We start from the raw sequence: 72,089 nt of genomic DNA, 5'->3' as shown, positions 1-72,089 counted from the left end.
GGTGTGGGTGGAAAAAACTGGAGATGGATGGGAAGGAGGGGGTGGACAGAGGAAGATATAGGAGGAGGGAGCAGTGGATGACAGAACAGGTGATCGAGAGCCTGCTCACCTCAGCTATGCAGAGAACCAGACAGCGACATGAAACCTGGAGGAGACTTTGTACAGGAAGAATTACTAGTACATCGGCTTATTTATAATATTCTTGAAATACAGAATTTAATCAAACCAAATTTCGACTTTAAAATATTATTGTGAACAGCGGTCATTAGATTGCAAGCTCAGATGGCCGGCTAGTGAATTTTCTGAAAGTTCTGAAATGCATTAAAACTACTATAATGCTACCTCCTATATACAAGAATATAACTACTATAATACTTCTCCTATATACAAGAATATAATTACTATAATACTGCTCCTATATACAAGAATATAACTACTATAATACTGCTCCCTATATACAAGTATATAACTACTATAATACTGCCCCTATATACAAGAATATAACTACTATAATACTGCCCCCTATATACAAGAATATAACTACTATAATACTGCCCCTATATACAAGAATATAACTACTATAATACTGCCCCTATATACAAGAATATAACTACTATAATACTGCCTCCTATATACAAGAATATAACTTCTATAATACTGCTCCTATATACAAGAATATAACTACTATAATACTGCCGCCTATATACAAGAATATAACTACTATAATACTGCACTCTATATACAGGAATATAACCACTATAATACTGCTCCTATATAAAAGAATATAACTACTATAATAATGCTCCTATATACAAGAATATAACTACTATAATACTGCACTCTATATACAAGAATATAACTACTATAATACTGCCTCCTATATACAAGAATATTCCTACTATAATACTGCTCCTATATACAAGAATATAACTACTATAATACTGCTCCCTATATACAAGAATATCACTACTATAATACTGCCTCCTATATACAGGAATATAACCACTATAATACTGCTTCTATATACAAGAATATAACTACTATAATACTTCCCCTATTTACAAGAATATAACTACTATAATACTGCGCCTATATACAAGATATAAATACTATAATACTGCCCCCTATGTACAAGAATATTACTACTATAATACTGTCCCCTATATACAATAATATAATAACTATAATACTGCCCGTATATACAAGAATAAACTACTATAATACTGCTCCTATATACAAGAATATAACTACTATAATACTGCCCCCTATATACAAGAATATAACTACTATAATACTGTCCCTATATACAAGAATATAACTACTATAATACTGCCCCCTATATACAAGAATATAACTACTATAATACTGCCCCTATATACAAGAATATAACTACAATAATACTGCCTCATATATACAAGAATATAACTACTATAATACTGCTCATATATACAAGAATATAACTACTATAATACTGCTCCTATATACAAGAATATAACTACTATAATACTGCCCCTATATACAAGAATATAACTACTATAATACTGCTCCTATATACAAGATTACAACTACTATAATACTGCTCCTATATACAAGAATATAACTACTATAATACTGCTCCTATATACAAGAATATAACTACTATAATACTGCCTTCTATATACAAGAATATAACTACTATAATACTGCTCCTATATACAAGAATATAACTACTATAATACTGCTCCCTATATACAAGAATATAACTACTATAATACTGCCCCCTATATACAAGAATATAACTACTATAATACTGCTCCTATATACAAGACTATAACTACTATAATACTGCTCCCTATATACAAGAATATAACTACTATAATACTGCCCCCTATGTACAAGAATATAACTACTATAATACTGCCCCTATATACAAGAATATAACTACTATTAGGCTGGGTTCACATGTGGCGGAATTTCACTTAAATTCCGCTGCGGACACTCCGCAGCGTTAATCCGCAGCGGAGCCGTTTCTCCATTGACTTCCACTTTAATTTAGCAGTGTTCGTTTAGACGATGCGTAAAATTCCGCTGCGGAGCATAGGCTGCGGAGCGGAATTTGGTGTCCGCAGCATGCTCTGTCTGTTGCGGAGCAGTGACGGACTGGTTGCGGACTCATGGCGGAATTTCTCCATTGACTTCAATGGAGATTCTAATTTCCGCAATGAAGTCCGCAGCTGTCATGCACATGTTATGTGTGCTGCGGATGCGTTTTGCTTTTTTAACTTGACATTTCTTCATTCTGGCTGGACCTATGTATTTCTAGGTCTACAGCCAGACTGAGGAAGTCAATGGGGCTCCCGTAATGACGGGAGCGTTGCTAGGAGACGTCAGTAAATAGTCACTGTCCAGGGTGCTGAAAGAGTTAAGCGATCGGCAGTAACTGTTTCTGCACCCGGGACAGTGACTACCGATCCCAATATACAGCAACCTGTCAAAAAATATAAGTTCATACTTACCGAGAACTCCCTGCTTCTGTCTCCAGTCCGGCCTCCCAGGATGACGTTTCAGTCTAAGTGACGGCTGCAGCCAATCACAGGCCAATAACAGGCTGCAGCGGTCACATGGACTGCCGCGTCATCCAGGGAGGTCGGGCTGGATGCCGAAGGAGGGACGCGTCACCAAGACAACGGCCGGTAAGTATGAATTTCTTTGACTTTCACAAGGGAAAGTGCTGTCCCTTCTCTCTATCCTGCACTGATAGGGAGAAGGGAAGTACTTTTACCGCAGTCCGCAGCAGCTAGTCCGCATCAATTTACTGCACATTTTGGGCAGATCCGCAGCAGAATCTGCAACGCAGATTCTGTGCGGCATTGATGCGGACAGTTGCGGAGGAAATCCGCCACGTGTGGCCATGCCCTTAATACTGCCTCCTATATACAAGAATATAACTACTATAATACTGCTCCTATATACAAGAATATAACTACTATAATACTGCCTCCTATATACAAGAATATAACTACTATAATACTGCACTCTATATACAGGAATATAACCACTATAATACTGCTCCTATATACAAGAATATAACTACTATAATACTGCCTTCTATATACAAGAATATAACTACTATAATAATGCTCCTATATACAAGAATATAACTACTATAATACTGCACTCTATATACAAGAATATAACTACTATAATACTGCCTCCTATATACAAGAATATTACTACTATAATACTGCTCCTATATACAAGAATATAACTACTATAATACTGCTCCCTATATACAAGAATATCACTACTATAATACTGCCTCCTATATACAGGAATATAGCCACTATAATACTGCTTCTATATACAAGAATATAACTACTATAATACTGCGCCTATATACAAGATATAAATTCTATAATACTGCCCCCTATGTACAAGAATATTACTACTATAATACTGTCCCCTATATACAATAATATAATAACTATAATACTGCCCCTATATACAAGAATAAACTACTATAATACTGCTCCTATATACAAGAATATAACTACTATAATACTGCCCCCTATATACAAGAATATAACTACTATAATACTGCCCCTATATACAAGAATATAACTACTATAATACTGCCCCCTATATACAAGAATATAACTACTATAATACTGTCCCTATATACAAGAATATAACTACTATAATACTGCCTCATATATACAAGAATATAACTACTATAATACTGCACTCTATATACAGGAATATAACCACTATAATACTGCTTCTATATACAAGAATATAACTACTATAATACTTCCCCTATTTACAAGAATATAACTACTATAATACTGCACCTATATACAAGATATAAATACTATAATACTGCCCCCTATGTACAAGAATATTACTACTATAATACTGTCCCCTATATACAATAATATAATAACTATAATACTGCCCCTATATACAAGAATAAACTACTATAATACTGCTCCTATATACAAGAATATAACTACTATAATACTGCCCCCTATATACAAGAATATAACTACTATAATACTGCTCCTATATACAAGAATATAACTACTATAATACTGCCCCTATATACAAGAATATAAGTACTATAATACTGCACCTATATACAAGAATATAACTACTATAATACTGCCTCCTATGTACAAGAATATAACTACTATAATACTGCTCCTATATACAAGAATATAACTACTATAATACTGCCGCCTATATACAAGAATATAACTACTATAATATTGCACTCTATATACAGGAATATAACCACTATAATACTGCTCCTATATACAAGAATATAACTACTATAATACTGCCTCCTATATACAAGAATATAACTACTATAATACTGCTCCTATATACAAGAATATAACTACTATAATACTGCACTCTATATACAAGAATATAACTACTATAATACTGCCTCCTATATACAAGGATATTACTACTATAATACTGCTCCTATATACAAGAATATAACTACTATAATGCTGCACTCTATATACAAGAATATAACTACTATAATACTGCTCCTATATACAAGAATATAACTACTATAATACTGCACTCTATATACAAGAATATAACTACTATAATACTGCCGCCTATATACAAGAATATAACTACTATAATACTGCACTCTATATACAAGAATATAACTACTATAATACTGCCTCCTATATACAAGAATATTACTACTATAATACTGCTCCCTATATACAAGAATATAACTACTATAATACTGCCCCCTATATACAAGAATATGAGTACTATAATACTGCCCCTATAAACAAGAATATAACGACTATAATACTGCCCCCTATATACAAGAATATAAATACTATAATACTGCCCCTATATACAAGAATATAACTACTATAATACTGCCCCTATATACAAGCATATAACTACTATAATACTGCTCCCTATATACAAGAATATAACTACTATAATACTGCTCCTATATACAAGAATATAACTACTATAATACTGCTCCTATATACAAGAATATAACTACTATAATACTGCCCCCTATATACAAGAATATAACTACTATAATACTGCCCCTATATACAAGAATATAATTACTATAATACTGCCCCCTATATACAAGCATATAAATACTATAATACTGCCCCTATATACAAGAATATAACTACTATAATACTGCTCCTATATACAAGAATATAACTACTATAATACTGCCTCCTGTATACAAGAATATAACTACTATAATACTGCTCCTATGTACAAGAATATAACTACTATAATACTGTTCCTATATACAAGAATATAACTACTATAATACTGCCCCTATATACAAGAATATAACTACTATAATACTGCTCCTTATATACAAGAATATAACTACTATAATACTGCCCCTATAAACAAAAATATAACTACTATAATACTGCCCCCTATATACAAGAATATAACTACTATAATACTGCTCCCTATATACAAGAATATATTTACGATAATACTGCCTCCTATATACAAGAATATAACTACTATAATACTGCTCCTATGTACAAGAATATAACTACTATAATACTGCTCCTATATACAAAAATATAACTACTATAATACTGCCCCCTATATACAAGAATATAACTACTATAATACTGCCCCTATATACAAGAATATAACTACTATAATACTGCTCCCTGAGTAAGAATATAACTACTATAATACTGCTCCTATATACAAGAATATAACTACTATAATACTGCCCCCTATATACAAGAATATAACTACTATAATACTGCCCCCTATATGCAAGAATATAACTACTATAATACTGACCCCTATGTACAAGATTGGGACCTTCCTCTATGATCCATAGCAGAGCAGATGCCCCTCTGACACACTCAACATGACCATGAGTAAAGGGGGTTTTACACAGGACGATTATCGGGCAGACGAGCGTTAATAGAACGCTCTTTGCCGATAATTGTCCTGTGTAAACAGGGCAGTGATCAGCAGATGAACGAGCAAACGCTGGATTATCTATGTCGGCAGCACATCTTGGTGTGTAAACAGGAAGATGCGCTGCCGACTTGATAGTAATGTATGGGGACGAGCGATTGGAGTAACAACCGCTCGTCCCCATCCGTTGCTCCGTGTGACAGGAGCAAGTGAGCGCCGATCAACGATGTCCCATTGATTGGTGCTCACTGTATCGGCTGAGTGTCGGCCGTTGTAAAATAGAGGCCGCTCTGAGATTAATCTGCGATAATCACTTTTTACCAGGGGGTTAGTGATACTAGACCTGCATTGTTCAGTTGATGGTCTGGGAAGCTTCTTTCTAAGATGGTGCTGTCCAGATGGGAAAACCCCTAATATTAAGGGAAGCCCAGCTTTACTGTACCTCCCCTTTTTTTTGTTGAATTTCTTGAGGGAGAAAGGACAAATAAGGAGACCCAAATCCAGACCACATCTTACTCGTCAGTTTCTCCCTTGGCCTTGATCTATAATGGGATCTATCATACAAGGTCGTTTTCGGGATGTTGGTGGAGCTGTTTAATGTTCGACTTTAAAAGAAGGGGCCATTTTGAATTTGGATTGGGAACCTTTTTTAATTTTTTTATACTGTTGGACTATTCTCTGTCGAAGATGTGGACAAGCCGGGAAATATATGTGTTATTACTTAACGGCCATTCAAATGAATGGTCGTCCATGTAATACATGGATGGCTCGAGGTCGCCACGAAGGAGACAACCCTTTAATCTGGGAATAATTCTATGTATCTGTAAGTCAGTAACTGCGGTAATAGGATCCGCTCACCTCCACACTCAATAATCTGTAGGATTGAATAGGATCTTAACATGTAGACTGGAGACATTTTAGACATTTTCAGTCTCTTCCTCTCGTCAGTTTCTTGCACTCATTGCGATCATGTGACTCCATTAAATCGTTCATTGCCTCCCAGTCTCTCCCTATGGAAAACAAATCTAATTAAAATTTGTTCTGGTATTTACTGTGTTTTCGCCCCCGTCCCTTGTCTTCTATGGTGATGAGAACATCGGAATACCGTTATTTTGTAAACATATTCGCAAAAGTGTGATGGAGGTCGCCACGGTGATATGCAGCGAGGATTTTAATGAATGGATTAATAATGTTTTAAAGATTTAAGGATTAACGCAGTGCAAATGCTGAACAACGAAGAATGGAAAACATTAAATTTTTTTGCAAAGTAGATGCAGAACTTTAGACTCCAAGCAACAGATATCTAGAAATGTCTATTGTTAATAGTCAAAGAAGTTTTCCGGGATTAGAAAATCATGGCTTCTTTCTTCAAATAACAGCGCCACTCCTGTCCATGGGTTGTGTCTGGTATTGCAGCTCAGCTCAATTGAAATGAATGCTGAGCTGCAATACCACCTGTGGACAGAAGCCATGTATTTCTAATCATGGTCTCGAGGAGTCCCTACGTATACCTCCAACGCAAGGTAGCGACATATCCCACTGTATAGACATGATGTGGAAGACGTCACTATAACTCTACGCACACAGCACTACTTGAAGCGCGCTGTTCGGGGAAGTCAGGGGCTTTCACCCACGGAGTTCCCGGTCAGAGCATCACAAGCACTCTGGCCGGGGACTCCTGTCTTGGGAAAGCCCTTGACGTCACTGTCCATATATGGACAGTGACGCCAGGATCTCCTCCAGTCCCTGAGTCCCTGGGCAGAGCGCCTCCAATGCTCTGGCTGATGACTCCGTAGTTGAAAGCCTCTAACATCACTTTCCATATATGGACAATGACATCAGGACCTTCTCCAGTCTCTGAGTCCCGGGCCAAAGCGCTACCGATGCTCTGGCTGGGGACTCCATATTTGATTGGCCCTGACATCACTGTCCATATATGGAGACATCAGAGGCTTCTCCAGGGTTGGAATCCCTGGGTCAAGTGCTACCTGGTGCTCTGCCCGGGGACTCCCGAGGTATATATGTTTAACTTATATCTCTGATGGATGCCATAGAGTGGCATCCGTCACACATAGGCTCACATGGTAATAGAATGTATGCCACACGGTATACGTTTTATTGCAGGATCCTTCAGGATGGAATAACGTAGTCTACTACATTATTCCATCCTCAAAACAAAGGTACTGTTGTATACTAGCCTGATGGAGCCCAAAAGGACACTAGTTGTGCTAATGGAACCCTATGGACTCGTTTAGCGTGGTTGTCTGGAGTTTTCCCAACGTACAAGCTAAGGGTAAAGCGCAATGTGAATGAGGTCTAAAAGGGTTTTCCCACTCTAGGAGATGATGACATATTGTCAGGATCCTAATCAGTGGGGTCTTACTGCTAGAACCCCCATTCATCCTCAGAATGAAGTTTAAGAGAGGCGGTTCCTTCATGGATTCCATCTGCATAGTGACGCTCCATGTGCAGGAAAACTAGACAAAAAAAGGGACATCTTCCCACAAAGGTAGGACCTCCACTGATCATTATGTTATTGCCTTTTGCTAGGATGTGCCATAATATTAAAAGATGGGAATACCCCTTTAATTATTGAGAAAAGGAGTTATGAGCAATTGCCTAATGGAATATTATTATTGGAGTATGGGATTATTATCCGATACAAGTAGGAGAAATACTGATAGTAGGAGAGGAGGGGTGGGTGATTAGATTTCTCTGTCACCATGTTACTAGAATCAGGAACATCTCTGCTCAGCAAAAATCTGCTGTACTGTACAGCCTGCCCTGCCTGTCCTGGCGCTGCTGTGCCCATAGAGAAAACATGCTAACAGTGGTAGTAGTCAGAAAGTGCTCTCGCCTAGTGCGAGGACAGGCTGGCTGTGTACATATACAGTTACCATGTAATACCACTATATAAGGAACAAACCCCCCTCAAAACCATAACAACATATTACCACTACATAGGTGACTGAATAATACCCCCATACTATTACTAAATAATACCGCCACACCATAACCACGTAGTGACTTAATAATACCCCCATACTGTTACTGAATAATACTGTCACACCATAACACATATTACCACTACATAGTGACTGAATAATACCACCATACTGTTACTGAATAATATTGCCACACCATAACCACATAGTGACTGAATAATACCTCCATACTGTTACTGAATAATACCACCACACCATGATCACATAGTGACTGAATAATACCCCCATACTGTTACTGAATAATACCACCACACCATAACCACATAGTGACTGAATAATACCCCCATACTGTTACTGAATAATACCGCCACACCATAACCACATAGTGACTGAATAATACCCCCATACTGTTACTGAATAATATCTCCACACCATAACCACATAGTGACTGAATAATACCACCATACTGTTACTGAATAATACCGCCACACCATAACCACATAGTGACTGAATAATACCCCCATACTGTTACTGAATAATACCGCCACACCATAACCACATAGTGACTGAATAATACCCCCATACTGTTACTGAATAATATCTCCACACCATAACCACATAGTGACTGAATAATACCCCCATACTGTTATTGAATAATACCACCATATTATAACCACATAGTGACTGAATAATACCCCCGTACAGTTACTGAATAATACCCCCATACAGTTACTGAATAATACCGCCACACCATAATCACATAGTGACTGAATAATACCGCCATACATTTAGTGAATAATACCGCCACACCATAACCACATAGTGACTGAATAATACCCCCATACTGTTACTGTATAATATTACCACAACATAACCACATAGTGACTGAATAATACCTCCATACTGTTACTGAATAATACCACCACACCATAACCACATAGTGACTGAATAATACCCCCATACTGTTACTGAATAATACCTCCACACCATAACCACATAGTGACTGAATAATACCCCCATACTGTTACTGAATAATACCGCCACACCATAACCACATAGTGACTGAATAATACCCCCATACTGTTACTGAATAATACCGCCACACCATAACCACATAGTGACTGAATAATACCCCCATACTGTTACTAAATAATACCACCACACCATAACCACATAGTGACTGAATAATACCCCCATACTGTTACTGAATAATACCGCCACACCATAACCACATAGTGACTGAATAATACCCCCATACTGTTACTGAATAATACCGCCACACCATAACCACATAGTGACTGAATAATACCCCCATACTGTTACTAAATAATACCACCACACCATAACCACATAGTGACTGAATAATACCCCCATACTTTTACTGAATAATACCTCCACACCATAACCACATAGTGACTGAATAATAACCCCATACTGTTACTGAATAATACCGCCACACCATAACCACATAGTGACTGAATAATACCCCCATACTGTTACCGAATAATACCACCACGCCATAACCACATAGTGACTGAATAATACCCCCATACTGTTACTGAATAATACCGCCACACCATGACCACATAGTGACTGAATAATATCCCCATACTGTTACTGAATAATACCGCCACACCATAACCACACAGTGACTGAATAATACCCCCATACTATTACTGAATAATACCACCACACCATAACCACATAGTGATTGAATAATACCCCCATACTGTTACTGAATAATACCGCCACACCATAACCACATAGTGACTGAATAATACCTCCATACTGTTACTGAATAATACCTCCACACCATAACCACATAGTGACTGAATAATACCTCCATACTGTTACTGAATAATACCACCACACCATAACCACATAGTGACTGAATAATACCCCCATACTGTTACTGAATAATACCGCCACACCATAACCACATAGTGACTGAATAATACCCCCATACTGTTACTGAATAATATCTCCACACCATAACCACATAGTGACTGAATAATACCCCCATACTGTTATTGAATAATACCACCATATTATAACCACATAGTGACTGAATAATACCCCCGTACAGTTACTGAATAATACCCCCATACAGTTACTGAATAATACCGCCACACCATAATCACATAGTGACTGAATAATACCGCCATACATTTAGTGAATAATACCGCCACACCATAACCACATAGTGACTGAATAATACCCCCATACTGTTACTGTATAATATTACCACAACATAACCACATAGTGACTGAATAATACCTCCATACTGTTACTGAATAATACCACCACACCATAACCACATAGTGACTGAATAATACCCCCATACTGTTACTGAATAATACCTCCACACCATAACCACATAGTGACTGAATAATACCCCCATACTGTTACTGAATAATACCCCCATACTGTTACTGAATAATACACCCATACTGTTACTGAATAATACCGCCACACCATAACCACATAGTGACTGAATAATACCCCCATACTGTTACTGAATAATACCGCCACACCATAACCACATAGTGACTGAATAATACGCCCATACTGTTACTAAATAATACCACCACACCATAACCACATAGTGACTGAATAATACCCCCATACTGTTACTGAATAATACCGCCACACCATAACCACATAGTGACTGAATAATACCCCCATACTGTTACTGAATAATACCGCCACACCATAACCACATAGTGACTGAATAATACCCCCATACTGTTACTAAATAATACCACCACATCATAACCACATAGTGACTGAATAATACCCCCATACTTTTACTGAATAATACCTCCACACCATAACCACATAGTGACTGAATAATAACCCCATACTGTTACTGAATAATACCGCCACACCATAACCACATAGTGACTGAATAATACCCCCATACTGTTACTGAATAATACCACCACGCCATAACCACATAGTGACTGAATAATACCCCCATACTGTTACTGAATAATACCGCCACACCATGACCACATAGTGACTGAATAATATCCCCATACTGTTACTGAATAATACCGCCACACCATAACCACACAGTGACTGAATAATACCCCCATACTATTACTGAATAATACCACCACACCATAACCACATAGTGATTGAATAATACCCCCATACTGTTACTGAATAATACCGCCACACCATAACCACATAGTGACTGAATAATACCTCCATACTGTTACTGAATAATACCGCCACACCATACCCACATAGTGACTGAATAATACCTCCATACTGTTACTGAATAATACCGCCACACCATAACCACATAGTGACTGAATAATACTCCCATGCTGTTACTGAATAATACCGCCACACCATAACCACATAGTGACTGAATAATACCCCCATACAGTTACTGAATAATACCACCATGCCATAACCACATAGTGACTGAATAATACCCCCATACTGTTACTGAATAATACCGCCACACCATAACCACATAGTGACTGAATAATACCTCCATACTGTTACTGAATAATACCTCCACACCATAACCACATAGTGACTGAATAATACCTCCATACTATTACTGAATAATACCGCCACACCATACCCACATAGTGACTGAATAAGACCCCCATACTGTTACTGAATAATACCCCCATACTGTTACTGAATAATACCACCACACCATAACCACATAGTGACTGAATAATACCCCCATACTGTTACTGAATAATACCGCCACACCATAACCACATAGTGACTGAATAATACCCCCATACTGGTACTGAATAATACCACCACGCCATAACCACATAGTGACTGAATAATACCCCCATACTGTTACTGAATAATACCGCCACACCATAACCACATAGTGACTGAATAATACCTCCATACTGTTACTGAATAATACCTCCACACCATAACCACATAGTGACTGAATAATACCTCCATACTGTTACTGAATAATACCGCCACACCATACCCACATAGTGACTGAATAATACCTCCATACTGCTACTGAATAATACCGCCACACCATAACCACATAGTGACTGAATAATACTCCCATACTGTTACTGAATAATACCGCCACACCATAACCACATAGTGACTGAATAATACCCCCATACTGTTACTGAATAATACCACCATGCCATAACCACATAGTGACTGAATAATACCCCCATACTGTTACTGAATAATACCGCTACACCATAACCACATAGTGACTGAATAATACCTCCATACTGTTACTGAATAATACCTCCACACCATAACCACATAGTGACTGAATAATACCTCCATACTGTTACTGAATAATACCCCCACACCATAACCACATAGTGACTGAATAATACCTCCATACTGTTACTGAATAATACTGCCACACCATAACCACATAGTGACTGAATAATACCTCCATACTGTTACTGAATAATACCCCCACACCATAACCACATAGTGACTGAATAATACCCCCATACTGTTACTGAATAATACCTACACACCATAACCACGTAGTGACTGAATAATACCCCCATAATGTTACCGAATAATACCACCACATCATAACCACATAGTGACTGAATAATACCGCCATACTGTTACTGACTAATACCACCACACCATAACCACATAGTGACTGAATAATACCGCCATACTGTTACTGACTAATACCACCACACCATAACCACATAGTGACTGAATAATACCCCCCATACTGTTACTGAATAATACCGCCACACCATAACCACATAGTGACTGAATAATACCCCCATACTGTTACTGAATAATACCTCCACACCATAATCTCATAGTGACTGAATAATACCTCCATACTGTTACTGAATCACACTGCCACACCATAACCACATAGTGACTGAATAATACCACCATACTGTTACTGAGTAATACCTCCACACCATAACCACATAGTGACTGAATAATACCCCCATACTGTTACTGAATAATACCACCACACCATAACCACATAGTGACTGAATAATACCCCCCATACTATTACTGAATAATACCGCCACACCATAACCACATAGTGACTGAATAATACCCCCATACTGTTACTGAATAATACCTACACACCATAATCACATAGTGACTGTATAATACCCCCATACTGTTACTAAATAATACCAACACACAATAACCACATAGTGACTGAATAATACCACCATACTGTTACTGAATAATACCACCACACCATAACCACATAGTGACTGTATAATACCCCCATACTGTTACTGAATAATACCAACACACAATAACCACATAGTGACTGAATAATACCACCATACTGTTACTGAATAATACCGCCACACCATAACCACATAGTGACTGAATAATACCCCCATACTGTTACTGAATAATACCTCCATACCATAACCACATAGTGACTGAATAATACCCCCATACTGTTACTGAATAATATCACCACACCATAACCACATAGTGACTGAATAATACTCCTATACTGTTACTGAATAATACCTCCACACCATAACCACATAGTGACTGAATAATACCCCCATACTGTTACTGAATAATACCACCACACCATAACCACATAGTGACTGAATAATACTCCTATACTGTTACTGAATAATACCTCCACACCATAACCACATAGTGACTGACTAATACCCACATATTATTACTGAATAATACCTCCACACCATAACCAAAGTGACTGAATAATACCACCATACTGTTACTGAATAATACCTCCACATCATAACCACATAGTGACTGAATAATACCCCCGTACTGTTACTGAATAATACAACCAACCATAACCACATAGTGACTGAATAATACCCCCATACTGTTACTGAATAATACCACCACAACATAACCACATAGTGACTGAATAATACCCCCATACTGTTACTGAATAATATCCCCATACTGTTACTGAATAATACTACTATACTGTTACTGAATAATAACTCTGTATTATGACTACATAGTGACTAAATAATACCCCCACACCATGACCACATATTATCACCAAAGATATAGTAAGAAATGAATAATGTGAGGACCCTCCCTCACATTATTGATCACAGGGTTGAATGGGTTAACATTGGAGGTTTGAGTTAGTGCAGGGGGGCAGCTGTTCTCCTGTCACTATGTTAGGGTTCAGGAATAGGTTAATAATAGAGGTTTAGAGGTGGGTGGGTCAAAAGTGGCGGTGGGTTAAGTTTTTTCTTCCCGTATGAACATTTTCCTACTTTTCTCGCCCTCCGTGTCACAGCCTCTTACGGGTAATGTTGGATGAGATTTATTTTGGGTTCGCAGAAGATGTTTCTGTTTTCTGAAAGTCCCACTAGGAAAAAAAGCGCAAATTGCCGGAAATATTGATAATTGTGAATCATTGTTTGACATAAACCTCTCGGGATGAGTCACTGGGGAAAAAAAAGCAATTTGAAGCTTCTACATGATAGAAATCCTGGGAATCTCCGAAACAGACCTATTACACATCAATTATAGGAGCCACAAATCAGCCGACCCCAAGCATGGCCATACTCACCGTACAGAACAATGGTGGTCTCTATAGGGCAATGGTCCGCAGAGGCGTATCTTGAAGCTCCTGGCCCTCAAAGCAAAATCAGTGTAATACCGGTGCGAGGGGGGGGGGGGCCTTTGGGCACGCTAAGGCCCGGGCCTGGGTGTGACTGCTACTTCTGCACCCACTAAAGCTACACCCCTGATGGTCTGCAATATGTGGCTCTTCAGCTTTAGACATCAGGGCATAGAGGGGCCGGTAGTTTCCCCGAAGAGCCACAGATTGCCAACTCATATACACAGATGTAGCAGAGCTGAAAATGCCATTGAGTGGTTTCTTTTGTGGGTCATATAACTAAAGTTAAATAATTGTGTAATGAAAAGTCCTGCAACTTTAATATTTGCTCTGTTTTTCGATTCTTCACTGTTTCCAAGATATCTGCTTGCTGTCAGTGAATGGGGATGTCCATGTTTACATCGTATGCTACGTTTGCTACGCTATGCCTCATCATTCAGCAGTCCGCTCCTTGTCTTTCCCAATGGCAGCCGCAGTGTAGCGTCCACATACATTAGATCCCATTAATAAGCATCTGATGTCTATGGCTTCAGTGGTGGCCATTGAGTAATGGTATTCCGTATTCCATACAAGTCATTGGGGTTTTAGTAAAACCATTCACTTGCTCCAGATTTCTGATGCAGATTTTCTAAAAAAATCCACGTAGGATTTACCTAAGGCAAATCTGACATGCGCTAACATACCCGCAGGGTTAGGAGATATGTCAACATGTAAATTGTTTGTTTTGTAATTTTTTTTAAGTAGTTGTCGGAACTCTGCATAGCAACAACCCATGTGACAGTGAGGTGACCACCATCTCTGTGCTGAGGATTCGTTGCAATGTTGTCACCCTGCTGGAGGAAGCTGTATATTATTTTGCTTACATAATGAGGCAGGCTTCCTCTGTCTCCACTGCAAATGATGTAACTACAGATTGTACTGCCTCCCTGTCTCTCCATGTAAATGACGTAGGCATAATTAGTACTGTCTCCCCTTTAAATGATGAAAGCACAGATACAGATGTAGCCAAGTTTATCTGGACTCTGATCACTTGCTGCAGCGTGATATCACACAACAAAAGCCATTGAAAAAGTCAAGTTAAAGTTTTTTGTCGCTGTATATAATTAGTAAAAATTCAAGATAAAGATGGCTACGTCTGTAGTACTGCCTTTCCCTGTAAATAATATTGGCACAGATGCCGCCCTATGTCTCTCTGTACTGCCTCCCTGTCTCTCCATGTAAATAATGTAGGTACTTATAAAACGGCCTCCACCCTGTCTCTCCATGTAAACGATGTAGACAGAGTTAGTACTGCCTCCTTGTCTCCCCTTTAAATTATGTAAGCACAGATAGTACTGTTTTTGTGTCTTTATCTATAAATAGAGTAGGCACAAATTCTACTGCCTCCCCATGTCTCTCTGTACTCCCTCCCTGTCTTTCCATGTAAATTATGTAGATATAGATAGTACTGACTTCTCCATGTCTCTCCATGTAAACTATGTAGGTACAGATAGTACTGTCTCCATGTTTTTCCTTGTAAACTATATAGACACAAATAGCAGGGCCGCCATCAGGAATTTCTGGGCCCCATACAGCCATGATGTCTGGGCCCCCCCCCTCCATTACCGGGGGTGGGCAACGTAAAGTGTGGTTCTCACGTTTGTACGTTATTCGCATTAAATGATTTTGGTGCTGATGTCAATTACAGTGAAGGAAACCATGGAGCCGGCAGTGACCGGTTCATGCTCCGGATTTTGATCTATTTAGCTAAAACGTATCCGACTGTATGGCATATAGTGGGATACGTCACCTGGGGAATGGCCCAGGGGAAACTACTGAAGTCACTGTCCATGAACAGGGCTGGAGCCTTCTACTAGCGCTCTGCCCAGGGACTATGGCGCTGCTCCTGATGTCCATATAAAGTGACGTCCGAAGCTGCACAAAGCCTGAGTACACGGCCGGAGCGTCGGCAACATTCTGGCCAGGGATTCCGGCCCTGGAGAATCCCCTGATGTCACTTTACATATATGGACAGTGATGTCAGGAGCTCCCAGGGACAAAGTCCACGGGTAGAGCACTTGTGATGCTGCTTGGGGACTCCGGAATAACAAAGTTTACTACGCCATTTCATCCTTCAAAAAGAAGGTAAACCGACGTCCACCAGCCCGACGGAGGCTAAAAGGACATAATGGAGCCCTGTGAATTATCGTCTACGTTGTTTATACTGTAAGATAGGAGATTTCCTGACTACACGATAAACTTAGGGCAACAATACGATGTGAAGGGGCCTTAAAGAGGCTCTGTCACCAGATTTTCAAACCCCTATCTCCTATTGCAGCAGATCGGCGCTGCAATGTAGAGAAAAGTAAGTTGTTTTTTTTTCAAAAACAAGCATTTTTGGCCAAGTTATGAGCATTTTTATATTTATGCAAATGAGGCTTTCTTAAGTACAACTGGGCGTGTTTAAAGTTATTTCCAAGTGGGCGTGTTTAAAGTTATGTACAAGTGGGCGTGTATTGTGTGTGTAACATCTGGGCGTGTATTGTGTGTGTACATCTGGGCGTGTATTGTGTGTGTACATCTGGGCGTGTATTGTGTGTGTACATCTGGGCGTGTATTGTGTGTGTACATCTGGGCGTGTATTGTGTGTGTACATCTGGGCGTGTATTGTGTGTGTAACATCTGGGCGTGTATTGTGTATGTACATTGGGGCGTGTATTGTGTATGTACATCGGGGCGTGTATTGTGTATGTACATCTGGGCGTGTATTGTGTGTGTACATCTGGGCGTGTATTATGTGTGTTCATCTGGGCGTGTATTGTGTGTGTAACATCTGGGCGTGTATTGTGTGTGTAACATCTGGGCGTTTTTACTTGTTTTACTAGCTGGGCGTTGTGAATGGGAGTGTATGATGCTGACGAATCAGCATCATCCACTTCTCTTCGTTACCACCCAGCTTCTGGCAGTTCACAGACACACAGCGTGTCCTCGCTCGTCCGACGCGATGAAGTTCCTGTGGGAGGAAGTGAGTGACGTCACAGCGTGATCTCGCGAGGACACGCTGTGTGTCTGTGCACTGCCAGAAGCTGGGTGGTAACGAAGAGAAGTGTATGAGCAAACACGAGTTTGCTTAAAAAACTTCTGAAAATCAGGAGCTGTTTTCCCTTGAATATCTCTGTATTTTCATGACTTAAAGAGGCTCTGTCACCAGATTTTGCAACCCCTATCTGCTATTGCAGCAGATAGGCGCTGCAATGTAGATTACAGTAACGTTTTTATTTTTTAAAAACGAGCATTTTTGGCCAAGTTATGACCATTTTCGTATTTATGCAAATGAGGCTCGCAAAAGTACAACTGGGCGTGTTGAAAAGTAAAAGTACAACTGGGCGTGTTGAAAAGTAAAAGTACAACTGGGCGTGTTGAAAAGTAAAAGTACAACTGGGCGTGTTGAAAAGTAAAAGTACAACTGGGCGTGTATTATGTGCGTACATCGGGGCGTGTTTACTACTTTTACTAGCTGGGCGTTGTGTATAGAAGTGTCATCCACTTCTCTTCACAACGCCCAGCTTCTGGCAGTGCAGCACTGTGACGTCACTCACAGGTCCTGCATCGTGTCGGCACCAGAGGCTACAGATGATTCTGCAGCAGCATCGGCGTTTGCAGGTAAGTCGATGTAGCTACTTACCTGCAAATGCTGATGCTGCTGCAGAATCAAGTGTAGCCTCTGGTGCCGACACGATGCAGGACCTGTGAGTGACGTCACAGTGCTGCACTGCCAGAAGCTGGGCGTTGTGAAGAGAAGTGGATGACACTTCTATACACAACGCCCAGCTAGTAATAGTAGTAAACACACCCCGATGTACGCACATAATACACGCCCAGTTGTACTTTTACTTTTCAACACGCCCAGTTGTACTTTTGCAAGCCTCATTTGCATAAATACGAAAATGGTCATAACTTGGCCAAAAATGCTCGTTTTTTAAAAATAAAAACGTTACTGTAATCTACATTGCAGCGCCGATCACATGCAATAGCAGATAGGGGCTGCAAAATCTGGTGACAGAGCCTCTTTAAGGTATGTTTGATGCTTCCGCTATCTACGACCTTACACCCCAAACCCCAATAAGAGACCACACATGAATTTTGGTGTAAAGGCCACAGCAGCCATTTATTAAACACACCTTTTTTCTGATAAAAGAGCATAACCATAAACACATCATAACTCCATGATAACATCCTGCTCTATTTCCCAACTCCAGATAAAGGATCCTTGAAGGCACTTCAATCATTAAACTCCATCGTTTCCTTATTAGGTCTGGACCTCTTACCCTACAGCCGTTCTGCACCTGACCCGAGGGCACCAACCATGTCCAAGACCATCTCCCTTCCTGGGGACCCTGCCCATCAGGAATATATATGAGCTGGGTAACCACTCCCCAGCCCCTCCAATACTATCCCGGGTTAAACGCCCCGAGTTCTCTTGCAACAATCTCCATTGTTGCTTCTCCTTCTTACCATTACGTGCCTCCAAAGACCCCTCCTCCTACCGCCATCGCTACTGTGACAAAACAAAACCCCAACCGACAAATTCCCATAAACAGGAGAAAAATACTGGGAGGGCGGGCGGGACAAAACTTTCTCCTGTTGTCCAGCGGGAAAGAGGGCTGCCTCTTCCCCGCATGGACTTATATACTTTATTCTCCACCCACCACATATAGATACATTTTGCCCCATGCCCCTTTCACATAACCCTCCAATCCCTATAAATATAGCCTAAAACATAATACCTAGAACATAATAGCCTAGAACTCCCAAACACCTAGTCATGCGCTTCCTTCATTACGGCTGCGCCTACATTACGCTGGGCTTACTTGACTTAAGGTATGTTTGATGCTTCCGCTATCTACGACCTTACACCCCAAACCCCAATAAGAGACCACACATGAATTTTGGTGTAAAGGCCACAGCAGCCATTTATTAAACACACCTTTTTCCTGATAAAAGAGCATAACCATAAACACATCATAACTCCATGATAACATCCTGCTCTATTTCCCAACTCCAGATAAAGGATCCTATCCCGGGTTAAACGCCCCGAGTTCTCTTGCAACAATCTCCATTGTTGCTTCTCCTTCTTACCATTACGTGCCTCCAAAGACCCCTCCTCCTACCGCCACGACAATCATGTGTGACCCCTTACACATGATTGTCCCTCCACAACTGCAGGGCTTTCTCCATGCCCTCCTTGATGTCCAGGGTCCACATATCCAGACCCACCTCGTTTAAGTGAACACCATCCGCCCTGAGGAAACCTACCTCTCTACCCTCCAACTCCTTATGCCGCACCACAACACCGCCATTGCGTGCCACGAACCTGCCAACTACCTTGTTGACCTTTGCTCGCGCTTTATTTAAGCTATGTACGGAACGTGCCTGCCGCCACACCTTGCGAGCCACAATATCCGACTATACAATCACCACTCCTGGGAACGCCGACCACAACCGCAATAGGTCAATCTTCACATCCCTCACTAAATCCCTGGACGACCGAATGCCCAAATCATTGCCGCCAAGGTGCACCACTAAGATATCCGGCGCCCTGTCCAAACCTGCATAAAATTGAACCTCCGGTAACAGCCTACACCACAGCATGCCCCGCAGGCCCAACCATCTGACCTGCACCTCTGCGTGATCCAGGCCCAACTGCCGTCCGGCCGGACGAACATCTGCACGCACACCTCCCCAGTGCACGTAGGAGTGCCCCATGATCCAAATCAAGCAGGGACCTGCACCTAAAACAACACAAAACAACAACGTAACTACTCCATATCCACCTCCAGCACATCTTATCACCACCGCCTCAAAGCAAATGAGGCCGCACATACAACCTATATCTGTCTGACTCCCACCTACCGATCTTCTTAACCATCGCCGGGGATAAACCCCACCTAGCTGCCTCCGTAGCTGCGCCAATTCTAAAGGAATGAGAGCTAAAACCTGCTCCACCTCTGCCAGACAACAGGATGCATTTTTTGAACACCTGTGAAAACTGGAATTTTGACAGAGACAACCCATCTGCATGAACCAATAAGGACTCCGGCCCCTCAGGCCTCACCGCAACAAACTCCCGAAAACAGCGGACCGGGCACACCCGCGACCCTGGTAACTCATACAAACGCACCACAAAACCTCTCCCCTCCTGATCTGTCTTAGATCTACGAAGCAAACAAGAAAGGCAGGAGCCATCCAAATCCACATCCGCGTACAATAAACCCCCTGCCACACTCTTACTGGCCGACACCAACTCCGATATCCGGAACGCCCCAAAGAAAGCCAAAGAAAAGGCCAGTGTAAATAGCCACACTTCAAATGCTGAAACACAAACCTCCCTCAATAAATCACAAATCGCTACCAACAGCTCAAATGACACCGGCTTCCTGAGATCCCTAACTGCGGAACCCCTCCTGAAACCCTTCATTGCCTGCCGCACCAGAAAGGACTTAGTCACGTCCTCCTCACCTTTCTTCTTAAACCAAAAAGCCAAGGCCGACAAACTCCGAGCAACCGTTGCCGCAGACGCCCCTTCACTGTACGCCTTTCCTATAATATACAGCAAACACGCCTGCCGATCTGCAATACCTGCCTGCGCATTATCCAACAACGCCTCCCATACCTGCCATACCGCACTGTACCTCTGCCACGTGACCGCACTAACCGACCTTTCCACAAGCGACATCGCCATTGTCACACCACCTTCCACAGATGCTCTGGACACGGCAGGCCTTGAGACTCCGGCGCCAGCAGACGAAACCTGTCCCACTGTTGACGAGAAAGGGAATCAGCCACAGAATTCAGCACCCCAGGAATATGCACTGCCACAAAATGCGCATTCAACATCAAACCTCTCAAAACTAAATGACGCAATAGTCGCACGACTGGCGGAGAATTGGCTGTCTGCGCATTAACAGCCTGAACCACACCCAGATTGTCACATACGAAACGCACTCTCCGGTCCCGCAGACAATCCCCCCACAACTCCGCCGCCACCACAATCGGGAACAATTCCAGCAGAGCCAAGTTACGGACAAAACCACATTCATGCCAAGCATCTGGCCAAACTCCTGCACACCACTGCCCCTGGAAATAAGCCCCAAATCCACAAGCACCTGATGCATCAGTATACAGCTCCAAGTCCACACTAGACACCGGCTGATACATGAGCACCGACCGCCCATTATAGGTCTGCAAAAACTCCCCCCACACCAACAAATCAGCTTTCAACTCCGCCGACAACCTAATAAAATGATGAGGGGAATGCACCCCTGCGGTAGCACCAGCCAACCGCCTGCAAAACACCCGCCCCATGGGCATAATCCTACAAGCAAAATTCAAATGCCCCAACAAGGATTGCAAGTCCCGCAACTGTATCTTCTTCCTGCGCAACGCACTCGCCACCAACCCTCTCATCTCCAGCAACTTATCATCAGGCAAGCGACACTCCATATTATCTGAATCAATCATGATTCCCAAAAACTTAATGACCGTCGTGGGTCCCTCAGTTTTTTCAGGCGCCAAAGGTACCCCAAAATCCATTGCCACTCTCTCCATAGTATGTAGCAATCCTGCACACACATAGGTACCCGGCGGACCGATAAACAGGAAATCATCCAGATAATGCAGAGCAGATTGCACCTGCGCCTCTCGACGGACCACCCACTCCAAAAACGTGCTAAACATCTCAAAATAAGCGCATGAAATGGAGCAGCCCATCGGGAGGCAACAATCCACAAAATATTCCTCCTGCCAATAACATCCCAGCAAACAAAAACTATCCGGATGCACCGGCAATAAACGAAAAGCGGCCTCAATGTCAGTTTTTGCTAACAGAGAGCCCTTCCCGTATTTCCGAACCCAAACAACCGCCGCATCAAAGTTAGTGTAACTGACCGCGCACAATGCCGGATCAATGCCGTCATTCACCGACTCGCCTTCCGGATAAGACAAGTGATGAATAAGGCGGAATTTATTCGCCTCCTTTTTTGGAACCAAACCTAACGGGGAAACCCGCAAATTCTGAACAGGCGGGCAGGAAAACGGACCCGCCATGCGACCCAACGCCACCTCCTTCAGCAGCTTATCCGTAACCAGATCAGGCCGCGCCAAAGCAGACGACAAATTACGGACTACCCCGTCACGTCCAGCTGACGTACAAGGAATCCGAAAACCTACTGAAAAACCTAACCACAACAACTCCGCCACTTTCTTATTTGGATAGCCCCTTAAAAACGGGAGCATCCTTTCCACCCTCACCGGCGTCGCCCCTCTTCTGCTCAGCATCTCCCTGCCTGCCCCTATGCTTCTTGAAGCATCTGGACAAACCATGGGCGCCTCCGCAACCGGAGCACTCGTGCTTATATCTACAGTCTGGGCCAAACTTGCAATGCCCCTCGTTGTACTGCCAGCAACACCCCTTTCCTGAGGATCCTGACCGACCCGCTGCTGACCCCTGACCGCCGGCCGTATCCCGAAAGGGCTGCTGACCCTGTTTTGGCGCAGACATCAGACGCATCCACAAACTGATATCTTTGTGGTCCCATCGCAATGACGGGCGCACCGACTTCCGTTGATGAAACTGTTCGTCATACCGCAACCAAGCGTTACCGCCGTATACACGATACGCCTCCCCTACCGAATCCATATAACAAAATAACGCCGAACAGTTCTCCGGCGCCTTCTCACCCACCACACTAGCCAATATAGCGAAGGCCTGTAACCAATTCGCAAAAGTCCGAGGAATCAAGCGATACCGCCGCCGCTCCTCCTCCTCCTTCTTACTTTCGTCCAGTTTCCACCGGTCCAAATTAAACTTTTCTAATGGCAGCAAAGAAAAAATCTCCACATATTCATCTTTCCAGATCTTTTCCCTAATTTCCACCTTCAAATGCGCCCCCAGCGGGCCCTCAAAGCACACATAAACCTCGCCTTTTGCTGCATCCGCCAAACGCACATCCTCCACCACTTTCTTAACTGTACTAGCCGCCGCATCCACCGCTTTTTCCACCGCCACTACGGCACCCACAACCGGCGCCACGTCACTAACACCCGCAATCCCTGCCGCAGCCGCACCAGAAATCGCCTCGTTAGCAACTGCACTCCCTGCCGCACTAGCAGACGCCTCACTAGCAGCGCTCCATACCCTCGCTGGCGACTGCTCTACGCCTGGCACAGTTCTCATAAAATACTCCTGCATCCCTCTAAACAACAATTGCATCTGTGACATTGACAACATCCCCCCCACATCCCCCCCACACATCCCCGGCACCACATCCGTGGTAAACTCACCCGTACGTCCCTGAGGTGACCTCCCAGCGGACGCGTCCATCACTCCAGATAATCCAGGCGTCGGTCGTGACGATCCTGGGGAGTGGTGCTCCTGCACCCCACGCTCCCCGTAGCTCCGCACACTTCTTGTTGAGGAAGCTCTAGGCCCAGCTGAACGCGGCCCGTCCACGATCCTGCCACCCGCTGGTGGCGCGACATATCCAGCCACGATCCTGCCACCCGCTGGTGGCGCGACTTCAGCCTGACAGCCCTGCCGATCCAGTCCTTCTGCAGGGCTGTCAAACACAAATCTTCTTGTCGCCGCTTGTCTTGCAGACCGCTGCCCCCCCTCGTCCGGATGGGGCCCGGCGTCACTCACCGAAGCTGCCCGGGTCCTTCCGGTCGCTGTCGCTGTCACACGCCTCCCTGCTCCTGCAGGAGGCGATCTCGCTCCCCATCCAGAGGCCGCTCGCCTCTTCCTATGTGTCGGTCTTGCAGTCCGGACGTCTGTATGCAGAGCTCCTCCGGCACCTGGAGCATCGGCGCCGGAGAAAGCCGTCACTTCCTGTGATGCGAGCACATCCGGTCCCGCGCGCACATCCGGCCTTGTGCGCGCATCCGGTCCCGCCTCCACTTCCGGCGTCGTTGTTTGAGACAGGAGGGAGGAAGATGGCCGCCGCGGCCCCCCCCTCCTGTCACCTCCGATCTAGCCCGCCTGATGGGATTCCTCCCAGACCTCCGTGGACCGTCGCCAGGGTGCAGCTCCGGACCAGCAGGAGGAGGAGGGTCCCTGGAGGGGCTCCCTCGGCGCCGACCAGACCGAGGTGCATCTGCAGAAGAAGGCCTCTCCTGAGGCCCGGAACGCCCGCTGCTGCGTCCCTCACTCTCCTCTCCAGCCGCTGGAACCGGAGGGAGAGCCCCGGCAATCAGCGCATCCAGCCATCCCACGCCGTGCTGCATCGCTGCATCCCGGATCCTGGCCATCGTTGTCTCCATCGCCGCTTCCATCAGGTAAGTAGAAAATATTAATCTGTATATCTGTATATTTGTCTTTTAAATATAATAACAGGACAAAACTTTCTCCTGTTGTCCAGCGGGAAAGAGGGCTGCTTCTTCCCCGCATGGACTTATATACTTTATTCTCCACCCACCACATATAGATACATTTTGCCCCATGCCCCTTTCACATAACCCTCCAATCCCTATAAATATAGCCTAAAACATAATACCTAGAACATAATAGCCTAGAACTCCCAAACACCTAGTCATGCGCTTCCTTCATTACGGCTGCGCCTACATTACGCTGGGCTTACTGACTATTTTTGCTAATTGTGTGAACATACCCTAAGGCCTTATTCACACGACAGTGTCCCGCCGTTTTTCCCGGCCGGTTTGCATTAGTTTTGCATCCGTTCCGGGCCGGGCATATCTGGACAGTGACATCAGGGGCAACTCCTGAAGGGGAATCCCCATGTGGCCGGTGATTCCACTTCAGGAAAAGCCCCTGTCGTCTGTGTCCATTTATGGACACTGAACGTTACTGGCTTCTCCTGGTGTGGAATCCCCGGTCACAGAGTGTTCGGGGATTCCGCTTCAGGAGTTTCCCCTGATGTCACTGCCCAGATATGGACAGAGACATCAAGCGCTCTGTCCAGGAGCGGAATCCCAGAACACACAGGGATTCCGCTCCTTCAGGGAGCTAAAGTGGGGCTAGCACATAGCAGAGCAGGGACGAAGCTACAGCAGTAGCAGCCGCAGCAGCTGCTAGCGGCACCATCGGCCATGGTAGGTGTCGCCGCTAGCAGCCACTATGGCTGCTATAGCTGTAGCGATGCCTGAAGAAGCGCCAGGGCGGAAAGGAGGCTGATTCGCCGGGCCAGGGCGATTTGGGAAGGGAGCCAGCGCAGCGCCCCCTTCCACCTGCTGTACACCCAAGCCCTGCCACACAGTACCCCTGCACATAGCAGAGCAGGGACGTCGCTACAGCAGTACCCCCACAGTGTTACCTCCAGCATAGAGCGCTTCTTCTGAATGAGATACACTCCTCCTCCTCACATGCACTCTGCGCTGTGAGGAGGAGACAGCGAGCGACGGTAGACACGGCCATCACTCGGGACACATTCCGGTGATGGCCGTGTATTACCCGGCCCCATAGACTTCTATGGGAGCCGGGCGGCTGGGTAAACGGTCGAAAATAGGGCATGTCCCATTTTTTGACGGCCGGTTCTCCCGGCCCGTCAAAAAATTGGTCGTGTGAATAGCCCTTTAGGGGTCTATTGTTCCTACTGCAGCCGGGTGACGGCTGATTTATGAACGGCCGTCACCCGGCCGGGAAACCCTGTCGTGTGAATAAGGGCTAATAGGCATGCAGCTTATTTAACCCCTTCCCTCCTCAGCCATTTTTTGGATTTTAACTTTTGTTTTTTCCTCTCTACCTTCCAAAAGCTATAATTTTTTTTACTTGAGGGCTTGTTTTTTGCGGGACAAGTTGTAGTTTTTCATGGCACCATTTATTGTACCGCATAATGTACTGGGAAGCTGAAAAAAAAATATTTGTGGGGTGAAATGCTGCACGTGCATGACGTTCTGACAAACCCCATTCACAAGAAGAGGCTGGACGCAGCCTGCAGGGCTTAAGGGGAAGCCTCCATGACCGCCCTGGTAGGGAAAGGGTTAATAGGTGAGGGAGAGTTGGAGGGAGTTGGAGGAGGGACAAGGAGGAGTCAGGGGGCCGTTGCTGAGCTTCCCGCTGTTTTCGGCATTGAGCCGGAAGCAGCGGGAGGAGTAACACAGGAAAAGACAAGCTCCCCGTTGCCCGCGCTACTCACCATGTCGGAGGCAGTATTATTAGAGCGGCTGCGTGCCGCTGCTGTGCACCACGGTCCCGGATGGCTGGAAGAGACCGTGGCTGCAATAACGAGGATCCCGGACGCCATTTCGCCACGTCAGGCCCGGCGTTCGGGGTCTGTTGCAGGGGACAGGCTCCCCTCCCCCGGCCCCCTTCCTAGCATTACTATGGCGGCGGGGGGGGAGTCGGCAACAACCGCTCCTGCTCGGAGCAGGCAGAGAGCGTTGCCGGGGGTGACGGCGACTCAGGCCGGGTCGACCCGTCCCTCCCGGCGGTCCCGACCTCCAGAGCGCCTCAGTCCTGAGGCAGTCCCGCGGACACGGCGTCGCAGAGGGAGCCCGATCACGGACGCTGCAGGCCAGGCAGCTGGGAGGACCGCCCCTTCCCGGGCCCTGCGTCCTGGCAGGAATCCCAAGCCGCGATGGGGTCCGGCGGTAAGCAGGGAGTCGCAGGCCGGGCTCCCTGTCACCCCTCCCCCATCGGATGGAAGATTTGGAGGACAAGGTACGGCCCCCCGCCTGGTGATGTTCCGGCTAGGGGGCAGGCTTCTTCAGGATCATCAAGACGGACGCCTAGATCTGCAGCGACGTCGAGGCAACAGGTCCGGTCGGAAGTCTGGGTTCCAGCGGTCGGGCGGCAGGTTGCCGGCCCATCGGTCAGCGCTTCATCATCTCCGTTCCGAAGATGTCGGTGGGATGGCCAGTCGTCTGCGAGAGAAGAGCTGGAGGAAGGTGAACTGGACGCGTATCGTCGAGGTCAGGATGGTCCGGCTGACGGGAACACAGCGCCTGTGCAGCCCGGTGAGTGTATAACTCCATCATTGTCATATCCAGCAATTTTTATGTCGGGTGTCGGCGGGGGGGCTGCTAGCGTCGCATCGGTGGCCGGTAGTGGCGCGGGCGGGCGCGATGGCGCGGGTCTGGCAGACTTAGTGGGTTGCTTGAGAGAGCTGGTCGGGCGCCTAGATAGGGCGGCGGCACCGGTAGTCACGGAAGTGTCCCCGGCGGTAGTTTGGGAAGGCCCCAGGGACATGGGATTGTTACAGGCGCGGCCCGTGACGGCGGTTAGAGAGGCGGTCGCGGTGTCTGTACAGACCGAGGCACAAAAAGATGGCGATCGGGTGCGTATTGATGATCGTGTTCGTGGGGAGGTGTATGTTTGTTTCGAAGTTCCGTTGGGGGCGCATTTAAAGCAGGAGGTGCGTGAGCGGATCTGGAAAGACGAATATGTTGAGATATTTTCTCTCTTGCCGCTCGCTAAATTTAATTTGGATAAGAGCAAGCGGGACGAGAGTAAAAAGGACGAGGAGGAATGGCGGCGGTATAGGCTTATCCCGCAGACGTTCGTTAATTGGTCGCAGGCGTTCGCCATATTAGCCAGTGTGATAGGGGAAAAGGCGCCGGAAAATTGTTCGGCGTTGTTTTGTTATTTTGATGCCATTGGGGAGGCTCATAGGGCGTATGGGGGTCAGGCGTGGCTGCGATACGATGAGCAATTCCGTCAGCGGAAAGCGGTTCGGCCGGCGATTCGGTGGGACCAGAAGGATATTGCTCTCTGGTTACGGGTTACGGCTCCGGTTAGGCAGTCCTTTCCCGGGAGCGCCGGCCAAGGAGGCCAGTCTAGTCAGGTTGGACAAGGCGGCGGGGGGAAGGCGGGTTTTTGCTGGCAATTTAATGAAGGCCAGTGTAAATTCGGGGCCACGTGCAAGTTCAAGCACGTGTGTTCCGAGTGTAATGGTGCATCACACGGGGCGGCAAAATGTCTGCGAAAAAAGAGGTCAGAGAACCAGTCCTCCGCGGCTGGTCAAGGGGGTGTCACCGGTGAGGGTGGAAAAGATGGCCCCTTATCTAAATGAGTATCCGGATAGGGCGGCGGCTAAGTTGCTTTACGAGGGGTTTGGTGTTGGTTTTGTTATTCCTCCGCCTCCTTATGAGGTTCCGGTTACGCGGAGGAATTTAAAATCGGCTTACTTGCATGCCAAGGTCGTGTCGGAAAAATTGTTAAAAGAAGTTTCGTTGGGTCGCATGTCGGGGCCTTTTGTTGATTCGCCAGTAAAAGATTTAGTTGTGTCCCCGTTGGGTATTGTTCCTAAGCGCGAGCCCGGAAAATTTCGTTTGATTCAACACTTATCGTATCCCAAGGGTTCGTCGGTAAATGACGGGATTGATCACGAGTTGTGCTCCGTAGTCTATACCTCATTCGATAAGGCGGTGGGTTTAGTGCGGGCTGCGGGTCCAGGCGCGCTGCTAGCAAAAACCGACATCGAGGCGGCGTTCAGGTTGTTGCCAGTTCATCCAGAAAGCCAACGGCTGTTGGGTTGTTTTTGGAATGGGGCTTTTTACGTGGATCGGTGCCTTCCGATGGGGTGTTCCCTTTCTTGTGCATACTTCGAGGCGTTTAGTAGCTTCGTGGAGTGGGTAACGAGGGGAGTAGCCGGGGTCGACTCGTTGATCCATTACTTAGATGATTTCTTGTGCGTTGGCCCGGGGGGTTCGCCGGTTTGCGGTAATTTGCTTTATGCACTACAGAAGGTGGCGAGGGATTTTGGGATCCCTTTGGCGCCGGAAAAAACGGAGGGCCCGGTAGCGACGATTTGTTTTTTGGGAATTGAAATAGATTCGGTGGCAATGGAGTGTCGTCTCCCTGCGGATAAGCTGGGTGCTTTGAGGCTGGAGGTACGGCGGGCTTGTGGACTGAGGAAAATGACGCTGCGGGAGCTTCAGTCGCTGCTGGGGAAGTTGAATTTCGCCTGCCGGATTATGCCAATGGGGAGGGTGTTTGGTAGACGGGTGGCGGCGGCAACGGCGGGAGTGCGTGCGCCGCATCATTTTGTGCGGCTCAAGGAGGAGCATCGAGCTGATCTTCAGGTTTGGGATGACTTCTTGGGCCAGTACAATGGTCGCTCGCTATGGATGGCCCCAGCGCAGGATACGAGTGATTTGAATATTTTTACGGATACGGCTGGGGCGGGCGGTTTTGGAGCTTACGGGGGAGGTCCGTGGTGCGCAGGTCAATGGCCGGCTAGTTGGGTGTCCAGTGGACTCACGCGGAATCTGGCCCTGCTCGAGCTGTTCCCCATCGTGGTGGCGGCGACCATTTGGGGGGACAGGCTCAGGGATAAGAAGGTTCGTTTTTACTGCGACAACATGGGGGTGGTGCTGGCCATTAATAACATCACGGCGTCCTCTCCTCCGGTAGTTCAATTGTTGCGACATTTAGTGTTGGTGTGTTTGTCGTTGAACGCGTGGGTGGTGGCGGTGCATGTGCCGGGAGTACGGAATTGTATCGCTGATGCTCTTTCTCGCTCACAGTGGGACCGGTTTCGGGAATTGCCACCGGGAGCGGAACGTCTCGGTTTGGCTTGTCCGGAACATCTTTGGGATCTGGTCTCGGTCCCGTAGAACAACTGGTACAAAGGTCTTTGGCACGCACGACGTGGAGTGCTTATTCTGCTTGTTGGAGGCAGTGGGAGGAGTGGGTAAGAGAGTTGGGTGACGTCAATACGGATAGAGACAGGTTGGTGGCACTTTTGTACTGGTTAGGGGACGCCTGGGAGGCGGGGTTTTCATTGGCAAAGGTGAACCGGTTCATGTCTGCGGTGGCGTTTGGTTTTAAGTTGCGAGGCTTTCAGGATGTATCTAAGGAATTTCTGGTGGTACAGCCTTTGAAGGGGTTGCGCCGAGGTAGAGTGGAGGCGGATAGTAGAAGGCCTGTGTCGTTTGCTTTGCTTAGCTCGTTGGGCGGTTCATTAGCATCGGTCTGTCGTTCTTCAGACGAAATGAATTTGTTTCGGTTAGCTTTTTCGTTAGCGTTCTTTGGGGCATTTAGAATAGGTGAGTTGGTGTCGCCAAGTACCAAACAGGCAGGGGGGCTGAGATCTGGGGAGGTGAGCCTATTTGCAGATCGGCTGGAGGTATGGTTGCGTCGGTCCAAAACTGACCAATTAGGGAAGGGTAAGCTGATAGTTTTGTTCGCCCTCCCGGGGTCGGTTATGTGCCCAGTAGAGTGCATGCAGGGTTTTAAGCCACAAGCGGGGTCTCCAGATTTGCCTTTGTTACGTCATGTGGACGGGTCGTTTTTGTCCAGGTTTCAGTTTGGAGCTGTATTTAAAAAATGTCTGACGGCGGTTGGTGTCGCGGCGGGCTCATATTCATCTCATTCCTTCAGGATTGGCGCAGCAACTGAAGCGGGGCGCTGGGGGTTGGATGATGAAGGGGTGCGGCGCATTGGTCGTTGGGAGTCCAACAGATTTAAGTCCTATGTCCGCCCCCATTTGTTATGAGGTTTGTTGTTAACGCTTAAGAAATGTTTTATATGGTGGTGTCTAATTGTTTTTTCCGTTTCAGATTCGCCTCCGTGTTTGGTGTGGTTGCTGGGTCATTCTTACGTGCACTGGGGGGCTTTGAGGGCGGACGTCCGCCCGGACGGTCGCCAGTTGCGCATTCCGCAACAGGATGCGGTTGTGCATTGGCTGGGATTTAGAGGTATGTCATGGAGCAGGGTGTTGGCGGAATTCCAGACATATGCCCGGCTTGATAGGGTTCCGGAGGTCTTAGTGTTGCACGTGGGTGGGAATGACTTAGGAGTCCGCCCCTTTCGTGAGTTGGTGCGGGATATCAAACACGATATGTTGTGTTTGTGGGTTTCTTATCCCAAGTTGGTGATAGTGTGGTCGGACATAGTCCCAAGGAAACATTGGCGGTTGGCTAGGTCAGTGGAGAGAGTCAATAAGGCTCGCATTAAAGTTAATCGGGCGGTGTCCCGTTTTGTAGCAAAAAACGGGGGCATTTGCGTGCGGCACAGGGATTTGGAGTCAGGAGTGGGGAACTTCTGGAGGAGTGATGGGGTTCATCTGACCGAGGTTGGCATTGATCTTTGGAGCTTGGCGATAGCAGAAGGAATAGAAAGGGCGGTGGTGGTGTGGCGGAACTCACAGGCTTAAGGTGGTCAAGGCCTGTTTCGCTGTGGCGGGGGGAGTCCTTGAGGCCAGTCAGTACAAAATGGTGGGGGGGTCGCATCGGGGGTATGCGTCCCCCAAAAAAGGTACATGGTTGAAGACTTCATCGGGTGTTATCCCTTTGAAGTGGTCTTCTGGTGGAAGGTATATCACCTGAAGGCTTCATCGGGTGTTATCCCTTTGAAGTGGACTTCTAGTGGTCGGTATATCACTTGAGGGCTTCATCGGGTGTTATCCCTTTGAAGTGGACTTCTAGTGGTTGGAGCCATCTGCAGAGGTGAACGGTGCTTCCGAGCTGGTTGACGGCTGGAGGTAATTGGTGGTTTGCAGATGGCTAACTCGGTGTCTTCTTAAAAAAGGAATATCTGAAAGGGCTTCAAGGACTTCCTCTGCTCGGGTTAATGTTAACGTTAAAATTGTTATTTACGATTCTGACCCATGTTGGGTCATGTGAATTATTAGGAGGAATTCTCTGGTGGATTCCTAACTAGTTATCCGAAGGTTTCGGATTTAAATTGTTTTTATAAAACTGTGAAATTAATAAACGGCTGCTGTGGCCATTTCACATCCAACCTCGGTGTCACGTGTCTTTCCTAAAGGTGGGGGTGGAGGGATAGGATGGGTAAGGGAAGGTTCATTAACACACGACTCTACTTAGGCAGGTCATGAGTTGGGGCTTATTCAGACTAACGTGTTAATCGTCCGTGTGAAGGACGTTTTTTTAATGGCCGTCACACGGCTGCATGTATTTCTATGGGGCTATTCACACGGTTGTTGTTCTAACGGATCGTGTGAAGGGCCTGTAAAAAAATAGGACATGTCCTATTTTTGTGCGTTTTCACGGATCCCTCAATAGACTCAAGTCTATGAGGGATGTGTGAAAATAAGTCCCGCACGGCTGCAAATCGGCCACAAAAAACGGCCGTTCTTCACGTCTGATTTCACACACGTTGGTCTGAATATCGCCTTAGGCTTTATTCACACGAACGTGTCCGTTTTGCACGTGCAAAAAACGCTGCATTTTGCCCGAGCAAAAGTTCAGTGTGGCGTCAGCATATGGTGCGTGGCTGCGTGATTTTCGCGCCGCCGGCATCATTATGACACTCTGTTTTGATGTTACAACACAGTAAAGAAGGGGGGGCTTTTGTTTCCCTTCACTTCTTTACCTACTGTAGCGCGAATCACGCGCGTCACCCGGAAGTGCTTCCGTGTGCCGTGCACGATTTGCACGCACCCAATGACTTCAATGGGTGCGTGCTGCGCGAAACACGGGCAAGTATAGGACATGTCGTGGGTTTTACACAGCGCACATACGCTGCGTGAAATTCACTGACAGTCTGAACGGCCCCATTCACTAACATAAGTCCGTGCGACGTAATAAGTATCACGGACGTATAACACGTTCGTGTGAATAAGGCCTTATATTGTCATTTGTAGTGAATTTTCGGTGCACAATCCGCACCAAAAATAGGAGGCAAGTAAGTTGCTTATTCAGATGTCCATGTTCGGTCTGTGATATAAGGACCGTGTATCGGCCATATTTCCCGGACCGACCACAGTTCATGGAGTCGGGTTTCTAGCATCACAGTTATCTATGATTATAGTCCCTCCCCTCCCGTGGGAATACTGTCCCCGGTCCCGTACTGAAAGCATCATTACAGTATGGGACAGTATTCCCGCAGAGAGGCAGGGACTTCCAGAAACACTGATAACTATGATGCTAGGAGTCCGGCTCCATGAATTGTGGTCAGCCTGGGAAATACGGCCGATACACGCTCCGTATGTCACGGACCGAATGCGGCCGTCTGAATAAGGCCTTAGTCTAGTTACACAGTGCGGTGAAATCCCATTTTTTTGCCACAATTTTTGGAAAAACGGGACTTGACCGCACTGTGAGAATATAGCCTAACAGCACTTTTCATGTTTTGTATCTTTTTTTTATGCAATTTTCGTAATTGCGGCACAAATCACGCGGTTTTGCCGCGATTTTTATATAATCGCGGCAAAACTGCGCCATTTTTGCCGCGATTACGAAAATCGCGGCAAAAAAACGCTAGGAAAACGAAAAAATACCCAAAAACTTTTTAACCAACTTTATACAATCTACAAATGGGGTCAGGGGGATGGGAAGCAGGATGGATAGGGGAAAACACTCACCAGCCTGCAGGTCCGGTCGGCAGTGTAGAGGAGCTGGGGGGCGGGATCTCCACACGCAGCTTCAGCACATGCTGCATCTTCCCCGTCCAGTGAAGCTACAACAGGTATGCAGGGGCTGCCGCGAGTGTCGCTAGGGGAGTGTCGCTAGGGGGGTGTCGCTAGGGGGGGGGTCGCTAGGGGAGTGTCGCTAGGGGGGTGTCGCTAGGGGGGGGGTTGCTAGGGGGGTGCCGCGGGCATTGCGAGGGGGGGCCCGTGAGCGTTGCGAGGGGGGGCCGTGAGCGTTGCGAGGGGGGGGGGGGCAACAGTCCGAGGGGGGGGGGGCGACGGCAGCCCGGCGGGCCCCTTTTCTTCATCCATGTGGCCGGGCCCCTGACGGGAGTACCAGTAATACCCCCCTGATGGCGGCCCTGACAAATAGTACTGCCTCCATGTCTCCTCTTTAAATGATGATCGGACAGATAGTACTGTCTCCCTGTCACTACCTGTAAATGATGTAGATACAGATAGTACTGCCTCCCTGTAAATTATATAGGAATAGATGGTACTGCCTCCATGTCTCTGCCTGTAAATAATGTAGATATCAATAGTACTGCCTCCATGTCTTTCCTTGTAAATAATGTAGGTTCAGATAGTACTGCATCCCTGTCTTTCTCTGTACATGATGTAGGTTCAGATAGTACTGCCTCCTTTTCTCTCTCCTGTAAAAGATGTAGGAAAAGATAGTACTGTCTCTCTTGCTAAATTTTGAAGGTACTGGCATTATTGCTTCCTTGTCTATCCCTGTAAATGATATATGCACAGATAGTACTGCCTCCCTTTTTGCCCCCTGTAAATGATGTAGGTACAGATAGTACTGCCTCCCGGTCTCTCCTTGTAAATAATGTAGGTTCAGATAGTACTTCATCCCTGTCTTTCTCTGTAAATTATGTAGGTTCAAATAGTACTGCCCCCTTTTCTCTCCCGTAAATGATGTAGGAACAGATAGTACTGCCTCCCTGTCTCCCTCTCTAAATTTTGAAGGTACTGACATTATTGCTTCCTTGTCTCTCCCTGTGTGAAAAATCATAGGTCAGCCGCCATTATTTTTTCACTTAGCACTGAGTATTGAAAGCAGTAAGTCATCAAGAAAAAAAAGGGGGTATGCGAGCTCTGCCGAATTTATGACACCAAATATGTTATTAGAAAAAAGGAGATTTTTGAAGCAGCACTAGTCCCGAGTATGGTGCGGTGCACGCTGTCAAGCCAGGCAAACCAACTCCAGCACGATGTATATCCAAAGAAGTAGTAGGACAACAGCACACGTCTTCAAATCATCAAAGTGGTTTTATTGTCAAGACATCCACAAACGACAAGCAACGTTTCGACCCATAGTGAGTGAAGGGTCTTTGTCAAGCCTAACATTATGTCTAAAAACATCGTTATAAATGGGTGAATACAAATGATCACATGGCCCATTCCAACCAGTGAACATCGTGAATCTGGTCTCCCAGGTGAAGCATACATTAGTCTTAATGACATCCATCAAATAGTTATATAATCTTCAAAAACGTGCAAAACTACAATGTGTAATACATCTTTAATACATCATCATCAATAATATATCAATCATTGTTATTACAATAGAAAAGTGAAGGAGGAAAGTTCACCACACTCTAGGTTCCAGCTACGATCACAGAGCTCTACTGTGCATGCTCAGCAATCAATCATCTCTGCTGTGCAAAAAATACAGACCAGCGTTCGATCCAAAATAGTGATCAAAGTATGTATAAATGTAAGATATCCTCAGTCATAACAGGAATCCATCATATTGCAGCTCCATATCTGTATATTTTGAGGCAAAATTAATTCAATAATTAAAAACGTCTTCACTCTGTATAAGTCACATGTGAACAGGGCAGACGGAGGGAGAAGGGATCAGGTTCATATTACTTCATGATATCAATCACTAGAAGTTAAATATAAGACATCCTTAGTCATAACAAGAATCCATCATACTGCAGCTCCATATCTGTATATTTTGAGGCAAAAATAATTCAATAATTAAAAACGCCTTCACTCTGTTTAAGTCACATGTGAACAGGGCAGACGGAGGGAGAAGGGATCAGGTTCATATTACTACATGATATCAATCCCTAGGAGTTAATGTCATCAAATACTATTTAGTGTTAAACCGCCTACATAAATCGGATCACCGAAGTGATTCAAAAACTTTCTAGGGAATGCTTGTAACTACTGTCCGACAAATCATGTTGGACAATAATACCGCACAAAACACGAGATTTATATAATGATGATAAAAAAGCCTTCATTCCGTGATGTGAAGTCATATGTGAACAGGGCAGACAGAAGAAGAAGGGATCAGGTTCATATTACTACATGATATCAATCACTAAAAGTTAGTGTCATCAAATACTCTTTAGTGTTAATTCGCCTACATAAATCGAATCACTCAAAGTGATTAAAAGACTTTCTAGGGAATGCTCGTAATATCTGTCCAACGAAACATGTCGGACACCTATATCGCACAGAACACGAGATTTATATAATGATGATAGAGCATCAACCCTAGCCCACCCAATCAAAAAACCACTATACTCAAAAATATTGCATAAAAAATACAGATGGATGCCAACATGAAAGGAACCGCTATAACCTTCGTTCTGATCATAAATCCGCTGGCGTGTGGTGAATAAACCTCCATCACGAACATGCTCAAATCTGTAAGAAATATTCCAAAAATATCAAGACCCTCAGGGATACAAGACGATGCAAAAAAATAGATGCTACACAATGTGTCAGAAATCACCCATCAAGTGTACAATATTAAAAAAATGTTAAAAACAGCAATGGGATTTCAGAGTCCAGGAATTATCTTGTATTCTAGATTCAAACCTTTGGGGTATAGGGAATCTAACTCAAAGATCCAACGTAATTCTTTCTTTTTCAATAGCTTCTGTCTATCCCCTCCCCTCCTGAGTATCGGGACACAATCTATTACCCTAAATCTCAATTGATTTAACTGATGATTCTTTTCAATAAAATGCCTTGGTAATGGAAGTTCCATCATTTTCTTTCTGAATGTACTTTTATGCTTATTAATTCTCAATTTAATAGGCATAGTTGTCTCTCCTATGTAAATCAATGAACAAGGACATGTAATCATATATACAACGAAATCTGAATTGCACGTAAATCTGTGTCTGATATTAAAGACCCTCCCCGTATGTGGATGCTGAAAACTATTCCCTTTCACAATATTATTGCAATTGCAGCAATTCAGACAGGGAAAATTACCATTTTTGGGGGGGCAAAGTAGCAATTGTGTATTTTTCTTTCTACTACCCACGTCTGACTTAACCAGTGTGTCTCTGATATTCTTAGTCCTCCGATATGACATAATAGGTGGTATTCTCAACGTGTCAATCTCATTATGTCCCTTGGACACTATAGGCCAATTCTTTCGCAGAATATTACCTATGCGACCACTCAAATTGCCAAAAGTTGATATAAATGGTATACGTTCAACTTGTACACCCTTAATATTGGATTCCAAACAATTGTCTAGTCTATCCTTATGCTTCTGTACAAGTTTCCTAGGATAACCTCTCTTCGTAAATTTATTACACATCTGAGTCAACCTAATTTGTTTCTGTGTAGTATCTGACACAATCCTATCTACCCTTAATAATTGACTCCATGGTAACGACTCAATCATGTGTCTAGGATGGTTACTACTATATAAAAGGAGATTATTTCTGTCTGTGGGTTTCACAAATAAATCTGTGGAAAATACTCCGTCTTTCCATTGTACCAAAGTGTCCAAAAATTGTAATTCTCGATCAGAACAAACCATGGTAAATTGAAGAGCTGGAATATGAGTGTTAAGTTCTAACAAAAACTGATCAAGACCCAACCTATCACCTTCCCATATGACAAAAATGTCATCAATAAATCTCCACCAGCAGCGGATGTGATCCATATGGGGGGAGGTGTAGACATACTCCAGCAGCTGGAGGATGAAGCGTCTACACCCTGGGTCACATCCGGTGCTGGCGAGACATTTCTCTATTGCCCTTAAACCTCTATTGTGTTCAATGCTAGTATATAAAGATACAATATCAAATGATACAAGTAATACAGGACCACTGGCCTCAATCAGTTGTAATTTATGTAAAAAATCTGTTGTATCTTTAATGTAAGACGAGGCCTTCAAAACATATTCTCTCAGGATTTTGTCAAGGAAGATTGCAATATTATTAAAAATTGAACCCCTCCCCGACACAATTGGTCTGCCTGGGGGGGCATGGAGATTTTTGTGAATCTTAGGTAGTGTATATAATATTGGAGTAATTGGTTCCTCCACCTTCAGAAACTTCCCCAATTGTTGGTCAATAATACCCTGTTCCACTGCAACATCAATAATACCTTTGATCTCTTTCAATAGCTCTAACTTGGGGTCTCTAGGTAACAATTGATATATCTCACTATCTGCCAATTGACTATAAATCTCTGACTCATATTTACTACTGTCCAAAATGACCGTGGCTCCACCTTTATCGGCCTGCTTCACTTTTCTATTGTAATAACAATGATTGATATATTATTGATGATGATGTATTACACATTGTAGTTTTGCACGTTTTTGAAGATTATATAACTATTTGATGTATGTCATTAAGACTAATGTATGCTTCACCTGGGAGACCAGATTCACGATGTTCACTGGTTGGAATGGGCCATGTGATCATTTGTATTCACCCATTTATAACGATGTTTTTAGACATAATGTTAGGCTTGACAAAGACCCTTCACTCACTATGGGTCGAAACGTTGCTTGTCGTTTGTGGATGTCTTGACAATAAAACCACTTTGATGATTTGAAGACGTGTGCTGTTGTCCTACTACCAAATATGTTATTTTGACAAATCTGGTGCAATTTCCGCCATTTTTTCCCAAAGCTAAGGTTCACCCACACAACTATTGTTTTAAATTGTTTCAATGCATCTAAAATAAAAAAAATAAGCAACTTTGCAAATAGTCCTGATAAAAAATCTCCTACCATTATATGTCCACAGCTCTTTTGCAAAACTATGTAAGACTACAAATAAATACCTGAGTGTAGTCTGATCCTGCAGTCATATTGCCCTATATCACACCCCACTTCTTACTAATCTACCATAGAGGACATATAGAAGGTAGCATGACTGCAGGATCAGACTATATAGGTGCTACTTACCTCATCTTGATCTTGAGCCGCTCTTCTACTCGTGGCTGCCGGCTCTCTCCGCAGCTCTGATGACATCACGCTAGTGGCGGGTTTAAAAGGGAAGGTTGGCCACAGGTTTGTCTGCATATAAGTTCCATTCTCTCCAACTAATTACTTGTATTTCTCCTGGCTCTGACCCTGACCTTAGCCTGTCCTGCCAACCGGTGACTACTGTGAGACTAAGGCCCCTTGCACACGACCGTTGTGCCACTCGGGCCGTTTTTGACGGCATCCGAGTGGCACCCGATAGTCTTCACGGACCCATTCACTTTGACGGGTGAATCGGGTCCATGAAAAATGGCCCGAGTCTCCGATCCGAAGAAAGATAGAACATGTCCTATCTTTCTTCGGATCACTGACGTGACTCGGACGGCACACTCGGTCGTGTGCATGATGCGTAAGACTTGGTAATCCGACCGGGAAAGTACTTTGGGGTTCTAGGGTGAAGTAGCGGGGGATTCCTTAGACTCTGCACTTTAGTTTAGCTATTTCCAAACTGATCGCGGTACATGGATGCACTTTATTGGTGAGAACCATAACAACAGGGTATGTTTGTAGTCTGTTACCATCAAGACACACAGGTCTGCATAGGAGCTGTGGACACAAAACGGTAAAAAGATTTAAAATCAAGAACATTTTTAAAGCTGCTTAATTTTTCATTTTAGATGCAACAACGAAAACAAAAAATTGGTAGAGACACAGGACCATCCCTTTAATTCTTGCAGCTTACGACAAATAGTTACAAATTCTATTTAGCCGTATCTTAACTTTTTTCTTTTGACAAAACAATATGTCTGGCAAATGTAATCACTTATACAAACCCAGCTCCCATGCAGCCGCAGATTTGTCTCTCAGGGCTTAGAAAAGCTGGGTGACAACTCTGGTGGCAGCTAGATTGGAGGGCATTTTTTCATTTACGGTGGCGGTGTTTGATTCCACGTTTTCCTATAACAGAGCAGTTCGTTAATTGCTCTTTTGTGAGGCTCAGGGGGATGATAAATTTGAGCAAACACCTGATCACAATCCAGATCTCGTCTGACAGATCAGGAGCCATTGCACTGCCGGCTTATTAATGAAGGATATAAATATCTGGAGGTCCCATGTGAGTCACATTAAATAATGTTACAGCCTGATGTGATCTGGGAAGCAGATTCATGGTGTCCCGGGGTCACCGATCGGATGGAAAAATGTTGCTCTTCCAATCCAAATGTCGGGCATAAAGTATTCACACAGTGATTCATGGGCCCCTCAACGTCCGCTAGACCTCATGAATGGATTTACAGGTTCTCACCATAAAATTGTTCTGCTGCCTCTGCAACTGATGCTGTTTGTAGGAATGTTGCATGCTGGGATGACCACGTAAGGATTCACTACTATCTCAGATCTTCATATAAGACTTCAGGAAAAAGGGGAGATCTCCCGGGCTCCCGAAAAAGCAGGTAAACCTCTCGGGGGGCCCAACGTTCAATCCTCTTATTTAACCCAGTGCCACCGCTGCAAACAACGTCCTGACGCCGTAGCCGTTTCATCTTGCTCCCCCACATCATACTATTGCTGCTCCCCGAATATTACATCTAGAGATCTGATCCTGCAATCATTTGAAAGCTCAGATTCTGGGCTTTAAGATCTAATCTCTAGCCCTTTTATTAAAGCGCTTTAATTAATAATGTATCACATAGGTTCCTGGCAGTGAAAAGGTTAATGCCTTACTTTACAAATCTCTAGGAATGTCCGGGAGACTCCTGGAAGAATCGGCAAATCGACATACTCACCTCTCCCCATTTCTTTTCTGATCTTTTGCTCCCAGGCGCCACCACAGAGAATGTCCTGACGCCAAGTGGCCTCAGGACTTTGTGTGCGCTGCCCGGGAGCGATTAGATGAACCTCTGGTCTGAGGTCTGCGAAGAGGTAGTTTGGGGTCTGGTCTGGGGTCTGTATAGAGGGGGTCCGTAAATGGGGTCTGTGAACAGGGCGGGTCTGGTCTGGGGTCTGTCAACAGAGGGGTCTGGTCTGGGGTCTGTATACAGGGGGTTCTGGTCTGGGGTCTGTCAACAGAGGGGTCTGGTCTGGGGTCTGTATACAGGGGGTTCTGGTCTGGGGTCTGTATACAGGGGTGTTCTGGTCTGGGGTCTATAAACAGGTAGGGTCTGGGGTCTGTAAGCAGAGGGGTCTGGACTGGGTCTGTATACAGGGGGTTCTGGTCTGGGGTCTGTAAACAGAGGGCTCTGGTCTGGGGTCTGTATACAGGGGGTTCTGGTCTTGGGTCTGTATACAGGGGGTTCTGGTCTGGGGTCTGTATACAGGGGGTTCTGGTCTGGGGTCTGTAAACAGAGGGGCCTGGTCTGGTGTCTGTATACAGGGTGTTCTGGTCTGGGGTCTGTAAACAGAGGGGTCTGGTCTGGGGTCTGTAAACAGAGGGGTCTGGTCTGGGGTCTGTAAACAGAGGGGTCTGGTCTGGGGTCTGTAAACAGAGGGGTTAGGTCTGGGGTCTGTAAACAGAGGGGCCTGGTCTGGTATCTGTATACAGGGGGTTCTGGTCTGGGGTCTGTAAACAGAAGGGTCGTGTCTGGGGTCTGTAAACAGAGGGGTCAGGTCTGGGGTCTGTAAACAGAGGGGTCTGGTCTGGGGGCTGTATACAGGGCATTCGGTCTTGGTCTGGGGGCTGTATACAGGGGGTTCTTGTCTGGGGTCTGTAAACAGAGGTGTCTGAACTGGGGTCTGTGAACAGGGCAGGTCTGATCTGGGGTCTGCAAAAAGAGGGGTCTGGTCTGGGGTCTGTGAACAGGGGGTACTGGTCTGGGGTCTGTTAACAGAGGGGTCTGGTCTGGGGTCTGTATACAGGGGGTTCTTATCTGGGGTCTGTAAACAGAGGAGTCTGAACTGGGGTCTGTGAACAGGGCAGGTCTGGTCTGGGGTCTGTGAACAGGACGGGTCTGGGGTCTGTATACAGGGGTGTTCTGGTCTGGGGTCTGTAAACAGGGTGGTCTGGTTTTTATATCTTTATTTAGGTATATGGTTTATTGTCTGTATTCATTTTGTGGTGAACGGGGTCATATATACTATTTGTGATTCAAATCCTATAGGTTGGGGGTGTGTCTTATATAAATGGGCGGGGCATAAGGCCAATTTTTCCTTCTTTGGAATCTACTTGACGTCTTTTCTCAAAAGCGGCCAAGTATGGTAAATAGAGAGTTATAGAGAGCAATGTTTTTCTGCTACCTCCATCCCTTTTACAAAAATCACAGTTGTCTGTTCTCACCACTAGGGGGAATTATAGTATTCAGCCGTATTCTTACAGCTTTTGTGTTTTTTAGTTTTTATTCACTGCTTTATTTATTCGACAGGAATGTTCGGAGATATTTATATACTTTTTGGTATCCCCTTTTCATATGGCTTGTGGTGTTGTAATGGCAACTTATGCTGCCTGATGATGTCATTGTCACGATCTGTGGGTATGTGGAGCCACTGGGCCGTACCGCCGTAGCGGGATAGCAGCCGGCCAAACAGGATACAAAGTCAATGCCTATAGTTCGGATAAGGTACCTAAGGCAATACAGACAGTAGCGATGGTTTAGGCTCGGATGGAACTCTGGCAGCAGGCGGACAACAGGTGTGGCGAAACACAGCGGGTGTAGTAGGCGACACAACACGACTCCAACTCTGTACAGCACAGGAATACGGAATACGGGATACGGGATACAGGATACAGGTAGCAGGAACGGGAACACTGGGAACTGGAGAACACTCAAGGGACCATTTTCAGAGAAAGACACGGGTAGGTAGAAACAACGCTCAGGCAATGAAGGAAGGGGCAGGACCCTTCTTATAGTACAGGGTGATCTTGGAGCAATCAGCTCAATCTCACACATGTGTGCGCTCTGGCTCTTTAAGGCTGGACTGAGCTCACGCACGCACCCTAGTGGTCACTGTGGTCATTGCGGGACAGGACGGCCGCATGTGCTGGCATGAGAAGAGTTCGTGGTCAGCGACCGCGGACGATACAGTCATCAGGGGAGGTAGTGAGTAGGGTAGCCAGTTTTTTCACCTAAAAATACTGGCCAGGTTTCCTGGGTAAAAAGGGTGTGGTTTAGGGGTGTGGCTTCACGTGGGATGTGACTTGTAACGTAGGCTGGTTTCAGATGCCGTAATACAGCGCCATTATATTATTATTATGATCACAATAAACAGAACTCCTGTGGTTCTACTAGTCTGGTCACCATAATTTATCTATGTTCAGACATTAAAATGTAACTTTATCTCCATTTAACCTTAGGTGCGTAAATTAATATCGCCACACAATGTTTAAATAACACATTTACACAAGTACACAAATTCGCCATCACTACATCACACTCACTAGATAAATACCTGTACCCTCTTACCTAAACGGAGGTGAGGTTGGCACAGATTGAACCCCTGGGGGTTTGGGGGTGGGGGTAGTGTGGAGTAGTAAGGTTGTTCTCATATGGTGCAGTCCAACCGTGGCATTTTGGGATATGTACACTGATGTTAATATATATCACTAGAACGCCCTAGAGATGAATAATGAAGCCTCTCAGCTTTCCCTGGCTCCTGGCCAAGTTAAAAGGGAAAGCTGAAGGTCATGTTGTTGTGTGGGTCTGAAAATACTGGCAAGATAAGTGCCCATTCATATATAATACCGCCACTCACCTCCCGGTGTTAATTACGGGCTGAGCTGGTGCAATACTGGGCAGCTGGCAATCCAAGTGGGGAGGGATGAAAACTCTAGTTCAAAGTCTCTAAGACTGTCAACCTCTGTCTGTGGTACCGTATGGTGGTATTATTTCAGCACTGTATGTTGGTGTTATTTCAGCACTGTTTGGTGGCACTTTATGGCACTGCTATATACGTAGGCACTGTACAGTATATTATTTTTACTAGCGGCGGCAGCGGCACTGTATAGCATTGTTACAGTATATGGAAGTGTTATTTGACCAATGTATGGTACTGTTACTTGAGCAGCATACTGTATGGCACTGATAATAAAGCACTGTATGGTATTGTTATTTATACACTGCATGAAAATACGTTATATGGGGAGGGGCACCAAAAGAAGGAACTGCACAGGACATATTCCCCTATGTTGGTTACGGGTGAAGACCAGGGAATTCTTCAGACTCCGTGTTTAGAGATAGTGATATGGAGGGTCTGCTGGATAATGTGGTAACCCCCGAGGTCGTCCTTTATATCCAGACACAATGACAGTGCCTGCTGCTCCTCGGCACTTCTGCAGCATTGTGATTATTTGCTGTGATTCCTCCTGACATTTACCGCAGAATTATACAACTTCCTTGTGGTCCCAGTCTGGCTTTTATCTATACTTAAAGTAAAAGGTTCTGAAACAAATTACATCCAGAAATGCACAGTGGGTGTGATCAGCGCGGCTAAGATCGATATGATGTGGAGTGCAGGGCGACCACAAACATCGTCCAGGAGAACGGCAATAAAAGGAGTAACAATTAGCTGTGTGTGAATATGGGCTATGTAATGCTGCTCTTACATAGATAGATTAAAGATCTTCCATTATTTTCTATCTATCTATCTATCTATCTATCTATCTATCTATCTATCCCCCCGCAGGTCTAATTTGGAAAAAATCTTTGCTCCCCGTATTCAGAGATTAAAGGCAATGGGTATCTCTTCTTTACCGTGATCTGGTTGAGACCCCAGTAGTCAATGCAGGGTCGGAGTGATCCGTCTTTCTTTTTAACAAAGAAAAACCCGGCCCCAGCCGGGGATGAGGGTTTGTGTATGAAGCCCCTCTCTAAATTCTCCTTGATATAGGCAGACATTGACTGGGTCTCAGGTAAGGAGAGAGGGTATACTCTACCGCGAGGAGGAGACGAATCAGAAACCAAGTCAATAGGACAATCATACGCTTGGTGTGGCGGCAACGTCTCTGCCTCCTTCTTGTTGAAGACATCCGAGAACTGAGAGTAGCAAGAGGGCAACCCTGCCAATGACTGATGTGGAGGAGACTGAAGCGGATGGACATGCCCCAGACAGCGGTTGATGCACTTGGGACCCCACTGGAGAACCTCTCCGGAGTTTCAATCCAGGACTGGTGCTTGTAGACGGAGCCAAGGCAAACCCAGCAGCACGGGCTTGACGGTCTTGGGTAGGACAAAAAAGCAGTTTGGTCACAGACAATTTTGGGTTGGGCAGCGGCAGTCCATCTACTGAGGCAACGATCAAGGGCTTCTCCAGAAGGGTAGTGGGCAAGTGAAGAAGATCCCCAAGGTGTCCGCGTATAAAATTGGCTGCAGAGCCAGAGTCAAGATAGGCAGAGGCCAGGTGGGACCTCTCGCCAATGACAACAGTGACAGGGATGGACAGCTTGGAGAGTTCTCAAATGCTGTGTCGCCCAGGGTTGTCTCTCCAACCAATCCTAGGCGTTGCAGTTTTTGGCTTCTGGGGACACAGACGCACGACATGGCCAGCGAGGCCGCAATATAGGCAAAGTCCAGAAGTGCACCTGCGCTGTTTCTCCTGGACAGATAGTCTAAGCCGATCAATTTGCATTGGGACCTCGCGTGGAGCAATAGATGGGGACAAGAGGGGTTGCTGGAAGTTGGGAGCTAACCTAGGAAGCTCTCTCTCTCGACTAACCTCTCGGGATCTTTCTCTGAGCCTCATGTCAACCTGGGTAGCAAGTAAAATTAGGTCGTCCAAGGTCAGTGGTAGATCACGAGCAGTCAGTTCGTCCTTGATCTCGGGTAACAGGACATGCCAGAAGGAAGCTATCAATGCCTCGTTGTTCCAGGACAGCTCTCCTACCAGGGTCCGGAACTGGACGGTGTACTCGCCCACGGAAGTGTCCTCCTGGCGAAGGTTCAGTAGAGAGGTAGCTGCCGATGAAACTCGTCCAGGTTCCTCGAACACAGTGCGGAATAACGCCAGGGCTTTGCCGGCAAGCAGAGAAACAATAAAGGCGATCCTGGCGAGGGAAATGCTCTGGTGTGCAGGGTGAAGTGGATATGACACTGGTTTAGAAATCCCCTGAACGCGCTTGCGTGTCTGTAAAAATGAGGCGGTAGTGGCAGCAAGAACCGAGGATCAGAACTGGTGCTGACAGGAGGTGTAGCAGGAGGATCAGTTGGAGAAGCTGGAACAGGAGCAGAGGAGGAAGCAGCTAGCGCCCCTAGCTGTAGTGCCATGGAGTTTACTGCCACAAGGAGTTGATTTTGTCGTGTTCGCAGGTCCTGCAGGTCCACTTGCATGGCTTGAAAAGGTGACAGGCCCTTGAATTGACCATCGGGGTCCATAGCCTGAGAGTTTTGTCACGGCGCAGGGTGTGGACCCAATGGGCCGTACCGCGTAGCGGGATAGCAGCTGGCCAAACAGGTATAATGCAATGCAGAGGCGTAGCTAGGTTCTCCAGCACCCGGGGGCAAAGATTCAGTTTGGCGCCCCCCCCCCACCAACCTCTTTCCCGACATCTCCTTCCCCCTCGCCGTGTTTGTTTTCTCTACCAATCGACGTGTCATTTATTTTTATGTAACGTGAGCATAAAAACATTTGTAGATTTTACAAGCAATATGGTTCTATACACAACACCAGAACCAAGCTCATTACATATATACAACACCAGCACAAATACAGCTCAATTTAGTGCAACCCCTGCCGTATAGGTGCGTACGGCGTAAAACTACAGCTCCCAGCATGGCCCAAACAATGATAAGGATATGCTGGGAGATGCTGTATCACAAAAATAAATCCTATCATAATCATACCACCCATCATCTCGCTGCAGATCATACAGTGACTACAGTGCTAATTAAAGGCAGAATGAACATTTACATTAAGTGACTCACCGGTGACGTCTCAGATTCTAGTTCTATGATGACTTCTCCCGATCACAGACTATTTCTGCAGTTTGCCGCTCACATGTCTTTAGCTTCTCACTTTTCCAACATTTCTGCACCTATAAATAAATATAAAGTTATCATTATACCACACACTACGCCCATAAATATAATAGCGCCAAACACTGCACCTCTAATTATAATAGCACCATACACTGTGTCTCACACACACACTGTGCCCCCTGTAGATAGTGCCTGCCATAGAGCCCCCTGTAGATAGTGCCTGCCATAGAGCCCCTGTAGATAGTGCCCCCATATAGACCACACCTGTATATAGTGTCCCACAAATAACTCCCCCTATAGTGCTCTACAGATAGCCCACCCTGTATATAGCCCCCTGTAGATATAGCCCACCCCTGTATATAGTACTCTACAGATAGCCCAACCATGTATGTAGCCCCCCTGTAGATATAGCCCACCCCTGTATATAGTGCTCCACATATAGTCCACCCCTGTATATATTGTTTCACAGATAGCCCACCCCTGTATATAGCCCCCCTTGTACATATAGTCCACCCCTGTATATAGTGCTCCACTAGATAGTCCACCCCTGTATATAGTGCTCCACAGATAGCCCACCCTTGTATATAGTATATACAGGGGTGGGCTATCTGTGGAGCACTATATACAGGGGTGGACTATATGTACAAGGGGGCTATATACATGGGTGGGCTTTCTGTGGACCACTATAGGGGGAGCTATTTGTGGGATACTATATACAGGGGTGGGCTATATCTACAGGGGGACTATATACAGGGGTGGGCTATATCTACAGGGGGACTATATCTACAGGGGTGGGCTATCTACAGGGGTGGGCTATCTACAGGGGGACCATATCTACAGGGGGACCATATCTACAGGGCTGGGCTATACACTGGGGTGGGCTATATCTACAGGGGTGGGCTATATTTACAGGGGTGGGCTATATCTACAGGGGTGGGCTATATCTACAGGGGTGGGTTATATACAGGGCTGGGCTATATACAGGTGTGGGCTATATACAGGGGTGGGCTATATCTACAGGGGTGGGCTATATCTACAGGGGTGGGCTATATCTACAGGGGTGGGCTATATCTACAGGGGTGGGCTATATCTACAGGGGTGGGCTATATACAGGGGTGGGCTATATACAGGGGTGGGCTATATACAGGGGTGGGCTATATACAGGGGTGGGCTATATCTACAGGGGGGATATATCTACAGGGGTGGGCTATATCTACAGGGGTGGGCTATATCTACAGGGGTGGGCTATATACAGGGGTGGGCTATATACAGGGGTGGGCTATATCTAAAGGGGTGGGCTATATCTACAGGGGTGGGCTATATCTACAGGGGTGGGTTATATCTACAGGAGGCTATATACTATATAGCTCCCCTGTAGCTATAGCCCACCCCTGTATATGGTGCTCCATATATAGCCCCCCTGTAGATATAGTCCCCCTGTATATAGCCCACGCCCTGTAGATATAGTCCACCTGTATATAGCCCACCCCCTGTAGATATGGTCCCCCTGTAGATAGCCCACCCCAGTATATAGCCCCCTGTAGATATAGTCCCCCTGTATATAGCCCACCCCCTGTAGATATGGTCCCCCTGTAGATAGCCCACCCCAGTATATAGCCCCCCCTTAGATATAGTCCACCTGTATATAGCCCACCCCCTGTAGATATGGTCCCACTGTAGATAGCCCACCCCAGTATATAGCCCCCTGTAGATATAGTCCCCCTGTATATAGCCCACCCCATGTAGATATAGCCCCCCTGTAGATATAGCCCCCCCTGTAGATATAGCCCCCCCTGTAGATATAGTCCCCCTGTAGATATAGCCCCCCCTGTAGATATAGTCCCCCCGCAGATACAGACACACACTTCTATTACAGTAAAAAAAAATAAAAAATATTCAAGCTCACCTTATTCCCGCTCCCATGCCGTCCGGCAGCCATGGAGACCTGCTCTCTTCCTGCTCTCTTCTGCGCAGGTCTCCAGGGGGTTGAACGCAGCGTCTATGAAAGGCGCTGATTGGCTGGGCAGGATGATCTATCTATCTATCTATCTATCTATCTATCTATCTATCTATCTATCTATCTATCTCCTATCTATCTATCTATCTATCTATCTATCTATCTCATATCTATCTATCTATCTATCTATCTATCTATCTATCTATCTATCTATCTATCTATCTATCTATCTATCTATCTATCTATCTATCTATCTATCTATCTATCTATCTATCTATCTATCTATCTATCTTATCTATCTATCTATCTATCTATCTATCTATCTATCTATCTATCTATCTATCTATCTATCTATCTATCTCATATCTATCTATCTATCTATCTATCTATCTATCTATCTATCTATCTATCTATCTATCTATCTATCTATCTATCTATCTATCTATCTATCTATCTATCTATCTATCTATCTATCTATCTATCTATCTATCTATCTATCTATCTAATATCTATCTATCTAATATCTATCTATCTAATATCCATCTATCCATCTATCTATCTATCTATCTATCTATCTATCTATCTATCTATCTATCTATCTATCTATCTATCTATCTATCTATCTATCTATCTATCTATCTATCTATCTATCTATCTATCTATCTATCTATCTATCTATCTATCTATCTATCTATCTATCTATCGTGACATTTTTACAGAATCTGTCTTTAGTATGTCTTCCCCTCTGCTCCTTTACTATGTGGACTGGACCTATAAGCGGTCACTATCAGTCTGAGGCATGGGGCACTATGTGCAGGGTTAATGTGACAGTGAAATGAATAACTTATGAGAAATATTTATTTTACTTTTCCAGTTTAAATATCACATTAGTGGCAGAATTTGCAGATAGAAATGTTCAGGATATAGTGGAGGTGCCAGCTGGGTCGACGTGCCCGGAATATAGAAACAGGCAGCCAGAATTGGCAGGCCAGGCTCCACTTGAGAGACCTAGCAGCTCTCATAGATGCGGAGTGTGAAATATTGACAGAGGGCGAGCGCTTATCACGCCGCCTGGATGTAATCTAATCCCAGGTTAGTGGCGCATCAGCAGACACATTGTTGATTAGGTGAAGCAAAATGCTACAAAGTTTCCCTTCAATATGTTGAGTCTGTGATAGTCTGGACCCGGAGCATTATCACTCACAATTGATTACCCAGTGGGTTGCTTCATCTTTATACATTACAGAAAGCAATATATCCTGGAAACATGAAGCACTGATGAGTCTGAGGATGACACACACTCACAAGAAGTTAAAGGGACCATTAAGAGAATGACTTTCAGATAGCTGTATGAGACAATGATGTTTGCATGTTATATGGAAGTATTACCTGGGGAATGCGTATTGTTTAGGCACTATATGGCGATGTGATGTTGTCACTGTATGGCAGTATTATTTTCCTGCTTTATGGCTATTGTAGTATTAAGTGTATTATTTAAATATTGTATAGCAGTAGTAGTCAGGGAACCCATGGTGGTATTTTCTATGCACTATATGGCTATATTCTATGGGCACTAAATGGCTGTATTCTATGGGCACTATATGGCTGTATTGTATGGGCACTATATGGATGTATTCTATGGGCACTATATGGATGTATTCTATGGGCACTATATGGATGTATTCTATGGGAACTATATGGATTTATTCTATGGGCACTATATGAATGTATTCTATGAGAACTATATGGATGTATTCTATGGGAACTATATGGATGTATTCTATGGGCACTATATGGATGTATTCTATGGGCACTATATGGATGTATTCTATTGGCACTATATGGATGTATTCTATGGGCACTATATGAATGTATTCTATGAGAACTATATGGATGTATTCTATGGGCACTATATGGATGTATTCTATTGGCACTATATGGATGTATTCTATGGGCACTATATGAATGTATTCTATGAGAACTATATGGATGTATTCTATGGGCACTATATGGATGTATTCTATGGGCACTATATTGATGTATTCTATGGGCACTATATGGATGTATTCTATGGGCACTATATGAATGTATTCTATGAGAACTATATGGATGTATTCTATGGGCACTATATGGATGTATTCTATGGGCACTATATGGATGTATTCTATGGGCACTATATGGATGTATTCTATGGGCACTATATGGATGTATTCTATGGGCACTATATGGATGTATTCTATGAGAACTATATGGATGTATTCTATGGGCACTATATGGATGTATTCTATGAGAACTATATGGATGTATTCTATGGGCACTATATGGATGTATTCTAATGGCACTATATGGATGTATTCTATGGGCACTATATGGATGTATTCTATGGGCACTATATGGCTGTATTTTATGGGACTATATGGCGGTATTTTATGGGTACTATATTGTCATATTTTAAAGAGGCTCTGTCACCAGATTTTGCAACCCCTAACTGCTATTGCATGTGATCGGCGCTGCAATGTAGATTACAGTAACGTTTTTATTTTTTAAAAACGAGCATTTTTGGCCAAGTTATGACCATTTTTGTAGTTATGCAAATGAGGCTTGCAAAAGTCCAAGTGGGTGTGTTTAAAAGTAAAAGTCCAAGTGGGCGTGTATTATGTGCGTACATCGGGGCGTTTTTAATACTTTTACTAGCTGGGCCTGTGAGTGACGTCACAGCGTGATCTCTGGAGAACACGCTGTGTCTGCACTGCCAGAAGCTGGGCGTTCTGAAGAGAAGTGGATGACACTTCTATACACAACGCCCAGCTAGTAAAAGTAGTAAACACGCCCCGATGTACGCACATAATACACGCCCACTTGGACTTTTACTTTTAAACACACCCACTTGGACTTTTGCAAGCCTCATTTGCATAACTACAAAAATGGTCATAACTTGGCCAAAAATGCTCGTTTTTTAAAAATAAAAACGTTACTGTAATCTACATTGCAGCGCCGATCTGCTGCAATAGGAGATAGGGGCTGCAAAATCTGGTGACAGAGCCTCTTTAAGTGCACTTTATGGTGATATTTTGTATGCACTATATGGCTATATCGTATGGGCACTATGGCTGTATTCTATGGGCACTATGTGGTTATACTTTATGGGCACTATATTGTGATATTTTATGGGCACTATGTTGTGATATTTTATGGGCACTATATGGTGATATTTTATGGGCACTATATGGTGATATTTCATGGGCACTATATGGTGCTATATTATGGGCACTATATGGTGATATTTTATGGCCACCATATGGCAGTATTTTATGGGCAATATATGGTTGTATTATGTAGATACAGTATAGTAGTGTTATGTGGTTACTATATTGCAGCATTATTTTTACACTGAATAGCAGTATTCTGGGTACAATGAATGAAACTATTATTTGGCATCTTATGGCGATATTTGGGTATAAATATTCAGGTAACAGAAAATGGCTCATTAATCCATTCTGTCTTAAACTGGCCCTGGCTGCTATAGAAATATATGGGGGTTTATATCAACCAATATGTTATATTGTTTTTTCATTTTATATTGGCATTATTTTATGTGGATCTGTATAGAATGGTATAGAATGGGTAAATACATACAAATAAAGACATAGCTAAGAGTTAAGAAGGAGAGACCATGATGCATAGACAATAGGTCTTACAATAGGACTATAGGTTTACCATATTTTTTTTAAAGGACTGTTACCATATTTTCTGAACAGAAAATAAATTAATTCCACAGCTCCTTTTGCTAATTAATCCAGAACTGCCTTTGCTGAGAAAGTTTTAATTTAAAAGTTATTGTATTTTAAATATCAATCATTTCAAGGATGAAAAAAAAAATCAGCTGGGGGCGCTGTTGCATTGGTATCTATTGAAAAGCAGTGGAACTTTGTGGCAGTGGTAAAAATTGATATTGCAAGTGGAAGAAGTAACTATAAACCACAAGCATCACTTGGCCAACCATTCATCCTAGTCAAAAGTTTAACAGGAGGTGAGAATAGAAAATTTTGATAGTGCCCTAAATTTGATTTATAGGGCACAAACTTTGTTTTTGTTGACTTCTTATTTAAAATCCCCAATATGAATAAGAGGTCATATTATATGCATTTTGATTGAGCAACCAATCACCTCCTGTACTCTATGTGAATATCTTTTCACTTCTAATAAGCCCCTTAACATTTTATTAGTGACTTTACTGACACTTTGTAGCAGAACGAGGCTTAATACGCAGGAAAAAGGTGAAACGGTCAAGACCGGGTTTCTTAAGTAATGAAGTTATGGAATAATGGGCAGCAAATATGAGTCACTTGTAGTTAATAATGTACAGGGAAATAAAAAGTACAGCTCTATGAGCAACTCCAGCTACTTGTTCAAAGTTTAACTAACTAACCTATAGTAATGACACATCAGATAACTGTGGCTGTCAATCCAAGGTCGCATTGGTGACGTCACTGTGGATGGAACGTCCACTGTTACAACTGATGGAGATCAAGGGCAACTACTGCCTGCTCCTTACTTCTCAGGAGGCATTCGCCATGTATATATATATTATATGTATATGTGTATTCTACATTGAAGACTTTCCTGCTCGGGACCTGACGTACTACTAATGCTCATGGATGTGCGCTACTATGTGGGGTCAGTTACCACTTCAGATCTTTTTAAGAGTTTAGACATTTGTCCTGGTCACCCAACTAGGTGCATCATTAGCACGGCTGAGAAAATTATTCTCATGGAGCTTTTAAGACTTGATAATTAATATTTACTATGGGAATTTATCTTTTGCAACACAGTGTGCTGAAAAAGCAGGTATCAAGTGCTGCCTTCGTGGCAGTGGCGTACGTAGAACTGAAGGAGCCCCAAAACAAAGATCAAAATTGGGCCCCTATTACTTCCACCCAGGACAGAAGGGTCTGATGGTTCTTATCCCCTTCACGTTCTTTCTATGACCCTTGGGCCAATTCCCCGTTCTTTTTACTTGAAAATCAATGCAGTTCCCATGGAGAGGGGAGTCCTGCACAGGTTCTCACCACCCAATCTCAGAGGGGATGGGACCAACCAGGGTTGGGTCCCCTCACTTCAAGGGCCCCATAGCAGCTGCATGGTCTGCCTCTATGGTGTGTACGCGCTTACTTTGTGGGACCCAAACACAGAATTTTAAAGTAGATGAACACCTGCAAGACCGGGTATAAGGCAACTTCCAAACTATATGAGTAACGTATGAGAATTAGAACAGTTGCGCTTTTCAATGCGTTTTGGAATTGCCCTTTCCTCGGTCAGTCCACCTTAAATGAGAAAATAACACCCTTTGTAGACTGTAACCACTCGTCGGCAGGGTCCTGTCTCCTTCTCTACCAGACTGTCATTTATTAAGCTCATGTTTATTGTATTTGTTGTTTTTATTGTCTCATGTTATTTACTTAAACCATTTTTATATATGTGCAGCGTCCCGGAATTAGTGGCGCTATAAAGTAATAATAATAATATTTATTTTTTTATAATAATAATAATGAGGGTTGTTTTTGTGGAAAACAATGTTTCAAACAGATGAGTTAATCATAAAGGGATCCCACTGCTGAGACCACCTCATGGTCACCTACTATCAGTGGGAGGGGGGTGGGGACTCTGCAATGTTTTTAATGGATGCTCGAGGTGCTCTAGACGATGATTATTGGGGGACCATTCTCTATCGGCTCATGCTCTAAAAATCACTAGGTGTTGTCTAAGGCTACGTTTACAAGCATTTTTTTTTACTGTATTACACTACAAAAAAAAATCAAAAATCCTCCATGTGTGAACATAGCCTTAACCAGCTCCTGTAAAGTGGGGCCAAGCTGGATCACACCTCAAAAAAAAAAAATATAAAAAAAGATTAAAAAACGAAACAAAAACAGACAAAAAAAAACAAACAAATCCTCCAAAGAGATTTAATAATAATTCCAGCCACTGTAAGGGTTCAGGGGTCGCATATAATTCAGAGAAAGCAGCGGAGGAAGAGTTGAGTGCGACCCCCGTGATGTGGTAAATTACTAACTCTTTCTCCATCTCCGTTCGGCTTTTCCAGACATAAAACCAGTAAGGGCTCCCCAGCGATGAGTCTACCTGGGAAGGAAACCAGTAATATCCCTTACAGATAACAATCCGAGCATTGAGTGTTAACCTCCAGCGCGCCGGCCCGGTAATTACCCTGCAAAATGAGAACACAGCTCAATAACATAAATCAGTGTTTGGGTTTGAAGGCAGCGGGAAGTGCGGACAACAGCCGGGCAGAATGGAGTCGATGCCGTTAGGAACGGCTGATAGGTATTGATAGGAGAATGAGGACGCGGTGGGATGTAGAAAGCGCTTACGGGAGTGGCAACATTTATGATTCCTCTGCTATATGAACATTTAACAATATACTCAGCAACATTTCCCTAGTCTGGTATAATAAGATCTGGGCTCTGACCACGCTGGTGTTCATGGGGGGCGCTGGTCTTGCCATCACAAATACCAGAATCCTGGACGAACCCCAACAGACCCCATAAAAGTCAATAGGGTCTGTCAGGATTCACCAGTATATGAAAACGAATCCAGCATGGGTGTAATGGCGCTGTTATAAACGGAAGTCATATTGCACATCTGCGTTGGTGGAGTCTCCGTTGCAGATCTATTAGAAAATGGCAGACGAAATAACGACAGGGACGATGACGGAAACCTGATGGAACCAATAAAAGTCAATGAATTACAACGGGCCAATGGTGTCATTTGATGGATCCGGCACTTCTGTTATTTTCGTTATTCGGTTACTATGACGGAACGCAATAAAGGAAATACGAGCACAAATGTGGACAGAGATGCCCGGGCACCAGACTATCCAGATTATCAGATTTACAAGTGAGATATTCTGATAAAGCAGAATATTAAGGTGCAATCCTGAGATATCACCGGGGGGGGGGGGGGGGGGGGGGTGAAGGGGGGGGGGGGGGCCTGAGCAGTCTAGTCCCTGTGGTCTGGCTGGTTTTACTTCTGCCTTCAGGTGTATGTCGGGGGAATTCAAATTTTCTAATTGTTCGGTTCTGGATTATTGGAATTAATATTTGCAGTAGCCACTATTTTATCCAGCACTGCACAAATATTGTAATCACCCAGACCCAGTATTCAAAGACCTGATAGCAAAATAATGACAACCACTTTTGCGAAGCTAGAATTGCGTCTGGAGCTTTTTGCAGGCCGAAAAAATCAGCCATTGTTTTTGCAGCGTAAAAAAACGCCCGGAAACCGTTTTATTCTGCCTCCTCGATTTCAATGGGAGGTAAGAGGTGGAACCGCGGCAAGAAAGTACATGCTGCTTTTATTTCCTGTGAGCAGCTTAATGCCGCTCGGGGAAAAAAACGCCTCCGCCTCAAATGGAAATCAATGGTGGGCGATTTCGGCCATTTTTCGGCACTGATTCTGACGTAGTTTCCCCAGGGCCTATAAGAGCATAGATAACTGGCTACATTCTGCAATTTAAAATAAACTGATGACATAACATACAATTACATACAGTATAGTGGGATAGATATAATCTTAATGTATATAGTTTTATTATTATCTAGATCTGCCTCGGTCACCTGTAAGTTTTATTATCTGCTAGATCTTTCCCCTGGTCACCTGTAAGTGCTATTATTATCTGCTAGATCTGCCCCAGTCCACCTGTAAGTGATATTATTATCTGCTAGATCTGCTCCCGGTAACCTGTAAGTGCTATTATTGTCTGCTAGATCTGCCCTGGTCACCTGTAAGTGCTATTATTATCTGCTAGATCTGGCCCGTCACCTGTAAGAGTTATTATCTGCTAGATCTGCTCTGGTCCCCTGTGAGTGTTATTATTATGTGCTAGATCTGTCTCGGTCACCTGTAAGTGATATTATTATCTGCTAGATCTGCTCCCGGTAACCTGTAAGTGCTATTATTGTCTGCTAGATCTGCCCTGGTCACCTGTAAGTGCTATTATTATCTGCTAGATCTGGCCGGTCACCTGTAAGAGTTATTATCTGCTAGATCTGCTCTGGTCCCCTGTGAGTGTTATTATTATGTGCTAGATCTGTCTCGGTCACCTGTAAGTGTTATTATCTGCTAGATCTGCCCCGGTCACCTGTAAGTGCTATTATTATCTGCTAGATCTGGCCGGTCACCTGTAAGTGTTATTATTAGCTGCTAGATCTGCTCCGGTCCCCAGTGAGTGTTATTATTATCTGCTAGATCTGCTCCGGTCCCCTGTGAGTGTTATTATTATCTGCTAGATGTGCCATGGTCACCTGTAAGTGCTACTATTGTGAAGTGGAAGCTTCTAGGAGTAACAGCAACTCAGTCACGCAAACATACAAAACCGGATCGCGGAGTGCTCAAGTGTATTGAGTGTAAAAATCTACTGTCCTCTGTTGTATCACTTACTACAGAGCTCCACACGCCTTTGGAAGTGACATCAGCACCAGAACTCTGTGTCCGGATCTTCATGAAATGGGTTTCCATGGTCGCTGCACACCAGCCTAAGATCACCATGGACAATGACAAGCGGCAGCTAAAATGGTGTAAAGCACCACTGGACTCTGGAGCAATGTGTTCTCTGGAGTGATAAATCACGTCTCACTATCTGGTGGAGGAATCTTGTTTGGCGGATGCCGGGAGAACACTACCTACTGGAATGCATATTGACTACCGTATCATGTGGTAGAGGAGGGGTAATGGTCTTCGGCTGTTTTTCAGGGTTCGGCCCCATATTTCATGTGAAGGGTTGATACTATAGCATACAATGAAATTTTACACAATTTTAGCTTCCCACTTTGTGGTGACAGTTGAGTCTGTTCCTTTCTTGTTCTAGCTTGACTTTGCCTCTGTGCACATAGCGACCGCCATAAAGACATGGGGTGAGGAGTCTGGATTGTAGGAACTCAAGTGGCTGCACAGAGTCCCGACCTCAGCTCCATCCAACACCTTTGAAATGAATTGTAACGCAGGTGGCGAGAAATAATAATAATAATAGTAATAATAATAATAATAGTGATAATAATAATATAATAATAACAACAATAATAATAATAATAATATAATAAAATAATAATAATATAATAATAATAATAATAATAATAATAACAACAATAATAATATAGCAATAATAATAATAATAATAATAATAACACTAATAATAATAGTAACAATAATAACACTAATAATAATAATAATAATAATAATAGTGATAATAATTGTGATAATAATAATATAATAATAACAACAATAATAATATAGCAATAATAATAATAATATAATAAAATAATAATAATATAATAATAATAATAATAATAATAATAATAATAGTGATGACATTGAGGATATGTTCTCATGGCGGATCAGCCAGTAACTAAGCCTGTGAATGATGCCATGTATTAAATCCTCTATGAATTGATTCCAGTAATGATATATTGTATCTGCTCCACTCCTCGTGTTTTCTGCCGCTCTCCAGGTCGATAACTGTTTATTCCCAGATACCATATTATCCAATAGTACTTTCGCTTTCTGTCCTCCGCTCGGCACATAATGACAAATGCTGAGCTCATTGTGATTGCAGCCGGGAGATCATCACCGGTGTCTGGGGAGTGACTTCATTACCGTGAGAATGGCGCAATATTGATATACATGTGAGAGTAATGCAGGGTAAGTCTGATTGATTGCAGCCAGAGTCGAGAATTTAATGATACAAATATATTACTAATATCCAAAGAGACACTCCAGCTCTTTATATATAATCGTTCCGCTGCTGTAGACGTGTTCCGATATATGATTATCTGCAGATATTTCATCATCATGTAACATGGGAACCTACATTTTGTTATGGGACTAGAGTAAGATCAGTCAACAGTAGCACCAATGCTACATAGGTAGACGTCGCACCCGGGTCCTGGTGCCTGAGGCGCACAGAATAAACGTTTACACTGCTGCAGAGTCCAGTGGTGACGTACTTTACATCTCTGCAGCCGCCGCCTGGCATTGTGCGTGGTGATAATGGTCCCACATGTAAAGTCACTGAGCTTTTTGAGACCATGCATACTACTAGCAATGGTTGTCTATGGAGATTACATGACTGTGTGCTTGATTTTATGCACATGTTTGCAATGGGTGTGGCTAAAACACCTGAGCGCAATAATTAGGAGGGGTGTCCATATACTTTTGGTTCAGGCCGCTATATCCCAGTTCTTAACTCATCATCACGGAGCTGTGCAGAGAAAACTGGGTGTCTTAGGTGGACAGCCCCATTTTACCCCTCTGCACCATGTTGTGCTATTATGGTAAAGTTGGGGCTGTAAGGATTTGTTCACACGTAGCTGAGATGCTGCAGATTTTTAATTCGGATTGGCGGGTGAAAAGTCTGCAGCGCATTACAGTAACAGCAAAGTTGACATGAGATTTAATGTCATCCACACGCTGCAGAAAACGTTCTCATGGAAATCGACCCGGTGCAGAAATCTATTGCAGTTTTTTATTGTGGATTTAATTTCTTTCAATAATAGGGGTAAAATGGCCAACAAATTACTCAGCAAAATCCACGTGTAAGATGTGGATTTTATTGCAGATTCGCTGCAGTTATTGTTTTATCAATGTTAATTTTTTTTTTTAAATTACGTATTTAAAGAGACTCTGTCACCACATTATAAGTGCCCTGTCTCATATGACAGCAGTGCTTTTTATTTAGAAAAACGATCTTTTTTTACCACTTTATGAGCGAATTTTAGCTTTATGCTAATTAGTTTCTTAATGCCCAACTGGGCGTGTTTTTACTTTAGACCAAGTGGGCGTTGTAAAGAGGAGTGTATGACGCTGACCAATCAGTGACCAATCAGCGTCATACACTTCTCTCCATTCATTTACTCCGCGCATAGCGACACTGGGTTATTCACTATGTACGGTCTTATACTGACACATTATACTGAAGTGTTTAGACCGTGACTAGACATTCCTTCCAGACAGGACGGGATGTCTATTCACAATCCCTGCACGTAGTTAACGTTTGTTTGGTACTTACAGCAGAGCAAGCGTAATCTCCCTGTAACTTGTCAATTACAGCTAGATCTCGCGAGATTACACTTGCTCTGCTGTAAGTACCAAACAAACGTGTGCAGGGATTGTGAAGAGAAGAGACTGCGGATTTCCTTCCATTCTGCTCCCAGGTTGAGTCCAAAGCGTTAAAACTTGACAGATTGTAATATGTCTGTATAGTGTAATATGTCTGTGGAGTGTAATATGTCTGTGGAGTGTAATATGTCTGTATAGTGTAATATGTCTGTGGAGTGTAATATGTCTGTATAGTGTAATATGTCTGTGGAGTGTAATATGTCTGTGGAGTGTAATATGTCTGAGGGGTGTAATATGTCTGTATAGTGTAATATGTCTGTGGAGTGTAATATGTCTGTGGAGTGTAATATGTCTGAGGGGTGTAATATGTCTGTGGAGTGTAATATGTCTGTATAGTGTAATATGTCTGTGGAGTGTAATATGTCTGTGGAGTGTAATATGTCTGTGGAGTGTAATATGTCTGTATAGTGTAATAGGTCTGTGGAGTGTAATATGTCTGTGGATGTAATATGTCTGTATAGTGTAATATGTCTGAGGGGTGTAATATGTCTGTGGAGTGTAATATGTCTGTATAGTGTAATATGTCTGTATAGTGTAATATGTCTGTGGAGTGTAATATGTCTGAGGGGTGTAATATGTCTGTGGAGTGTAATAGGTCTGTGGAGTGTAATAGGTCTGTGGAGTGTAATATGTCTGTATAGTGTAATATGTCTGTGGAGTGTAATATGTCTGAGGGGTGTAATATGTCTGTGGAGTGTAATATGTCTGCAGTGTAATATGTCTGTATAGTGTAATATGTCTATGGAGTGTAATATGTCTGTATAGTGTAATATGTCTGTGGATGTAATATGTCTGTATAGTGTAATATGTCTGAGGGGTGTAATATGTCTGTGGATGTAATATGCCTGTGGAGTGTAATATGTCTGTGGAGTGTAATAGGTCTGTGGAGTGTAATATGTCTGTGGATGTAATATGTCTGTATAGTGTAATATGTCTGAGGGGTGTAATATGTCTGTATAGTGTAATATGTCTGTGGATGTAATATGTCTGTATAGTGTAATATGTCTGAGGGGTGTAATATGTCTGTGGAGTGTAATATGTCTGTGGAGTGTAATATGTCTGTGGAGTGTAATATGTCTGTGGATGTAATATGTCTGTATAGTATAATATGTCTGTGGATGTAATATGTCTGTGTAACGTCCGTGGTCGCTGACGACGAACCCCTTCCATCCAGTCGACGCCCTTCTCTCCAGAGATGTCTGCACATACTGCCGTCCTGTTCCATAGTGACCACCAGGGTGCGCTCGTGAGCTCAGTCCAGACTTAAAGGAACAGTGTCATGGCAAATAATTTTTTTTATATGTTAAAGATGTTAGTGCTTTAATAAAAACGTTTTTATTCATTTGTGTGTTTGTGTTTTACTTTTTCTTATTTTTACACTTTTTCTTCCCTATGGGGGCTGCCATTTTTTGTTCCATTTCTGTGTGTGTCGATTAACGACACACACAGACATGGAGTACGGCAGCCACAGTCCCATAGGGACTGCGAACGGCTCCCGTCCCATTGACTGCCGTGTACGGCGTCTGTGTGGGAACTGCGCATGCGCCGCTCCCACACAGTCCTATTCGAAATTGGCGCCGTCCGGCGCCATTTTCCTGTGGACCGGAAGTCGCGGCCGGACTGTAATATTACTACTTCCGGTCGCGGCTTCCGGACTTGTGCACATGGAACAGCGGCAGCAAACGGAGCGGACGGGCCAGAGGGAGCCGCGGCGGCAGGAGCAGGTAAGAGATTTCAATGTATGTTAGTGTTTGTGTGTGTTTACTACTATATGTAAACCTACTACACTGTGGGTTACCTCAAAAAATGGCGACACGCAGTGTAGCAGGTTAAACCTTTCAAACCCCTCGTTTATCCCGGCACTAGCCAGGATAAAGGAGGGGGGGATGCTGAGAGCTCACTAGAGCGAGGGCTTTTAACCCAATGTTGCAATGCTGCAATTTTGGGAACAGCCCCATCTAGTGCCCAAAAATGGGTAGTATTATAAATTAGAAATAATTTATAATATTACATGGCTCGTGCCAAAAAAAAAAAAAAAAATTTGAACAATGTTTAATCACCCACACACTAAATGTTTAATTTTTAAAAAAAATACATGTTTTTAGGGCAACACCATGCCTTTAAAGAGTCTCTGTCACCATATTATAAGTGCCCTATCTCCTACATACTGTGATCGGCGCTGTAGTGTAGGTGACAGCAGTGTTTTTTATTTAGAAAAACGATCATTTTTGACAGAGTTACAACCTATTTTAGCTTTATGCTAATGACTTTCTTAATAGACAACTCGGTGTGTTCTATTTTTTGACCAAGTGGGCTTTGTGGAGAGAAGTGTATGATGCTGACCAATCAGTGACCAATCAGCGTCATACACTTCTCCCCATTCATTTACACAGCACATAGTGATCTAGCTAGATCACTATGTGCAGTCACTTACTCACATATTAACGTTACTCAAGTGTCCTGACAGTGAATATACATCACTACCAGCCAGGATGCGATGTCTATTCAGAATCCTGACACTTCGGTATTGTTTGTGTGAAATTTACAGCACAGCAAGCGTAATCTCGCGAGATTACGCTGTAACCTGTCATTTAAAACGAGATTATGCTTGCTGTGCTGTAAATCTCACACAATCGTTACGGAAGTGTCAGGATTGTAAATAGACATCAGGTCCTGGCTGGTAGTGATCTCTATTCACTGTCAGGACACTACAGTAATGTTAATATGTGAGTAAGTGACTGCACATAGTGATCTAGTAAGATCACTATGTGCTGTGTAAATGAATGGAGAGAAATGTATGACGCTGATTGGTCACTGATTGGTCAGCGTCATGCACTTCTCTCCACAACGCCCACTTGGTCAAAAAGTAAAACACGCCCTGTTGTCCATTAAGAAAGTCATTAGCATATACCTAATATAGGTCATGACTCCATCAAAAATGATCGTTTTTCTAAATAAAAAACACTACTGTAATCTACATTACAGTGCCGATCACATTATGTACAAGATAGGGCACTTATAATGTGGTGACAGAGCCTCTTTAAGAAGCCAAAGCGCACCGCAGGTGGGTGATTGAGCTGATTGCTCCCAGAGCACCCTGGGCTATAAGAAGGGCTGTGCCCCTCCCTGCAATGCCTGAGCTTTGTTTGTCATATCTAAAGTTTGTCTACGCAAATGGTCTCCTAGTGTTTTCCAGTTCCCAGTGTCCCGTACCTGTATCCTGTATCCTGTATCCTGTGCTATCCTGGTCAAGTGCCGTGCTGAGTTGTAGTCGTGCTGTGCTGTATTTCACGCCTGTCCAGCCACTCCACACCTGACGTCTACCTGCTGCCTAGTCCCAGCCGAGCCTGCCTTGCTACTGTCCGAGCTGCCACAGGTACCCTATAGTCTGTATAGCGTAATATGTCTGTGGAGTGTACTATGTCTGTGGAGTGTAATATGTCTGTATAGTGTAATATGTCTGTATAGTGTAATATGTCTGTGGAGTGTAATATGTCTGTGGAGTGTAATATGTTGGTATAGTGTAATATGTTTGTATAGTGTAATATGTCTGTGGATGTAATATGTCTGTGAAGTGTAATATGTCTGTATAGTGTAATATGTCTGTGGAGTGTAATATGTCTGTGGAGTGTAATATGTCTGTGGAGTGTAATATGTCTGTATAGTGTAATAGGTCTGTGGAGTGTAATATGTCTGTGGAGTGTAATATGTCTGAGGGGTGTAATATGTCTGAGGGGTGTAATATGTCTGTGGAGTGTAATATGTCTGTGGAGTGTAATATGTCTGAGGGGTGTAATATGTCTGTGGAGTGTAATATGTCTGTATAGTGTAATATGTCTGTATAGTGTAATAGGTCTGTGGAGTGTAATATGTCTGTGGAGTGTAATATGTCTGTGGATGTAAAATGTCTGGAGTGTAATATGTCTGTATAGTGTAATATGTCTGTGGATGTAAAATGTCTGCAGTGTAATATGTCTGAGGGGTGTAATATGTCTGTGGAGTGTAATATGTCTGTATAGTGTAATATGTCTGTATAGTGTAATATGTCTGAGGGGTGTAATATGTCTGAGGGGTGTAATATGTCTGAGGGGTGTAATATGTCTGAGGGGTGTAATATGTCTGTATAGTATAATATGTCTGAGGGGTGTAATATGTCTGTATAGTGTAATATGTCTGTGGAGTGTAATATGTCTGTATAGTGTAATATGTCTGAGGGGTGTAATATGTCTGTATAGTGTAATATGTCTGTATAGTGTAATATGTCTGTGGAGTGTAATATGTCTGAGGGGTGTAATATGTCTGTATAGTGTAATATGTCTGAGGGGTGTAATATGTCTGTATAGTGTAATATGTCTGTATAGTGTAATATGTCTGTGGAGTGTAATATGTCTGAGGGGTGTAATATGTCTGTATAGTGTAATATGTCTGAGGGGTGTAATATGTCTGTATATAGTCAAAAGAAGGAATGCCTGCAGGCAAACAGAACCCTTTTCCTGACTACCCAATTTAGGAATAGAAAATAAATTGTTAACACTTTTACATTTTTATTAGGCTACGTATAGCAAGAAACAGACCACATATATGGTTTAAAATTATCACTGCCAAAAGCCGATGTGAAGTGGATTCAACAGCTGGCGGAGCCCAGCATGATGTGCAACAGCCAAGGGTAAATGCTGACTGACAACAGCAGCACAGTCACGAAGCAATGCTATATGGTCCCAGGCTATGCCCGGATACTCAAAGCAGTGTGATCGGCTGAGGCAGGAATTAAAAACAACAATTAGAGCCCCCCCGACATGTTTCGCTACCTAGTAGCGTCCTCAGGGGTACACGGCATAATTTCAACGGCATAATAATTTTGTTCTGTCACTATTACGGTTTCTACTCACTCATAATTTTTTCACTTTTGATGCCAAATACTATCATCAGATAAAAGGCACAGCCATGGGCACTGTTTGTGCACCTACCTACGCGAATCTTTTTCTTGGGTGGTGGGAAGACACCATTGTCTTCTCTGAGGACCTTCTCTTTTTCACGTCACATATCTCCTTTTGGGGAAGATATATTGATGACATTCTCATCCTGTGGGATGGGGATGCCAACACATTTATTGACTTCATGTCTATGCTCAACAACAACACCATTGGTATGAAATTTACTTATGAAATTAATGACCGAGTTATCGATTTTCTTGACCTCAAGATCTCTCTGGACCCTGGTGGTGGTGTCCAAACTGACATATTCCGTAAAGCCACAGCCACCAATAGCTTTCTGCATTGGGATAGCTATCATCCCCCTGCCCTTAAACGAGGGATACCCATCGGACAATATTTGCGAGCCAAACGTAATTGCTCTGACGAGTCATCCTTTCAGAGAGAATGCGATGGACTCTATCTAAAATTTCGGGCACGGGGGTACCCCAAAAAATGGCTACATAGGGCCTATGCCAGGGCTAGGGCGTCCCATAGATCTGATCTACTCTCTGACCGTAGTATTGAGTCTGCCATGCCAACATCGTCCAATGCTATTCGTTGCATTGGCACCTTCGATGTATGTTCTTCACAGGTGGTTAGTGTTTTGAAAAAACACTGGTCCATCCTTACTGCTGACCCTGATCTAAAAGATGTCATTCCTGCCAACCCCGCCATTACCTACCGCAGGGGGAAAAATCTACGTGACCTTTTGGTGCACAGCCATTATTCAACGACGCCTTCCAAAATTTCATCCACCTGGCTGAAGTCACCCGTCGCGGGTTTTCACCCCTGTGGCAGGTGTTCCTTCTGCCCCCTGATGCCCAGGGTTAAGAGTTTTACTAACCCTTTGGACGGGAGGTCTTATCAGATAAAACAATTTCTCAACTGTCAGAGTAGCGGGGTCGTGTATCTGGCCAGATGCCCTTGCCCAAAATTATATGTGGGCAAGACTCTGCAGGAATTGAGGAGGAGAGTATCTAGACATCTTAGTACCATCAACCTCAAGGAAAACACCACTCTCTCCAGACACATGCATAGGTTTCATTCCGACAATCCCAAATTGCTTCAATTTTGGGGTATTGTACAGTTAAAGTTGGGACCTAGGGCTGGTAATTTGGACTGTAAACTTCTACAGGAGGAAGCACGATGGATCCACCGTCTTGGCTCTATGACCCCCCAGGGGCTTAATGAGGGATTCACATACAGTGCGTTCTTGTGATTGATTTGGTTTTCTGCCCCCGCTCTTCCCGTATTTTGTGGACATTTATAATTTTCTTATTATCTTTTACTCTTTATATTTATTTTTATTTATTTTTCATATGTCGCTTCCTGGCCTGTCCGATCGTCTCTATTTACACTTACCATGTCATGTCCTCTCCCAACGGAGCGGTTTTACATTGATACTCCACTTCTTTCATCTACTAATTTAACATCTGACCATATATTCATCTTTTAGTATGGCGGCTTCCATTATGATTATTTGATGTCTGTTAATATATACTTTTTGTTTTATTATTATTATTTTTGGGTTTTTATGTGTGGCTGTATCCACAGCTGGCGATATATACATGCGTTTATGTCCTTGCCGCAGTGGTAGGTAATATCGGTCTTAGAGCCAAGCTTGGGGGGACACTGATGGTACTTGTGGAATTTGATATGTCCCTGAGGCGTTGGGCACATTTTCTGGCTCTGGGATGTTCCTGCAGTATTGACTACGGTCTTACTGGTTTATAATGATGGGACATGTGTACTATTCCCTGCACTGAGTCTAGATTCACTGTGCTTTCACCGTCCCCTTTTCTGTCTCCCTGATTCCACCTAGTGTTTGCCTAAGCTGTCTGATTGCCCCACTGCGCAGGCTCAGATGCCGCGCTGACTTATTCCATAGTCGGGTCCTTTGGCCTCTGCACTATGTCCGAAGTGACTTCTACGGCGCCTGCGCCGATCTGTCACTCGGCATTATTCTAAGTTCCCTATCTGCCCTGCTGCGCAGGCGCCCGTACTCTGCATTGTCTCTGCAGTCTTTACTGGGCGCCTGCGCGGCTAGGTGTCTGTTATTGGCTGCTTGATACGTTGCCATTTATTGGCTGTATCTTTCTGTCTGGCGCTTGCTGTGTTTTGCTCCGCTCTATTGGCGGTTTGGCCTCACACCCACCTCCCATGTACGTCACTTTACACCTCCTTAAGAGGAGTGGTTTTTCGTCGCGCCGCCATTAGCCCCGTGTACCCCTGAGGACGCTACTAGGTAGCGAAACATGTCGGGGGGGCTCTAATTGTTGTTTTTAATTCCTGCCTCAGCCGATCACACTGCTTTGAGTATCCGGGCATAGCCTGGGACCATATAGCATTGCTTCGTGACTGTCCTGCTGTTGTCAGTCAGCATTTACCCTTGGCTGTTGCACATCATGCTGGGCTCCGCCAGCTGTTGAATCCACTTCACATCGGCTTTTGGCAGTGATAATTTTAAACCATATATGTGGTCTGTTTCTTGCTATACGTAGCCTAATAAAAATGTAAAAGTGTTAACAATTTATTTTCTATTCCTAAATTGGGTAGTCAGGAAAAGGGTTCTGTTTGCCTGCAGGCATTCCTTCTTTTGACTATATATATTGCACCTGCTGACTACCCAGGGTCACAATTTGCTTTTCTAATATGTCTGTATAGTGTAATATGTCTGTGGAGTGTAATATGTCTGTATAGTGTAATATGTCTGTGGATGTAATATGTCTGTGAAGTGTAATATGTCTGCAGTGTAATATGTCTGTGGAATGTAATATGTCTGAGGACTGTAATATGTCTGTGGAATGTAATATGTCTGAGGACTGTAATATGTCTGTGGATGTAATATGTCTGTATAGTGTAATATGTCTGTATAGTGTAATATGTCTGAGGACTGTAATATGTCTGAGGACTGTAATATGTCTGTGGATGTAATATGTCTGTATAGTGTAATATGTCTGTATAGTGTAATATCTCTATGAAGTGTAATATGTCTGTGGAGTGTAATATGTCTGTGTAGTGTAATATGTCCGTGGAGTGTAATATGTCTAGTAATATTACACTGCAGACATATTACACTCCTCAGACATATTACACTATGCAGACACTATGCAATAAGTACTAAATCATACCTTAGGGACACCTCTGATTTCTTGACTAAAATCAAGGAAATTACGGTTCCCCCTAATGTGATATTGGTGTCCTTTGATGTCACAAGCATATGTCTGTGGAGTGTAATATGTCTGTGGAGTGTAATATGTCTGCAGTGTAATATGTCTGTATAGTGTAATAGGTCTGTGGAGTGTAATATGTCTGTGGAGTGTAATATGTCTGTGGATGTAAAATGTCTGGAGTGTAATATGTCTGTATAGTGTAATATGTCTGTGGATGTAAAATGTCTGCAGTGTAATATGTCTGTGGAGTGTAATATGTCTGTGGAGTGTAATATGTCTGTATAGTGTAATATGTCTGTATAGTGTAATATGTCTGAGGGGTGTAATATGGCTGTATAGTGTAATATGTCTGTATAGTGTAATATGTCTATATAGTGTAATATGTCTGTATAGTGTAATATGTCTGTGGAGTGTAATATGTCTGTGGAGTGTAATATGTCTGTGGAGTGTAATATGTCTGAGGGGTGTAATATGTCTGAGGGGTGTAATATGTCTGAGGGGTGTAATATGTCTGTATAGTGTAATATGTCTGAGGGGTGTAATATGTCTGTATAGTGTAATATGTCTGTGGAGTGTAATATGTCTGAGGGGTGTAATATGTCTGTGGAGTGTAATATGTCTGCAGTGTAATATGTCTGTATAGTGTAATATGTCTGTGGAGTGTAATATGTCTGTGGAATGTAATATGTCTGTATAGTGTAAGATGTCTGTGGAGTGTAATATGTCTGTGGAGTGTAATATGTCTGTATAGTGTAATATGTCTGTATAGTGTAATATGTCTGTATAGTGTAATATGTCTGTGGAGTGTAATATGTCTGTATAGTGTAATATGTCTGTATAGTGTAATATGTCTGTATAGTGTAATATGTCTGTATAGTGTAATATGTCTGTATAGTGTAATATGTCTGTATAGTGTAATATGTCTGAGGGGTGTAATATGTCTGAGGGGTGTAATGTGTCTGTATAGTATAATATGTCTGAGGGGTGTAATATGTCTGTATAGTGTAATATGTCTGTGGAGTGTAATATGTCTGTGGAGTGTAATATGTCTGTATAGTGTAATATGTCTGAGGGGTGTAATATGTCTGTATAGTGTAATATGTCTGTGTTAAAGGGGGCTAATGACTATCTGTATTATCTCCCTTTTCTCCGTTCCTAGTCCGTTACCTTTGTTTCTCATATAGTCCGCTTACTTTGTATTGTTCACAATGTGCACACACTCCAGTCCTTCACACACCACAGGAGTAACATACAACCCTCGCAGATACTTAAATATATAAAAATACTTTACTCATAACATAGACGTGACAAACCAATATACACTACATCAAGATACAATACATTACATAGACAACACAACCACACACAACTGCCTCTGTTCCTACCGTCCCTGGACACTTTGCACATGTGACTAGTAATGTGTATGTATATATAATATAAATCCAGGTCCCAACCTTATACGGTCTCCTGGTACTACAACTATAACCAAAGCCACATACAGCGCCTGACCATTAGTACATGTACATATAGAGACTCATGCATAAACAGCATATATATATCTACTCATCTATAATCCACATAAGATTCCTAGAATATCTCTATGTACACATATAAAGTCTGCTGTAATATAATTATACTTATATACATACACAGAAAGCACACATATAATATAACTTAGCTTGCTCCTGATGTTAAGTGCTGAGCGTCCAGGGCTGGCAGGAAAGAGCCAGAACCAAGAGCTTCCCATGGCCTATATGTTCCTATCCCTGGGTTGAACCCACCCATTCCATTGACTCCGCCTTATGACCACCCATACACCTTCCAATGTGCATCTGTACAGTATAGGTAAATCTATTCCCAGTATGCTCAGCTGTCTCTACATCCAGTTTACAATGGCTCCTTCCTGTACTAAGTTCCATTGTAATGCTAATAAGGCAGTAGATAAGAATCTATGACCAAATGGCTTCTGAGCATATTGCCACCTCAAAGGGTGAACACCACTGAATAATATCAGTATATACTATATCTATTTACCAGGTATATTTTATGTGGTCATAAGACAGAGTGTCTGGATGGGAACAATATTCTCCTGTAACATTCCCCCTGTTGTCGGTATACCGACACAATATGTTGGAAGTCTGGTCGTTTGTGTGTGGGGTGCTTACATTTCATTGCAAAAACAAGTAAAGGTGAGAGCTTCTGTCAAACACTTTGGAGGAGGTAGAAAAAAAACATCTGTGTAATTGGCACACAGCAGGAAAAACACCTAGGAAGTCCACAGTGGAAAAATAAAAATCACTTCTTCTCCCTTGGATGTGAGAAAGAAGATTGTCCACAAGAACATGTATCTTAGAGGCAGTCCATATGTTCTTGCAAGCACATAAGACATAGAATAAGTTTATTCATTTTGCATTTCTGGTCAATCTGTTGGTTCATCTTCTTGGGCATCATCAGTTCTGGTTGTCACTCCATCTTGAAGTCTATCAGAAATGGGTTGTTTGGGCGGATGTTAGGTCACTTTTACCGTTCAAGGCATTCATTGTTTCTTCGTGCATTTCTGTACCTGAAATGATATTAAGAGAACAGTATGCTCCTCGGAGGAGGTCTCCTCAATAGCTGCAGTTAGTACCAAACACAAGGTTCAAGACATTTCATCTCTGCATGTTGTCCATGCTTTCCTTCACCTGTCATTGTTGTCTCAGTTATCTGTCATTTACATGATTAGAATCCATCAGGAGATTTGATGCTCCCCCTGTGGACGGTATCTATAACAGACTACAACACTTGGCACCCTCAGTAGTTACAGTATGAACAGAGGCTTGGGATCATGACTCCTCTGGAGTTCCCCCTTGGACCGCTGCGGCAAAGACCTGCGTCCGACCGGGCGGTCGTTGTTCCTTCA

This window comes from Rhinoderma darwinii, chromosome 2 (genome assembly GCF_050947455.1).
Source record: "Rhinoderma darwinii isolate aRhiDar2 chromosome 2, aRhiDar2.hap1, whole genome shotgun sequence".
NCBI lineage: Eukaryota > Metazoa > Chordata > Amphibia > Anura > Rhinodermatidae > Rhinoderma > Rhinoderma darwinii.
The sequence above is the reverse complement of the archived record's forward strand: the minus strand, read 5'-3'. Positions refer to the sequence as shown.